The 60948-nt window shown below is 34.6% G+C and overlaps 6 protein-coding genes and 1 long non-coding RNA gene across 9 annotated transcripts in view; 2 read left to right on the plus strand and 5 right to left on the minus strand.

Moving 5' to 3' along the window:
* The window catches only part of LOC140810942 (protein HOTHEAD-like), a 3159-nt gene extending 2550 nt beyond the window's left edge, over positions 1-609 (minus strand). Inside the window, exon 1 of the mRNA XM_073168871.1 lies at positions 321-609. Coding sequence (XP_073024972.1) covers positions 321-402 — 82 coding nt within the window. The 5' untranslated portion in view covers positions 403-609. The remainder of the gene's footprint in view (positions 1-320) is intronic.
* A 10981-nt stretch (positions 610-11590) lies between these two features.
* On the minus strand, positions 11591-15628 carry LOC140825827 (zinc finger CCCH domain-containing protein 48-like). Its single transcript, XM_073187817.1, has 9 exons — positions 14923-15628; positions 14387-14482; positions 13886-13975; positions 13620-13721; positions 13224-13370; positions 12987-13106; positions 12816-12875; positions 12168-12265; positions 11591-12003 (listed from the first exon to the last, which is right to left on the minus strand). Exons 1-9 carry the CDS (start codon positions 15382-15384, stop codon positions 11859-11861), a joined length of 1320 nt encoding a protein of 439 aa, XP_073043918.1. The 5' UTR covers positions 15385-15628; the 3' UTR covers positions 11591-11858.
* A 9541-nt stretch (positions 15629-25169) lies between these two features.
* LOC140825835 (calcium-dependent protein kinase 26-like) lies at positions 25170-28943 on the plus strand. 2 transcript variants are annotated; one of them, XM_073187839.1, is made up of 5 exons: positions 25170-25537; positions 25898-26726; positions 26825-27121; positions 27724-28131; positions 28507-28943. In XM_073187839.1, exons 2-5 carry the CDS (start codon positions 26156-26158, stop codon positions 28713-28715), a joined length of 1485 nt encoding a protein of 494 aa, XP_073043940.1. In that variant the 5' UTR covers positions 25170-25537; positions 25898-26155; the 3' UTR covers positions 28716-28943. The 2 variants fall into 2 exon arrangements, with proteins under 2 accessions (XP_073043940.1, XP_073043931.1); XM_073187830.1 differs by having other exon boundaries at positions 25170-25422.
* LOC140825847 (uncharacterized) lies at positions 28715-29209 on the minus strand. Its single transcript, XR_012116750.1, has 2 exons — positions 29010-29209; positions 28715-28954 (listed from the first exon to the last, which is right to left on the minus strand). It is a non-coding gene; the product is annotated as an uncharacterized lncRNA (long non-coding RNA).
* A 1281-nt stretch (positions 29210-30490) lies between these two features.
* Positions 30491-35924, minus strand: LOC140825852 (ABC transporter B family member 28-like). 2 transcript variants are annotated; one of them, XM_073187855.1, is made up of 16 exons: positions 35496-35924; positions 34792-34979; positions 34587-34610; positions 34147-34248; positions 33829-33919; positions 33438-33538; positions 33276-33326; positions 33059-33187; positions 32915-32977; positions 32572-32851; positions 31971-32119; positions 31784-31873; positions 31525-31659; positions 31391-31447; positions 31023-31079; positions 30491-30916 (listed from the first exon to the last, which is right to left on the minus strand). In XM_073187855.1, the coding sequence occupies exons 1-16, from the start codon at positions 35896-35898 to the stop codon at positions 30680-30682; spliced, it is 2157 nt and encodes a 718-aa protein (XP_073043956.1). In that variant the 5' UTR covers positions 35899-35924; the 3' UTR covers positions 30491-30679. The 2 variants fall into 2 exon arrangements, with proteins under 2 accessions (XP_073043956.1, XP_073043963.1); XM_073187862.1 differs by lacking the exon at positions 34792-34979 and having other exon boundaries at positions 35496-35607.
* Positions 35925-37267: 1343 nt separating this feature from the next.
* Positions 37268-46760, plus strand: LOC140825863 (uncharacterized). Its single transcript, XM_073187875.1, has 5 exons — positions 37268-37664; positions 44678-44939; positions 45012-45208; positions 45864-46051; positions 46248-46760. The coding sequence occupies exons 1-5, from the start codon at positions 37570-37572 to the stop codon at positions 46532-46534; spliced, it is 1029 nt and encodes a 342-aa protein (XP_073043976.1). The 5' UTR covers positions 37268-37569; the 3' UTR covers positions 46535-46760.
* Positions 46761-54401: 7641 nt separating this feature from the next.
* LOC140810949 (ethylene-responsive transcription factor ERF027-like) lies at positions 54402-55491 on the minus strand. Its single transcript, XM_073168882.1, has one exon. The coding sequence runs from the start codon at positions 55404-55406 to the stop codon at positions 54729-54731; it is 678 nt and encodes a 225-aa protein (XP_073024983.1). The 5' UTR covers positions 55407-55491; the 3' UTR covers positions 54402-54728.
* Between the last annotated feature and the right edge of the window lie 5457 nt (positions 55492-60948).

Raw genomic sequence — 60948 nt, forward strand, 5'->3', positions numbered from 1 at the left:
TATAGACATGTATTGTAAGATTCATGGACATACAAGCTAGAAAGATGAAAGAAACAGATTCTTAAAGTAGTACATAAATTTTGTAAAAATATTTGGAAAAAAAAAATAAAATTCCATAAACATAGTAAAAATGTTAAAAATTGTACTTATATGATATATAACACAACATAATTAGCCCATTATTTCAAATCATTTCAATTAGAATTCGATATATAGCAGATTCAAATTGAATAAATGCAATTCATTTTCATCAACATATATATAAAAAAATAAAATTGGTTATATTAAAAAAAAAATCTCCCACTTCTGTAGAAACATACCTTTTTCTGCAGAACAAGAAACAATGAACAAAAGAACCCGAAAAGCCAAAGCCACACCGCAAAACAATCTTCTTGAAACCATATTATAAATCTCAATAATACGCAAACAAAAAATTCAGAAATAACCATATAAAACTTTGGGTTGATTTCTGCACTAAACACATGAAGAACCCTATTCTTTTTATAAACATTTTAATCGCCAAAAACATTCATTCTTCTTCATCACTAAGACTGAGAAAAAGAATTGCAGTTCACCGGAACCTTAATGCCACAAATTTTTCATAAAAAGATTCTGTTGTACCCATTAAATTAAAGAGTTTGTTGAGGGATTTATTTAATGCATGTGGGCAGTTTGTTTCTTTTACCTGTTCATGACATTTGGCAAATCTTTGGGAAAAAAGGGGGGTGGGAGTGATGATTCCCTATTTAATGCTTTCATTAATGGTTTTTTCTTGAGGCTGGAATGTATTTTTTAAATGGAAAATGTTTTGTCAACGAGACATGCATGTGGTATATACAAGATTCGATGTGTCTTCTTTCTCCTTTTTTTTTTTCTAAAAAAAAAAGAAAGAAAAAGAAAAAACTGGTCGGACTTTTTCCCTAATGTCATTTGATCTGTGGTTTGATAAACCTATATTAATTACAAATAATTATTTCATCGATATCACTTTTGCATCAACATTATTTTTAAGGAAAAATAGACAAAATAGTCCAGTAAGTTTCATTATTTTGTGTTTTTGTTTTGCAAGTATTAGATTTTGAGTTCTGGTTATGTAAGTTAGGTTATGCTTTGGATTTTGATCATATTTTGTCCGAATGCTTATGTGGTATAGTCGAAAAATGCAACGTGTCCGACACCACGTTAACACTCCATAAAAAAACTAAAAACCAAAACACATTATAACTTACATTACCAAAACACAAAATAACCAAACTTACAACACAATTTTGACTGTTATCCCTAATTTTAATAACTTAGCAAAAAATAAAAATTAATGTTAATAATTTGCATGGTACATGTTCGAGTCACATATTTGCGCCAAACCACATATATTATATAAAATATATTTTGAAAACTTAGTATATTTTTTAATTTGATCGTTTATGTTGATGTGATTTCGTCTGTGATTCTCTTTACCTTTGGGCATTGTTTGATATGCATGATAAGGAGTGATTGATTTTTAATCATTCACTTATCATGCGTTTAGGTTTGCATGGATTAAGATTGTGATAGACCCTTTCAGCCCGCATTGTATGTATTATTATCTTCTTGTTGGTGATTTTATAATCTTTTGGGAGAGAAATGATGAAGTTTGATTAATTTAAATTTTTCTTTAATATCCTAAAATTTAAAATAATTATAAATTCAAAAAATTTAATAATATTTAAATATACTTTTTAATTTGACTAATATTATAAATAATTTAATTATTATTGATCAAATTTTTATTATTAATTATTTTTAACCATAATATTATAATTGTTATTAACCATTATTTAATATTCAAAATTTGTATTAATATTTTAATTATCATAATAAATGCATATTTATGTTATTATCAAATTTAATTATTTTCTATAATATTAATCGATTTTTCAGTTTTTTTGGGAAATTAGGAATTAATGAAAATTTAATAATTAATATAAAATTTTAATTTAATTAATATTTTTTTAAATCATTAATTCTAGAAATTTTATTTATTTATTCAATCATTTTAAAAATATATTACTAATTATTATATGATGAGGGAGTTTTAGTAAATAATTAATAAAAGTAATCAAGCAAGTTAAAAATAATGTCAAAAATCATATAATTTATCATAATGTTTTGTTTATCCTTACTTTTTATTTTATAATCACTCTTATTATATATCATTTACTTATCCTATCACATGAACGAAATGGTGCCTTAAAGTTTTTGCAATATTTGTTAATAATATTTTAATTCTTTGTGTGTGTGTGTGTGTTTTTTTTTAAAAAAATTAAATATCCTTACCTGCAATTTTTTCCACCAAGCTACATTATATTTTAATATTTAAAAACATAAAATTACTAACATAATCATATGTAGACAATTAAATATATTGCTAGTAGAACACTATACCGTGACAGAGTAATATTATTTATTTGTATTATATACTTTTTAATTTTAATATTAATTTTAATTTTAATTTATGACTAGCATTCTTATTTTTGTTCATAAAATAAAATATAAGTACTGAAAATGAAGTGCATTAATTAATATGGTGGGGGATTTCTTGGCCCTGTTGACTATGGAGGCACATATTAGACCATTTTACATAATGATCTCAATAAATAATTAACACTTTTTTTTTGGCTATCTACCTGTTTTAAATGGAATATATTTGGAAGAGAAGTTTTGAGTCAAAATTATTGTTTAAACAAAAGCTCTTTTTTTTTCAAAATAATAACAAAAGAAATGATATTTGATAGGATTTTATTTAACAATTTCTTTACAGTAAAAAATAGGGGGAACAAACCTTTTTTTATTCATTTAACTTGTCTTGAATTGAATTTTAGTCAACTAACTTGTTAAAATTTAGCTTGAATGCAGCAACTTTTAATTTTTGTATATTTTAATCCAAATAATGTCATGGTTTAGGATAAAGTAGCAATTTATAATGTCATGTAAGTATTTTTCGATGTATATTTAATGTTTGGTGGCAACTACGTACGTCATCCTACTTGTGTTGTTTATTTGTCAAAAATATTGAAACATGAATGTTTGGGAGGTTATATGGTTTAAAGGATTTGAGTTTACATATATCTAGATTTTGGTACGTACAATAGCAGTCGCGTGATCAGGGACGGAGGCAGAGCCCGGGTGGTACAAAAATTTATAAATATTTTAGATATATTTGATATTAGTTCGGTAGATTAATTTAAAATATTATATATTTTAGAATTTAAAATTCTAGCTCCGGGTAGAATCAGATTCCTGACTCCGCCATTGCGTGTGATCCTACAGGGAGTTCGATGTGGTGGGAATATTTCGGTACAAGAACACATGGCCCTTGTGCACAGAGTTTCTGAGGATCGGAAAGAAAGACGTGAAACCGTTGATCACCCACAGGTTCGGATTCTCTCAGAAGGAGGTTGAAGATGCCTTCGAAACAAGTGCACGTGGGGGTAATGCTATCAAGGTCATGTTTAATCTGTAGAAAGTTGTATAAAAATGGTGTCAATAATAGAATTAAAAAACTTTACTCCATCTGTAATGAAGCTTGGTTTCTCCCTTTTGTCTTTGTATAAGCTTAATTGAAATAAAGTTCAGATTTCTGAATGTGAATTTTCTTGGTGCTTTGGAAATCCAAATTTTATATTCTTCTTGATTCTTATGCAGATATTGCCTTTTCCTAACGTGGCTATTTCCAAAAATTACAATCTTTTGACCTAGAATACTTATTTAAGGATAAAAATTATTTTTATATTTTTAGAATAGATATTACAATTTTAGAGCCATAAAATGATTTGTTTTAAATTATAATCTAATAACTTATCAATGTTTGGATTTCATCTAAAATTATCAAAATTAGTGGAAAAAAAATATTTATGTTTCTCTTTATTTTTTCTTAAATATATGAATATATATAATACAATGTTTTATTTTCGTCATATGAATCATATAAGAGAACACAATGTCCCATAAATAATATTAGTTGATTAGTTGCTTCAAGCGAAAAAAAAAAACAAAATCAAATCCGAAAATTCCATCATCACCTTACCAAATCGAAAGAAGGGGGCAAAACTTGAATTTTTTTAGACATTGTGTGAAATTTATTCATACTTTTTGCAAGGAAACGACTGTTTGGGGTCATCAAACATTGGTATTGAGACGAAGATAGAAAGAATAAGATGAGCAAAGCATCAATTATTCTGTAGTATCCCGACTCCTAATTTGAGTTAATTATTGGATTAATTATTTTCGGTAGGATCGGAAGGACCAAACCGGGTTCGGATCGTCCGAAGAGGGTTCGGAGCGTCCGAAGGTGGTTCGGATCGTCCGAGACAGGTGGCTGGACACGTGGAAGGGTTCTGGACACGTGGAAGAGTTCGGATCATCCGAAGTGGGTTCGGACCGTCCGAGACAGGTGGCTGTACTCGTGGAAGTCATGCAAGGTTCGGATCGTCCGATCAGGGTTCGGACCGTCCGAAGTGTACCGGATCGGATCGTACGAAGTGGTTCGGAGCGTCCGAACATTGGCTATAAATAGAGGCGCGAGGCTTCATTTGTGACTCGCCATTTCAGAGTGTTCCAGAGCATTTCAGTCGTTTCTGACAGGTTCTAGTCTTTTTCCGAGGTTCAGGCACTAGCGGGGAGATACTAGTGTTGTAGCGGAGCTGTGCTCTAGTTTGGAGCTAGCGGCACCAGTGGGCTGACTGCGGACGCAGGCGTGAGTCTAGGACTGATTGTTAGGATCTGCTGGTTTGAGGTACGAAAGTACTATCCGAGATATCCTGGTCGAGTATACATTCTTATATGTGTTGCATGATTATCTGCTGCATTATTATATGTCATATAATACATGCTATTATGTCACGTGTTATGATGCATGTTGCATTTCATGTTGAGCCGTATCTCCTTCGAGATAGCCTTTACTGTTGAGCTGTATCTCTTTCGAGATAAGCTATATCTTGTGGGGCCGCTCAGCCCTATCTTGTGGACGCATGGACACCGAGAGTACACAGTGGCCGACGGGTCGGGAGGGCTTCGGTGATCCGGGACATTTTAGGTCCACGTCTGTTCTTGTAGTGGATGCAGTGACCCAGAGGAGTACCGCGCGGCACTATCCACTTGGCGCCTCTAGACTGAGCATTTTGAGATCCTTTGTTACTCCTGTTTCTTGACTACCCTGGTATCATATCATAGCATGTGCATTTCATATAGGCTTGTATACTCATGCTTTTGTACTGGGCGTTCTTATTGCTCACGTCCTCGGTTTTGTTTATCTTGGACACCCCATTCCCACGGGGCAGGCCTCAGGTTGGATGGCTCAGGAGGAGGAGGAGGACGTTGAGTAGCCGGTGGAGTTATTTATTCAGTACTCTTTGATTCGATATGGTTGTACCGTATACTTTCTTTTCATTCTGAGTTGTTATGGATTTTCGATGGGGTTGTATAACTATCATTTGTTGACCTTTTCCGCTATTATCTCTGATTGTTATTAATTAAGTTAAGTTGCATGCTTAGTTCTTGATTAGTAGGTGATTCTGGAACGGGTCACTACATTTATGGTATCAGAGCATGCTTACGAATTTGGGATATAGATTTCTGTTTTGGGATTTTCGTTGACCATTTGACCTTTTTCCCCATTCTATCTTGTAGCGATGGCTGACCACTTTGGTGATGAGAGTAGTCAGGGAAGTGTAGGTCGTTGGGGTGACCAGGACGATCGTAGGCGTCATCGTGAACATCGTCATCGTCGGAATGGTCCTAGGCGTTTTGATTTGCACCGTTTCATTCAGATGGGGCCTAAGCCTTTAGTTGGCGGGGAGACTCCCGATGATGCTGAGGATTGGTTAGAGCGCATGGAGAGTTGTTTCCGAGCATTCCAGTGCACCGAGGAGCAGAAGATGGAGACCCTTAGTTTTCTTCTCGAGGGCCGTGCGCGCAAGTGGTGGCGATCGACTTCTGCGCCGATAGTCCAGTCTCAGGGTAAGGTGACCTGGGCCGATTTCCGTGCAGCTTTCATGCAGCTGTATTTTCCTCCAGCCCTTCGCCAGGCAAAGACGATTGAGCTCCTGAACCTTAAGCAGGGGAGTATGTCTGTTGATGAATATCAGCAGAAGTTCTTCGAGTTGTTACCCTTTGCCCCTCATATCAGTGGCAGTTCTGAGGCCAAGTATGACCATTTCCTCCAGGGTCTTAACCAGGAGATTTTTGATCGAGTCACTGTCTGTGATAATCCTACTTCTTATGATGGGTTAGTGAACCGGTGTCGCCAGGCAGAGATCAGTCTCCAGCGTGGTAGGGCTATTCTTTCTTCTAGACCTCCGAGTACTTTGAGCCCTCGATCTCAGTCTTTCAAGAAATCTGGTTCTTCTTCTTCTGGATCTGGATCACGGTCTAGCGGTGTTTTCCGCTTTGGTAAGAAGAAGGTTTCTTGTGTGCATTGTGGGAAGAACCATCCATCGGAGCAATGCCGATCAGCCGCGGGAGCTTGTTTTCAATGCGGAGAGATGGGTCATCTCAAGAAGAATTGCCCTCAGTTGCGAGGTGGAGCAGGATCTGGTTCCGGATCTCAGACGACTGTACAGCAGAGGAGGCAGGGTCAGGCAGTGGGTAGTTCAAATCTTCGACCTCGTGCCCAAGGTCAGGTTTTTGCGCTGAACCAGGATCAGGCTGCAGATGAGACAGAGAGAGTCATAGCAGGTACTTTTCGTTTATGCGGTATTCCTGCTATTGTTCTTATTGATACCGGAGCATCGCATTCATTCATTTCTGCACGATTTGTTAAGCGTCATAAGTAACATATGTTTCTCTAGGCGTCATTCTTTCAGTTTCTACCCCGATGGGTCATTCGGTGTTAGCAAAGCGTCTAGTGATGGGTTGTCCCTTAGATTTTGAGGGTAACGAATTGATTGCGAATCTTATGATCTTGGAGATGGAAGATTTTGATTGTATTCTAGGTATAGACCTATTGACTACCTACCGAGCTACCGTGGATTGTTACCAGAAGCTTGTTCAGTTTCGTACGACTGAGAGCTCTAGTTGGTTTTTCTATGGTGAGGGAGCGCGACCTCCGATGCCAGTGGTATCTGCTCTGAAAGCCTGTCGTGCTTTAGAGGCGGGCGGGGAAGGCTACCTCATCTATGCAATTGATTCCTCCACAGGTAGTGTTGGTATAGATGATATTCCAGTGGTTTGTGAATTTCCTGATGTTTTCCCAGATGAGATTCCTGGTTTTCCTCCGGTTAGAGAGGTGGAATTTGGCATTGAGTTAATGCCAGGGACTGCACCGATTTCTCGTGCCCCCTATCGTCTTGCTCCATCAGAGATGAGAGAATTGAAGCAGCAATTACAGGATCTTCTTGATAAAGGTTATATTCTCCCGAGTGTTTCACCTTGGGGAGCTCCAGTCTTGTTTGTCAAGAAGAAAGATGGATCTATGCGACTGTGCATTGATTATCGCCAGCTGAATCGTGTGACGATCAAAAACAAGTATCCATTACCTCGTATCGATGATTTGTTCGATCAGCTTCAGGGTACCTCTGTTTACTCCAAGATTGACTTGCGATCGGGTTATCATCAGATGAGAGTTAGAGATGATGATATTTCCAAGACTGCATTTCGTACTCGATATGGGCATTACGAGTTTCTAGTTATGCCATTTGGATTGACGAATGCGCCAGCGGTGTTCATGGATCTGATGAACCGAGTCTTTCGGGATTTTCTAGATCAGTTTGTTGTGGTTTTCATCGATGATATCTTGATTTATTCTCACAGTGTGGAAGAGCATATCCAGCACTTGAGGATTGTGTTGCAGATTCTTCGCGAGAAGCAATTGTATGCTAAGCTGAGTAAGTGCGAGTTCTGGATTGATCGTGTAGTATTCCTTGGTCATGTGATTTCCAAGGAAGGAATTTCTGTGGATCCTAGCAAGATTGAGGCAGTGCTGAATTGGTCACGTCCTACGACGGTGGCTGAGATCCGTAGTTTTCTAGGTCTGGCAGGGTATTATCGTCGCTTCATCGTGAATTTCTCTCAGGTAGCTAGACCCTTGACGCAACTTACTCGGAAGGATGTTCCATTTGAGTGGTCATCTGAGTGCGAAGATAGTTTCAGAGAGCTTCGTCGACTTCTGACTTCTGCACCTGTTTTGGCGTTACCATCAGGATCTGATGGTTTCAGTGTTTACACCGATGCCTCTTTTCAAGGCTTAGGGTGTGTGTTGACGCAGAATGATCATGTGATCGCTTACGCATCCAGGCAGTTGAAACCTCACGAGGAAAAGTATCCTATTCATGATCTAGAACTAGCTGCTATTGTGTTTGCGCTAAAAATCTGGCGTCATTACTTGTACGGGGTTAAGTTTGAAATTTTTACTGATCATAAGAGTCTGAAGTATCTGTTCACTCAGGCTGAGTTGAACATGAGACAACGTCGTTGGATGGATCTACTTAAAGATTATGACTGCGAGATCAAATACCATCCAGGTTCTGCGAATCTCACAGCCGATGCTCTTAGTCGCAAGGTGAGAATCTCTGCACTTCAGACCAGTGCTATGATTAGTACTATCCAGGATTGTTGTTCATTGGGATTTAATTTCAAACATCGGAAAGGTATGGAGAGCATTCGTGTTGCTACCATTTTATCTGAGCCAGCTTTGTTCGCTCGGATTCGAGATGCACAGATGTCTGATCTCAAGACTCAGAGTTTAGCCCGATTGGTTGGTGGAGATAGCAATTTCCATTATCAGTCTAATGGTCTTCTGTGTTTGTCTAATCGAGTTGTGGTACCAGAGGATGATACTTTAAGGGAAGAGATCTTGGCTCAGGCTCATCGAAGCAAGTTAAGTGTCCATCCGGGAAGCAACAAGATGTATAAAGATTTGAGGACACGATTTTGGTGGAAAGGGATGAAGCGCAGTGTTTATCAGTTTGTTTCCAAGTGTCTTGTTTGTCAGCAGGTTAAGGCAGAGCACCGTCGACCGGGAGGATTATTGCTGAACTTACCTATTCCTGAATGGAAGTGGGAGCATATTGCGACGGACTTCATTACTCACTTACCATTGTCTTCGAGGAATAGTGATGCTATTTGGGTAGTGGTGGATCGACTCACCAAGTCTGCTCATTTTCTGCCATATAACCGTGATTTCACTTTCGATCGTATGGCTCGATTGTACATTCAAGAGATTGTACGTTTGCATGGGGTGCCAGTCAGTATTGTTAGTGACAGAGATCCTCGTTTTACCTCACGATTTTGGGGTAGTTTCCAGTCGGCATTGGGTACTTCACTAAGTTTGAGTACGGCTTATCATCCAGAGACCGACGGTCAAACAGAGAGGACTATCCGTACACTTGAGGATATGTTGCGAGCTTGTGTTATGGATTTCGGACCCGCTTGGCAGGATCATTTGCCTTTGATTGAGTTCGCGTACAACAACAGCTATCATCGTAGTATTGGTATGGCACCATTTGAGGCGTTGTATGGGCGACGTTGTCGTACTCCATTATTCTGGGACGAAGTTGGGGAACGACATGTTGAGGGACCGGAGTTAGTCCAGCAGGCTATTGATAAGGTTGCAGTAATCAAGAAACGGATTAAGATCGCTCAGGATCGACAGGCTAGTTATGCGAACACCAAGCGGCGACCTCTTTATTTTCAGCCAGGTGAGAAAGTGTTTCTCCGAGTTTCGCCTTTTCGCAGGATTTTGAGATTTGGTCTCAAGGGTAAGCTATCTCCGAGATTTATTGGTCCTTTTGAGATTCTGGAATGTGTGGGAGATTTGGCTTACAGGTTAGCATTACCTCCGTATCTGTCTGGGATTCATGATGTGTTCCACGTATCTTTGTTGAGACGATATGTAGCAGATGAGTCTCACATTTTGCATCCCTCTGAAGTTCAACTAAATTCAGATTTGTCCTACGTGGAACGACCAGTGCGGATTCTCGATCGCAAAGACAAGGTATTGCGGAATAAGATCATTCCTCTTGTCTTAGTTCAGTGGCAGCGCAGAGGCACTGAAGAAGCCACTTGGGAGCTAGAGAGTCGTATGCGTTCGGAGCATCCAGAGCTCTTTTGAGTTATGCTTTGTATATGTTTGTGTTTGCAGTTGTAATCGAAAGATCAGTTGTGTTCAACAACAATTGAGATATTATAACGATGTTGTTATTCCGCTTTGTTCATCCTATAAACCTGATTTCGAGGACGAAATCTTTTTAAGGGGGGGAGAATGTAGTATCCCGACTCCTAATTTGAGTTAATTATTGGATTAATTATTTTCGGTAGGATCGGAAGGACCGAACCGGGTTCGGATCGTCCGAAGAGGGTTCGGAGCGTCCGAAGGTGGTTCGGATCGTCCGAGACAGGTGGCTGGACACGTGGAAGGGTTCTGGACACGTGGAAGAGTTCGGATCATCCGAAGTGGGTTCGGACCGTCCGAGACAGGTGGTTGTACTCGTGGAAGTCATGCAAGGTTCGGATCGTCCGATCAGGGTTCGGACCGTCCGAAGTGTACCGGATCGGATCGTACGAAGTGGTTCGGAGCGTCCGAACATTGGCTATAAATAGAGGCGCGAGGCTTCATTTGTGACTCGCCATTTCAGAGTGTTCCAGAGCATTTCAGTCGTTTCTGACAGGTTCTAGTCTTTTTCCGAGGTTCGGGCACTAGCGGGGAGATACTAGTGTTGTAGCGGAGCTGTGCTCTAGTTTGGAGCTAGCGGCACCAATGGGCTGACTGCGGACGCAGGCGTGAGTCTAGGACTGATTGTTAGGATCTGCTGGTTTGAGGTACGAAAGTACTATCCGAGATATCCTGGTCGAGTATACATTCTTATATGTGTTGCATGATTATCTGCTGCATTATTATATGTCATATAATACATGCTATTATGTCACGTGTTATGATGCATGTTGCATTTCATGTTGAGCCGTATCTCCTTCGAGATAGCCTTTACTGTTGAGCTGTATCTCTTTCGAGATAAGCTATATCTTGTGGGGCCGCTCAGCCCTATCTTGTGGACGCATGGACACCGAGAGTACACAGTGGCCGACGGGTCGGGAGGGCTTCGGTGATCCGGGACATTTTAGGTCCACGTCTGTTCTTGTAGTGGATGCAGTGACCCAGAGGAGTACCGCGCGGCACTATCCACTTGGCGCCTCTAGACTGAGCATTTTGAGATCCTTTGTTACTCCTGTTTCTTGACTACCCTGGTATCATATCATAGCATGTGCATTTCATATAGGCTTGTATACTCATGCTTTTGTACTGGGCGTTCTTATCGCTCACGTCCTCGGTTTTGTTTATCTTGGACACCCCATTCCCACGGGGCAGACCTCAGGTTGGATGGCTCAGGAGGAGGAGGAGGACGTTGAGTAGCCGGTGGAGTTATTTATTCAGTACTCTTTGATTCGATATGGTTGTACCGTATACTTTCTTTTCATTCTGAGTTGTTATGGATTTTCGATGGGGTTGTATAACTATCATTTGTTGACCTTTTCCGCTATTATCTCTGATTGTTATTAATTAAGTTAAGTTGCATGCTTAGTTCTTGATTAGTAGGTGATTCTGGAACGGGTCACTACATATTCACAACTAAACATTACAACGGCTCAAGTTCATAAGCCTGAAGGAGACCACACACATTTACTATATTCACCTTACATTTAGGTAACATAAAAGTTTACACGACCATCCTCTAGTAAAACTACCAACTTTAGGACCCAAAAAATGGAGAAAAATGGAAGCAGCAATCCTCTCATCTAGCGTTTGTTTTCTTGAACTTGTACAGAGAAAAAATCAAGGCACCAAGACAACATTAAAGTGACTAAATTAATGGTTAATAATTTGTATCTCATGATGCTACAACTGCTGGTTCAGTCGTCCACTTCCATACTTGCACCAGGCCAGATCCATCTCCGATGAAAAATAAACCACCAGGGCCGATTTGAATGGAGCGAACCTCTTTCTGAGAAAAGATCTTCCCTCTCTCGGAAAATCTAGTAGAGAAAAACAACCAAAATGAAAGGATAATATTGGTTATTGTTATCAAACCTCAGTTCTTAAAGTAGAGTTGGGGTCGAATAGAATTCAGTGTGATCAAACGAAATCAAAGCCTGGATCATCATGTAACAAGAGACAGGTATCAGCATATGGGACTCACGATGGTAAATCATAAACTCGGATGCAATTGTCATTGCCAGAGCACATCAACACTGGCTTGCCTTCTGAATCATGCATCCCACACAGTGTGAGCAAACCCTGCAGAAAACTATTGCAGTTAAAACCAGGTATTTTACTAGCATTGATAAGAAGATTAACTAATGATAAATAATTACAAAAAATTACAGTATAATAAAATTTATAGCTTATTTATGACCAACATTTAATTGTATACTAGCAAATTTTGGTACGCATGGATGCATATATTTAAATTTATTTTAAAATTATTTTCCTTTATCTAAGTTTTTTTAGTTTTTATTTTCTTATGTTTTTTCATGATAATATTATATGCAATCATTATATGTTTTTATTGTTTTAAAAATTAAAAACTAAAATGATATGTTTTAATTAGACAAAGTGTTTCGAAAAACTGGGAAAAAAAATCAAAACATTAAAGGTGGTTATCAATACAGGGGCATTTTGGGAAAAACACACCAATAGATCAAGATGGTTATTACGTTGTGCTCTTCCTTAATAATATAGTAAAGTAATAGATTAATATAAAGATGCGGTTGCAGTTGTCATCATAATGATTCCACTCAGAAGAAGAAAAGATGTGTAAACAAGTAAATAACAAACAAAAACATACAGATTCCTCTGTATGGGTATATGTTACATCCAAATTCCCAGTCTCTGTTACAGCCCAAACCTGCGCAAAGTAGGGAAATCAACAGAAAGCCAAGTTAATTATCTATTAGATATATTTATAAGTCGAAGGATACAGATGGGAGGAGCATCAAAGTTTAGGAAGAATACAAACCTTTACAGTTTTGTCCAATGAAGCTGACAAAAGAAACTGATCCCAGCATAAAACGGACATCACAACATCAGCATGCCCTGTTAAAGTCTGTAGGCATTGTAAAGTTTCCAGGCTCCATACCTGAACATAGAGCATATGACATATAACATTCATAAAATAAGAACGAAAAGGACAAAATTTAGTAGGAAACTTTGTAGCAAAGAAACTGAATGAACCTGTCTCAGGAGGCCAACTTACTTTAATAGACTGGTCCATGGAACCAGAGTACATTTTGTTACCTCCAACAACTAGCGACACAACAGCAAGGGTGTGCTCCTTGAGAGATGCTGCTGGTTCAAAGCAGTTGGCAACTACATTGAATTTCCATGCCAAGATTGCCCCATCCTGCAGTAGATAAACACAATCAAATTAATCGAGCCTAGTGGTGTGCACAAGAGCATCCCTATGTATGACTATAACGGACAATAAATCACTTTCAGTTCATGGGCATTGTCATAGCTCATCGCCTCATCCCTCTAGAAACTAAAAACTATGAGATAATATTTGTGCATGTATAACAAAGTAGCTGCAGACAATTCATTAACATAATGAAAACAACAATATATTTTCTTATCCCAAAATAGGCCAAAATACCTGTGTACCAGCAAAGAGGAACTCATAGCCAACGACAAGGGAATAGACTTGGCCGACTGGTCCGTTTAAACTGAGCTCTGCAGAAGTTTGAGTATTCCACGCCTAACACAGCACACAAAAAGCCAGTAACTAAAATAATAGGACATTGATGAAGCAAGTGGATACAGGCCTTGATGTAGAAAAGCAAGAGAGTAATAAACAAAGCAATACAATGGTGAACCAAAACAAGGGTAACTGCATTTGCTGCATTTAGTTTTTTATCTTACCTTGACAAGATTTGTTAAACCAGCAAATACCCAAGGGCCTTCACTTAGCATACATCCAACAGCACCACCTAAATTCACTACGCCTGCCAGCTGTAGGGTAAAACAGAAACGAAAAAGAACCACAAATTGATAAAGTACAACTATTCTATGTTATTGAGAATCCAGTAATCAAAAGACCAAAGTAAATAGGAAAATATCTGAACTATGCAATGTAAGTTGCAATAGCAGTTGATATGAATCAACCCAATCCTATAGTTTCTGTATCTAGGTATTTATTCACGACGTGTGTACTATTACCTCCCAATTTTACTTAGCTTCTGGATCTCAAGCATATTAACATATGCCAAGTTGATTTTTTTTTTTTTTTTTTTGGTTTTAAATTGTGAAACTATGTAAACAGCCATCAGCAAGCTACAGTCTACACCTCAAATATTCGTTCTCCAAACACAAGTAATATATGCATATCAACTGTTAAGAACAGAAAATTGAAATGTAAACAACCTGACCCGACTGGCAGTCCCAAACTCTAACAGTCTCATCTTGACTCCCAGTGTACAGCTTATCTGACCCCGAGGGTAAAGTAATCCCAGTAACAACCTGATTGAATTTTTTTTTGTTTCAAGACAAAGGTAAGACATCATCTATGACATATTGCAACAAGTAATGCTGCCTCAATAACATGTAATTAAAAATTTTAATTACGAAATGCAAGGAAATAAACCATCCATTATACACCAAAACACCAAAAGAACACGGTATCTAAGGAAAAACATCAATAACAATCATATCAACTCAGTTATTTTTTTTTTTCATTTAAAACCAAGATAATCATCGTTGAGTTTGACAACACCTTCTGAGAAATCGGCAAACCAAAGAATTCTAGGATCTAAATAAACATAATAAAACATTGCATATTCTTCAGCTAAATGAAATAATTATACAATTCAAATAAAAGAAAAATCCCACAATGAAATCGAACTCCAATTCACAACAATCCAAGATCCTTTTATAACCATGAGCAACGTAGTAAAGACAACCTGCTGATGGCCTTCAAGTGGCGTCAAAAGCGAAAAGCAATCTCCCGCAGACCACTGATGCAAGTATTTACAAGTATCCCCATATCTACAGCTCCCTTGCGTCCTCCAATGATTACACAATTTCTCAATCTTCTTTATCGTCGTCCTATCACCACTAGCAGGCTGTCGCGATTGATCTCTACCCCACGTGTTACTGTTATTACTAAAATAATTATTGTTCCCACTTCTCCTCAATCCTCCACCGGCTCGATACTTATCATCCGTACCAAACCCCTGATGAGCCGCCCTCTTCCCATTCGCCGCCACCGGCAACTCGCTGTGCAAATAAGGGCACGGGAATTTCGTGCACTTCCCTTGTCTCCAAAAAATACATACTTTTTGCTGCCTGTTATTGCTCCCACTATCGCTCGAAGACGATGGCCCTAGTCTGTTGAATATACGTCTTCCTCCATCCACATCCATGATTAATCACACGGCAGAAGCTCGTATCTACAGCTAAAAACAGGAAATTTCTACCAGGTTAATTGAAATAAACAAGGGTTTTGGATGAGATCGCGCGCGAGTGGATTCAGGAAATTTGTTTGATCTGGAAACTATGAATATAACAAGTGGAATCGGAAATATGGAAACCAAGGCTTTTAGAGGATTCAAATCACAAACCCTAATTTTTGGTGATTGCAAAATGATTTTGGACAGGAAGACGACCTCTGATATTTTAATCTTACTTTATAATTAAATAAATTTATTAATATTTTTACCCAATGGATTTTTTTATGTAATTTAGAATATCCAAAATTCCAAATTACTTACTACTGACATATTCCGTTTTATAATATATTATTAGTCATGTACAATAATTTTTTTTATGATAAATCAATGGTAAAAACTTATGTAAGACGATATCACAGATCGTATTTTGTAAGAAAAATATCTTATTTGGGTCATCATGAAAAAATATTAATTTTTATGCCAAGAGTATTACTTTTTATTAGTGAATATCGATGGAGTTTACTCGTCTCACAGATAAAGATTCGTGAAACGTCTTAAAGAGATTTTCCCAAAATCTAATGTTAAATATAGTTTGATATTAAAAATCAGGTAGTTTATTATAGAATGAGTCTCATGTGAGACCGTCTCACGGATCATAATCTGTGAGATATGTCAATCCTAACTATATTCACGGTAAAAAGTAATACTCTTAGCATAAAAAATAATATTTTTCACAAGGTGATCCAACCGTGTGACCGTCTCACATAGCTCTAGTTAATCAATTAATTACTTGATTATGCACTCCATCGCATTAAAAACTGAACCTTTTTCCAAAAAGAAAAAAAGAAAAAGGAACTTGAGAATTTGTTAATAATATAATACTCTGAAGCTGAGAAAGTGCCGAAATTTTAAATTTTCCCCAGTCTTTGGAAAACTGAGGACGACAAAATTTCCCGCAGGTGGATTCTCCCTTGTTTTTTTGTGGGTTAGGAAGAACGGAATCGCATTGTCACTATTCTGCTTCTCCGTCTTTTGCTGACTTCTTCTCGAGGTCAGATTTCTTGCTACCTGTCTCCGTCTCTCCATTTTTCGTTTGTATGATTCTGAAAAAGTTCGGTTCTTCTTGTGTTCGTGGACAAATTCTGTATCTGAGAATGTTTCTTTGAGTTCAAATTTTGGTGGGCTTTTCTGGATTTCAATAGTTATTTTTTACTTGGGGGTTCGTGGGTTGGGGAAATTATCGTTTCTCTCTTTCAATTTCCTTTTTATTGGTTCATTTTGGCCTTTCACTTGTAATTGTTTTCGTGTCATGAAACGTTTCAACTGCTGCTTTAGTTTTCCTCGTTCTTTTCCTACTGTTCTGTGAAATGGTGTTTGATGGTACCAACTTTTCCCTGATCCGGTCTGGTGAGTTTGAGCTTCAGAACAACGTTTGAACCGGAGCGGATCACCGGAAGTGGTCGTGTCGGAAAATTTTCGACACCTTCCAGTACCCCTTAATCAGTATAAACCGGTGGTGCTCCATCCGCTCCGGTTCAAACGTTGTTGATCTGAAGCTCAAGCTCACTAGACCGGACCATGGAAAAGTTGGTATCATCAGTGTTCATTTTTCGAAGGTTACATTCTAATTTGGGAGGAAATGAAGATTCTTAAACTATGAGTTTTTTCTTTTGATTTAGTTAGCTTGATACAATGAATATATTAAACTTCTTCTGGTGATTTAATAATGATTTTGGATTCGTCATTCGTATATGCGGGTATGAGCACATTGAGCAGAAATTAAGTCCTCCCTCTTGAATATATTGAATTTCAACTCGAAACAGAGAAACTCATGCAATTTATGTGATAATTAGAGGCTGTAGATGATAAAAGCTAAGATTTTGATAGAATTCTAGCTTGCAGGTCTATTTTCGAGTGATCAGTTAGTCGCCAAATTCGAACTCGAGACCTTGGTGTGATCAAGATAAATTTAAATGAACTTTATCTGCATGTCATTTATTCACATACATGATACACGAAGTAATTTATGAATATGGTATCTATTGTAAGTCATTAAATATTGCATAGATGTATTTTTTTTAATAATAATAAAAATATGAAAAAATATAAAGACAACGATCGTGTAATTTAGGTGATAGCATCTATTTTGACAGAAAAATGGTGAAAAAAGTTAACTAGAAGTTAGTGCTCGTGGGGTTTTCAATAAAATGTATAATATATTTGTGCTTATTGTGCTTATTAAGTTTGTTGAATTATTTAGTTCATCCCGATTACTTTCTTCCAGGGAATTCATATTGGTTCACATCCATTTGCCAAAATGGCAAACTCTGTGACTATCTTCTCTTGGCCTTCTTGCATATGGTATAGTTCCTAAAACGAGCATTGCCAATCAGGGGCAGAAAACTTATGTTTCAGGATCATCCAACAAGTTTTTCTGAATTCAGGCTGTGAAGGATAACGAAGGGCCTTGAAGATTGATCGACATTATACGAAATATCCTTGAGGCATCAAGGAACTACTTCAGAAGTCCTTCAAGAAAGGCACTTTTCGGAGGTATATATATATCTTTTGGGTGGTTTCTATGTGGCGCAAACCATATCTCTATCATTTTGGGCTCTAGGTGTGAATGATTTTGCTGCGGTGTTGTGTGTTCTCATGACAGAATACGTAACGAGGTTCTGTTATATCCGGCCGAATGTCACTGACTCACTATCCCTATTGGCCTTTTGAACAATTTCAAGATGGGTTTCACTTATGGTCTCTTCATCGATGCTTTCAAACGCACCACTTGAGGCTTTATTTGGGCAGCCGATGTGTGTGTTCGAGTGCAAGTTTATACATCTTGTATTTAAATTTTCCAAAAGGTATTTGATAGCGGAAACTCATGATTCACTCGACGTGGAACATTTTTTCCTCTACTTGATTTTTGATGTATCTTATTCGTGCAAGAAATGCATGAATCATTTATTCACTTGGTTAATAGAATTGTATCGACGAACTTTCAAACGGAGGTATAGACTTAATGAGTTGGTTCAACATTTTCCGGATGAAATCCTTTGTTTTACATTGAAATATATATATATATATATATATATATATATATATATATATATATATATATATATATATATATATATATATATAAATATACCAATTGAATTGTGAATTTCCTCTATTATCCTCACTAAAATTGTACTCTAATGTCATTTTATCTTCCTTTTATGTAATTAGTTAATTATTATTAATCAATTATTATTAATCCATTGACTAATTATTATTTATTACTTTTTCACTCACTTTCATGACATGACTACAAATAATATCAAAATATTTGTTCAACAACTAATGATTCGAATCAATATGTAATAATATTATTTATAAAATGAATTGATTTTGTGAAAATACCTTACAAATAATAGTAATAGTGTTATACATTCTTTTATTAATATATATATATATATAAATATACCAATTGAATTGTGAATTTCCTCTATTATCCTCACTAAAATTGTACTCTAATGTCATTTTATCTTCCTTTTATGTAATTAGTTAATTATTATTAATCAATTATTATTAATCCATTGACTAATTATTATTTATTACTTTTTCACTCACTTTCATGACATGACTACAAATAATATCAAAATATTTGTTCAACAACTAATGATTCGAATCAATATGTAATAATATTATTTATAAAATGAATTGATTTTGTGAAAATACCTTACAAATAATAGTAATAGTGTTATACATTCTTTTATTAATATAAATATACCAATTTGTCTTCCTTTTATGTAATTAGTTAATTATTATTAGTTCATTGACTAATTATTATTTATTACTCTTTCACTCACTTTCATGGCATGACTACAAATAATATCAAAATATTTGTTCAACAACTAATGATTCGAATCAACATGTAATAATATTATTTATAAAATGAATTGGTTTTGTGAAAATACCTTACTAATAATAGTAATAGTGTTATACATTCTTTTATTAAAATAAATAATACAAAAAATTATGCTAATAGAGGTTTCGAACTTATTTTTACAATTTATGTATTAATTATATTTTTCATAATCTTAGTTTTTTACAAAAAATACAAAAAAATTTATAGGTTTCGAACTTATTTTACAATTTATGTATTACTTATATTTTTCATTATCTTAGTTTTTACAAATAATACAAAAAAATTTATATTTAACAAAACATAAAATAAGAAATTATAAATTTATATGTCGAGGTTTAATCTATATCTATATACAAATCTATATATATGAATGTGAATTGTGAATTTACATAAATATCATTATCTTCATTTAATAATAATAATAATAATTTACATAAATATTCTTACCTTCATTTAATAATAATCATTAATAAATGTTTTTTTCCCATATATTCTTTTAATAATAATCATTTCATTAATACATTTTTATTTTTAAATTTAAAATTAATTACTTTGATATTTACATTGACATCAAATTCACATAAAATCACTATCATAAATACATGTTTATTTTTTGTTTGTTTTTCATCTATTCATTTAATAATAATCATTAATATATTTTTATTTTTAAATTTAAAATTAATTACTTTAATATTTACATTGACATCAAATTCACATAAAAGCACTATCATAAATACATATTTATTTTTTTTGTTTTTTTCATCTATTAATTTAATAATAATCATTAATATATTTTTATTTTTATTTTTAAAATTATTTACTTTAATATTTACATTGACATCAAATTCACAGAAAATTACTATGATAATGTTATAAATTTAAATAAATTGTTAATATTACGAACATTAAGGTAATAATGGGAAAACAAATAGAGATGAGTTGATTGAATAAAATTAAATTATTAATAAATATTAACGTCATATAAAACATTTTTTTCCTATTTAGAAGGTAGATATATATAGATTACTTATATATCAACAAAAATATGTAATTGAGAGAAAATGTTTGTATGCAAGTGATTTCATTGCAAACATTTAAGATATTTAATCAATTTTTAATATATGATGCTAAATACATATTACTAAATAATATATTATCTATTAATTAATCTATTAAATATATGACTTTCATTTTGTGAGCTTACTATTATATTATTTTTTTGTTTTACAATTTGTCATGTTAATGATGTTATTTAACTCATTTTTATCTTAGTTTAATAAGATCATTAATAGTGTATTTAACTCAATCAAACTAATTATTATTTTAATTTAATTTTAAATTTAATTTTTATTAGTTAAATTTATATATTGCCGTCAAATAATAATAGAAAGACAAAGGGAGATGAGTCGGACTGAATAAAAATAAATTATTAATAAATATTAATGTCATACAAAATTTCTTTCTGTCGTTTAAAATAAAAATATTTTCAGACTCTTTATGTGTCAATAGAGATATGTGATTGAGAGAAATGTTTGTCTGTAAGTGATTTCAAACACTGTTTTTAAGTTATTTAGTCAATTTTTTATAAATGCTGCTAAATAAATATTACTAAATAATATGCTCCATTTGATTATTTTGCGTTCTTGCAATGAGAGGAGTTTTTTTACCCTAGCGTTACATGTTTGATTGTTATATGTCATTTGTATTGATCATGTAATTGTGTTTGAATTGTTTATGTGATTTGTTTGTTTGCACAAAGAAAAGAGAAACAAAATCAAATATCCAATAAAAATGTTTATTTTTCAATTTTTTATTGTTGAGATATTTTTAAAATTTTTAAACATATAATGCATGTTTTCTGTTTGCTTAGATTATTTTGTTTGAAGTGACTTACAAAATACTAAAAAAATTGAAATATTTCTTCGTTTTTACCTTATGTATCAGAATATCAAGAGATAATATTTTTTATTTATTGGGGCAAATATATTTCCAAACTTTTGTCTATAAATCAATATTTAATTTTTTTACGATATTATTATATTCTCTAATCAATTTTTTTTACTTAGATTGATAGAAGACATTTTAATTTGAATTTTTATGTTCTTGCTTATATTATTTTTGTAATATTATTTATTATGAAAATAATAGGTGAACTACAAAATTTGGTCGGTCTAAGAGTCCTCTGATGAACGACAAATATGGATAAATTATTAAAATATATAATCTCCAAAAGATTTTTGGAATGCGATTTTGTTCTAATTCAATGATTATGCATTATTCTAAATTTTAATTATATCACAAGTTAACGCATGTTTTGTTGTTGCTATATATATTTTGTCAATAGTATAATATTTTTCTATGGTTTAAGAAAAATTGTGTGACTTTGTATTATATTTTTACGGCTCCTTTTCTAAATGGTTTTCTTATGATTTCAAGTCACCATTTTTCATTTGTGTTTTTTTTAAAGAAGTGGAATGAATATCTATAAAACGATGACATTAATAAGGCGTCTTCTCTTTATTTGAAAAAAATATTGGAAAATTTATACAAATTGTGAATAATATGAGTTAATATTTAATTGGAGAGTGATTTATGCTTTTTATTGCTCGTATATACTTCAATTTATTTGTTATTGTACTAAATAAATTATTTTTAAACTTTGAGTTATCATTTTTTTTTCTTATCGAGGTTCTTTGCATTATGATTTTTTTATACGTTTTGGTTAGTATTGTTGGCGGCAATTGGTTAGTTTATATAAAAATAAGTATGAGAGTATACCAATCAAAGCCACATATTCTGGGTCTTCTGTTGTACGAAGAGAATAATAAATGATTTATGTGAATTATATAATTTCTTGGTTTTTCATACATATAGTCTACGAAATGCGTCAAATTTCGAACAAAAAAGTTAAGACAAACATAGTGGATGAAAAAAAAAGAGACATGTTGCACCATAGTGGTCGAACCATGGTGCTTGAGCTACTATGCGGTTTAAAAGATTTGAGTTGCACCATTACTACTAGCTATAGCTTTTGGTAAAGTGGCAAGCGCTCGGTCCTACAATTGGTATCAGAGCCAAGATCACGGGTTCGATTCTCATTAATTGCAAGGAGTTCAATTCTTGGGAGGAAGATTGTTGGGTGCAATAATTGTCCCTGCTTGGTAAAGCGGCCGAACCGTGGTGTTTGAGCAGATGTGAGGTTTAAAAGATTTGATTTGCACCATTACTACTAGCTATAGCTTTTGGTAAAACGGCAAGCGCTCGGTCCAACATATTATGTCCTAATTTCTGTATGATATAATTCAAGCACATTTGTTTTTATAGATATTTGAAATTAGGTCCAACTAAGTAACATGAAACATATACATATATATTAAATCATATTTAAAGCAAAATGTTAAGATCAAGAATGATTCAGATTTAAATTTCAACGAAGCACAATGAAGAAGAAATTTAAGAATTGTATGTGTACGTTAAGTGTTATGTAATGATATATTCTGTTGCTACTTCATGGTTGTGCGACATATGTATGTCATATAAAATATTAATATTTTTCAATAAAATAGTTTTTCAAAAAGAAAAATTTCTTCATTCAGAAAAAGAAATACATGAAAACAAATTGTGCATAATTCTCATTCTATTTATAATGGTATGAGAACAGTTCTAAAACTTTATTGACACAATATAATAGATCAATTATGTGCATTTTATTGAGACATTAACCCAGTTTCACTTTATTTCCTCCAATATTATCTCGATATATTTCGAGGTGACTACGACATTGTTTTTGTCTCTTTTTTAGTCAAAGTGTCTAACCAGCTAATTCATAACATATATGATGGTAGCATAGAAAACTCTTCGTCAAATAAATTCACTTAGCCAAATATTGAAATTCAAATAAAATTCTACAATATTTCATCAAATTAATTTTGACTATCATAAAATGCTCATGAAATCTAAGTGGTTATATTATTAGATGAGATATTGAATAAGACAAATACTTTGACATATATTTGAATGATATCTCATATGCATATCTTAATTACATTATTCGTATCTCTTCTCAATATTTTTAAAATACAATAATTAATTTTGTATATCGTTCCACAAGATATAAAATATTATAAAACAAAATATAAAATCGATATAAGAAAATTTGTTTTGTTTAAATGAATAATATAATATTATGTTCTAAACGCAACAAATGATATTGAAACTATATCATCCTCATGACATGATGCACGCAATCATTATTTCAAAGCTTCCAAAAAATGACGATCAAGATGACTTTCTTGAATTGCGTCAAATTAAATGAGAACACAATTCTAGGATATAGCCATTTGAAGAGATTTCAAGTATTTTTCTCACAGTGATTGAGAAATAGTTGTTAAAAATTTGTTAACCTTATAGCTATATGTTGTAATATCGATACTAAATATATAAAAATGATATCACAAATATCACAATATTTGAAGAAGGTGCTACACTATTCATTGGTTATGTTGTTGAAAAATATATATGTTATACATACTTTTAGTCATAAGTGAAAACTTATCACGAGTAAAAGTATTTTTTCTTAAGAGTTATAGTTAATGATTTTCAGATAGAAACAATGTAGAAAACCGAAAAAATGTCGTGATAAAGAAGCAAATTATGAGCATGTCAGATCCCGGATAAAGATTGTAAATAACATAAAAGATGTTAAAGACGATCAGATACTTGCTGAGCATACCAAATTAGTTATATGCATATTATAACAAACTACGACAAAGAGTTGTTGAGTTGTCAAAATCAACCAAGAAGCATATTGGAAAGTGTGTCGAGTGGATAAGATAATTTCTCTGATTCATATACCGTCTATGGTTATGATTTTTTTACTTTATATGGCTTGGTTTGTTTGAGTTGAGAAATATTATTAGCCATGTTTTAATTCAAATAAATATTATCAAAATTTCGTACATATATTTTCAGTAGTTTAGGTTTTTACGTGCAATGCACGTGCATTTTTCTAGTATATATATATATATATATATATATATATATATGTATGTTTCGGTGTTCTAAAAAACACGCTTAAGCGGAGATTGTTACATGATTTTCATTGTTTGGTAAGTAATTCTTACGTAATTGAAATATATATATGTATATATATCAGTGTTCTAAAAGACACGCTTAAGCTCCGCTTAAGCTTGAAGTTCGACAAAAACGTCTTGCTTCGAGAAAAGTGTAAAAAAGTGATTAAGCGTAATTAAAACAATTTGGCAAAATCAATTCACGATTCAATTCATCCCAGGGAAAACAAAGTTCAAATGAAGAAATTTGAAGGATAACTTCATATTAAAAAAAAAAAAAAAAAAAAAAAACACCTTGTCACGACAAATATATTCGAGATAGGAATTTAGCAAATCACATGCTTGATTGTCTTCAACCAAAAATCTTATTTCGCATGAGGGTTGTGTGCGGATCGACGAGGTCGGTAAAATACCATTTCAAATTGCGTCACTTTGAGTTGTATTGGTGAGCTAATCTTCGAAGACATTATTTTGAATTAGCGCATAGAATGTCCCACAGATACAAGACAAATTAAGGGAAAAAAGAACCCTTAAATTGGTTAATGAAATCCTACCCAAGTGGGCATTGCCTCTATGAGAGGATGGATGGCCAAGATCTTGCCAAACATACAATTTCAAAAAAAAAAGTGGGTCCTACATATGCATGGACAAATCTTGACCATCCATCCTATCATGGGGCAATGCCCGCATAGGTAGGATGAAATAAACCCCTTAAATTATACTTTTTTCCCAAAAACCACAAGAATTGGAAATATTTTCCTTTTTTTTTTTTTGAAAAAAGGAGATAGAAATGGCGACCAGTAAAAACATCATAGCTCGAAAATCAAATACAACAGGATACTAAGTGGGATCTGTGTTTTTTTGTAAACTGAGGAGAACAGAACTGAATTTCCCCACAGGTCTCTCTCTTCTTTCTTAGTGGGGAAGGAAGAAGGGAATCACAGCTCCAACTATTCTGCTTCTTCCTCTTTTGCTGACTTTTGACTATTAGCCTTCCCCTCTCTCTCTCTCTCTCTCTCTCTCAAGGTTAGATTTCTTAGCAATAGTCCTATTTCTCTATTTCCTCGTTGTATAATTCTGCAAAAGTTCGGTTCTTGGAAAAATTGCGGATCTGTTAATGCTTCTCTGAGTTCAAATTTGGGTGAGCTTTTCTGAATTTCTTCTTTTTTTCATGTGAAGGTTTGTGGGTGGTGGAAATTTTTTGTTTTTGTTTTTTCAATTTTATTCGTTGTCGGTCCATTTGGGCATTTGTCTCAAAGTGGGAATTCTGGGATGTTCCACGTTTGGGTTTTCTGTACTTGATTTAGTTGATGTTGTGTCCTACAATGTTCTAAATGCTCCAAGAGTTTGGTTAATTGAGTAGTTTAGTTTGAGTTTTTATCTTTGCGATCTTAATAATTGAGGCTTAGCTTTAGTTTTCCTTGTTCTTTTACCCTGTCTTTCTGTGAAATTGTGTTGTTTTTTCGGTGGTTGAACGCTCGTGCTCTTATGAAATTTTCAGATCCAGGTAATTTGGGAGCAAATGAAGATTCTCAGGCATTTGGTTTTTCCTTTCGCTCTTCTAAGCTTGGTACGATGAATATATCAAACCTCTTGTGCAGAAGCTAAGTCATTTCACTTGACCATATTGAATTTCTGGTCGGGACATAGAAAACTCGTGCAGTTTATGTGATAATTAGAGGTTTCAGATATTTAAAGCTGTGATCTTGATAGGTGTTGTGTGATCGTTTTGAGGTTGAACTTTTGTAAGGCTGTTGCCATGAGCAAAACTGAATCATTGTTTAGTTCATGTAGTTGCTATCGAGTTGCGTGCTTGAACGAAACTATCTTAGATGCCCACGAGACTGCGAATTTGAGTGATCGGTATAATCTCGGAGCGCATTTGGGCTGGGGACAATTTGGAATCATACGGGAATGTATCGATAAGTTTAGTGGTGAGGTTCTAGCTTGCAAGTCTATTTCAAAAGATCGGTTAGTCACTCAAGAAGACGTACGAAGTATCAAACTCGAGATCGAAATTATGAGCACTTTATCAGGGCACCCTAACGTGGTTGACCTTAAAGCTGTTTACGAGGAGGAAGATTATGTGCATCTAGTGATGGAGCTTTGTGCTGGAGGTGAGCTTTTTCACAAGTTGGAGAAGCACGGAAGGTTTTCCGAGTCTGAGGCCAGGGTGCTTTTCCGACACTTGATGCAAGTGGTGATGTATTGTCATGATAAGGGTGTTGTTCATCGAGATTTGAAGCCAGAGAACATCCTCTTAGCAACAAAATCCTCTTCTTCACCGATAAAACTGGCCGATTTTGGCCTTGCAACCTACATAAAACCAGGTTGAGTGACGACTTACTTGGCTTCCCTGTTTAGTCTTGCTGATTATTTTGTTGACAAATATTTCCGGATACTTTTGTTTTTCCTTTCTCGAGAACAGGACAGAAGTTACATGGTAAGGTTGGTAGTCCATTCTATATAGCCCCAGAGGTTCTTGCCGGAGGATATGATCAGGCTGCTGATGTATGGAGTTCTGGTGTGATTTTATACATTCTTCTGAGTGGGATACCACCGTTTTGGGGGAAAACAAAGTCCAGGATCTTTGATGCTGTTCGGGCTGCAGACTTGAGATTTCAGTCGAATCCATGGGATTTCATTTCTGATTCGGCAAAGCAATTGATAACAGGAATGCTTTGTAGGGACATGTCGAATCGGCTTACTGCACAGCAGGTTCTAGGTATGTTTATGTATTCTCTCTCTTTGATTGTTACTGTTCCCTCTCGTTTTTAATATCTCAATTTTTTTTGTCCTTTTATGTAGTATTTCATCCTTTTTGTAGAATACTAGAGATTACATTTAGATTTTTTGTAGAAGCTAGTTGATCGAAATATGAGATCTGAAGTAATTAATGTAAATAGCCTTACAGCACACGTGCACGCATGCGTGTATATAATATAATATTACGTTTTTTACGATTAATATGTTTTTATTTTAAAAATTATTAGTTTAGTTATGATTTTTTTACTTTTCGATTGATAAACAAATTGAAAATTTATTTATCGTAGGAGCTAGTTGAGAATTAAGATGGAAAAATTGGTGAAATATGCTAAAATTATTAATAAGTACATGGAAGGAGATCTTCATATCAAATGTAATATTGGGGGTTAAAATCGGAAAGAAAGTCGGTATCCTATGTCATACAAAAAGTAGTTATTCTAGTAGGCTCAACTGTTATAACCAGCGGTCGAAGTATAGATATGATTGTTGAAAAGGATCAATCTTGTACTCAACCTTATAACCATTTGTAAACTGTGTTCATTCTATGACGAATTTTTACAGATCATTCTTGGGTGAAAAATACAATGCCACTTTTCAGAGATCTAAGTAAACGAAGTGAGCAACATTGTGGACTGGATTCTGAGAATGACCTTGTTTCCCCATATGCCATGACAAGATGTCAAGATATTAGTTTTGGAATTGGATCGCCCAACAGTTGTGAAATTATGTCACCAACATTCACATGCAAGTCGTCGTTTTCTTCATTCATGGTAAACCCGCCGACGCCTTTGTCGGAAACTTGTGGGTTTTCTTTCCGTAGTAGTGCCGGAACAAATACCATGGAATTTTCTATGTCTGTCATTGCGCTGCCAAGCTTTGCTTTTTTCAAACAGAGCTTTGTGGTTAAACACGAGGGTGATGATTTGGATACAGCGGAAAATTCATCAGGACTTCACTTAATTCCTCGAGGTAATTGTTTAGTCTCTTTACACTCCCGAGTAAATGGCTTGACAACACCTAAGGTTTGCTCTAATTACAACCTCCTAAGGTTGAATAATTACGACTTGCAGAGATTTTGTCTCAAACACACTTAAAATTTGAGTAGTGCCTCTTGATAATCTGATAAGACTTCCTACATTGATAACCCCCCTCAAGGTTCAAACCTTAATACGGGTCTACAATCTATATGTTTAAACCAAGTGTTAAGACGGTGTCGGTTTAACGTGACCATAGACTTATTGGGGAAAGTGGGAAACAGAACCTTGTATTTGTGCTAATCAACTTGTTACTTTGGCAAATCTAGAGGAGTTTTCCTTTACCCCAATCTCTTCTTACTACTTGCAGATGGAGACATGGACTTGAAACCAGTTGAGGTCAGAAAGAGTGCATCTGATGGGGCTCGAACATTAGGTCTCCACAGCAGAAGGAACCACACAATTAGCCTCGGTGAGTTCGAGCAACTTGATGTCATGGTGACAGAGTCAGTTATTCGATGGGCGTCATGCACTCATCTCCCCACAGCCAACTCACTTAGATCCTCACTCGTTTGTTAAAAGATTGAACCAACTAGGTTTCAGGATAGCTAAACTAGGGGTAGTCGAGCCAAGATAGTGTGAGTAATGTTTCCTTTGCTGATGAAAGGTTTCCGTGGTTAAAGAAAATTCTTGTTACCGAGTAACTGCCGCATGGACAGAACTAGCTCTAGCTAGTTCACTGTAATTTTCTACATGGTGTCAAAAACTCTTGCTTGATCTTCAATGGAGTTGGTTATTTCATCTCCATTACTGCGAGTCTTCCATTTCGTCATGATTTACATGGATAAACTGCTTCGTCATTGAATAGTGCACAACTGGTTGAAGTTGGCGCAAGGAAATTATCTCCCTCTTGCATGGTCCTCCCCATCATTCATTCCACCTAGCACGCTAAACCTACTAATCAAGGATGGATTTCATACATATCTAAGAGAGGAGAATTTATATATTTTTTTCAGTAGAACATATGTAACCATGAATAAGAGTAGGTCGACGGTCTCGTGGTTCTATATCCGTAATACGAGTTGATCAGATCCATATCTACAATGAAAAAGTAATCTTTTTGACATAAAAAATAAATTTTTTATAAAAAAATTTCATGGATAGTATCAGATATTTTTTTTTCCATAAAATTGATCCGTGAGAAAATTTCATAGTATTTTTTCATAATAATTACATAATAAATTTTGTATTTTAAGAATTTAGACTATCATTATATAAAAAAGAAATATTATCGATATGATCTTGAAACTTGAGCCACTTCTGTTTTAATGCGATTAAGACAGAAATCAAATACTGACTCGAACTTGTCCTCGACTCAGTTTAATTTTATTGTAAAGTGTCATTCTTCCCTTTCTTTATGGACAATGAACTAAAAATCGTGATTTGAACTGAATCTAAATCTTAATCTGTAACTAGTGAAAGGAGTTTGTTAGCCGCAATAATGGATTGTTTTGACATTAGGAGCATTAGAGTGGATGCTTGAAATGGATTGTGATGGGTAGCCACTAATATGTGAGCAATATATAAACCACATAAATATTGTATTTTAATACCAGAAAGCTCTTGGTGATTTTTGGTCTGAAATGTCTAAATTTTGTCCACTCCATTATGAGGATGAGGTTCATTACAGAAGCACAATGAATTGTATAATCTCCAAGTTGGAAGTTTAGGGTCAGAAATCTCTTTATTGCCACCTGAAAACTGAGCAGTTTCTTGCCCATTTTAAGTGTACAAAAGCTTTCTCCATTTTCTTGTTTTTTATGGGTATATTTGGGTTTCAAATAGAGAACAGCTGCTGTGAGAGTTCAAAGTGAAAGAAATCTGGACTTTGTGAAGAATATTCATAGGAAATGTGAATTTTATTTCTCAAAAATACATTAAAATCGTCCGTTGAAACAAAGTTAATGAATTTTTGCTTGCATTATTTATATTTTAAATTATCGAACTTAAGCGCATTTGAATGTATTTTGATACATAAATATATTCAATATTAAATAAGCTAAAAAATGGAACTCAAATTTGAACTTTTAATCAAGTTGAATTTGAGCTTAAATTGCTTCATTATTAGAAATTCAAGATGGCTAAAAAACGTCTTAGTCAAATATAAAAGAATATGTGATATTAATCCATTCCATTTATTTGCCAAAAACCCGTTGCCATGTTTTTGTTTTTGTTTTCCACAAACCATTTCTTTAATTTAAAAAAAAGTCTCTTGACTAATTCACACTTATTTGATTTGACAACACAAAAATGAAATCATAATTAATCATGGTGGAAGCATTACATATGATTCCTAACCATTCAACCCATAATGCTAAAATTACAACTTTCACAATATTAACATGACAAACAAATCTTGGCACAATGCCATCAAGCAAGAGTATACTCATTAAAAGCTAAAAATATAATCCGTAATATTCGAGGCAAAAAAAAAAGTCAGCACAAAATTTTAATAAAATACAGCATAGAATAATGAATAATGATCACTCAAATGCAAGTCTTTGAGTGCCAACCAAAGAAGCATACTGATCATTCTTTTCTAACAACTCAAGGTGTGTCCCTAGTTCAGAAATCTTCCCATCCGAACACACAGCAATTTGACCGGCACTCTGAACGGTGCTCAATCTGTGGGCGATTACTAATGTTGTTCGTCCCTTCATTAGGACATTCAAGGCATCCTGAACGAGGCGTTCACTAACAGTGTCTAAGGCACTCGTTGCCTGCAGCAAAATCGAAAAATGTTCAAATAGGGTGCCGTATAATCTGTTTTTCAAGGACCAACTTAGAATAAGGAGACAAGAAAATTTTGGTCACAGATACGTATACCTCATCAAGGATCAAGATTGGAGCATTCTTCAGAAGGGCCCTTGCAATCGCAATCCTCTGGAACATAAAAGTGGGATTAATGCTATAAATGTTTCCAAAGTGAGTGGATGTTAAGTGTGCACAGCAAGCCTGATGATCCCTGCTCGATTAGTATTCACCAGGGCAAAAGTTTTTGTTCATAGTGAGCTGCTTGTTTATTAGTGCTCAAGCTGCAAAACCTCAACCTCAAGTTCGAAAAATCTTACATAAGCTTGAGTTTGAGCTCGAAATGGAAACTTATAGAACCTAGGCTCTAGCTCGATCCATTCACAGCATCGGCATAACAAGTGACAGTGTGTGCTAGAAAGAGAATGAATTAACAGTTATACCTGTCTTTGTCCTCCACTTAACAAACCCCCACGCTCCCCGACTAGTGTGTCGTAACCCTTCAGTAAAACGAAGGATCAAGAAAAAACCGAGAAATATAAATATTTACTAATGCGAGGTACCAGATGTGGCTCACCTGAGGCAATGAGATTATAAAATCGTGAACGTTTGCTGCCTTGGCAGCTTTTATCACATCCTCCTTGGAAACATATTCGTCTGGCAGACCATAAGCTATGTTTTCTCCAACAGACACAGAGAATAGAACAGGTTCCTACAGCCAGTTTAAATTATTTTTAAAATTCAAACTAATTCAGATGCAACCATAAAATTTCAGCCACCTGACCAAAATCAGATGAAACATAGAAAATTTAACTAGAAAAGATCTGGAGAGATACTTGATTCACTATGGAAACGACACGAGCCCATTCACTTTTATCAAACGATCGCAAATCCTCCCCAGCAACAGTTATGCGGCCACTGGTTGGCTGAATAATCAGAAGCTCATTCTCCAGTTATTTATGTATATTTTCATATATAAAGTGGTATTTTAATATATTTTATACTTTATACAGTGGATCTAACCTCATAAAAGCGAGATAAGAGCTGAACGACTGTACTTTTGCCTGCACCACTGGGGCCGACTAAAGCAGTCACTGTGCCACATTTTAACTTAAGAGTGAGCCCTTTAAGTATTTCCACGTCCGGCCTTAGAGGGTAAGAGAAATGAAGTTCTGAAAAATGAAACAAAATTTTTTGAGAGTCGAACGGTTTGAATTTTACCAGAATAAAAGTATGCTCATGTACAAACATGCAGTTATGGGTCTTAAGAAAATTTCTTGTTATTCAAAGATATTTGGGGCGTGCTAAGGTGTAAATAGGGATGCAGAAGAATTGAGTCAACTCGCGAGTTCTCTAAACAAGATCAGCTATTATTTGATTTGTATTTGAAATCACAGAACTAGAACTAAACAAATTGAGCTTGAGTTCAAACTCTAACAAGTCAAGTTGAACTCGAGCTAAGAGCAGTTCTTTTTCCGATCTTCAAACTGAGCTTCGATCAAGATAAAAATGATTCAAGTTTGTGCATGAATATTAAAAAGGAGTGTTCAGCTCGATTCAGTTCATTTCAAATGCAGGTGTGAATGTAGCATGAAAAACATATTGATGGTACACGAATGCTTACCTTCAAGGCAGATATCACCGGAGAATGCTAGACTACGCACATTGCTAGCAGATTTTAAGGAAGACATATACCCAATGCTCCTGTTTTGTGTCATCCCACTAGAACCATTGAGCAAAAGAGTTTCAAGATTTGAGTCATGCACTTTCCTTCTCTTCAAGTCTTTTTCTAAAGCATAAGCTAGAGCTTCATCAATTTGGGCACCAGATAAAACTGAGTTTATTCTTTCTGTAGCAGCAAAAGCTCCACGAAGATCTCCATAGGTGTTTACCACCCCTTGAACCTAGACGACATTATTGATTATCTAGTAATCTGATGTCTGGAAAAAAAAGGTAAGCATACTCACAGCAAATGTTAACGTAAAAGTGTATCCAATGAAAGAAACCATGGTTCCCACAGCTAGTTCACCCTACAAGAAACACATCAAACTTATTAGTGTAATAACGAACAGGATGTGGCTCAGATTGACAAGAAAGGATTAAATTCTTACAGATTTTACTTTGCTTCCTCCAAGACAATACAAGGCCATTAAAGAGACATAAACAGCAACCCTAGTTAGAGATTCATTGACAGACTTAAATAACCCTAGAGTTATACCACTACTCTCGTAATCAAGAACCTGTAGAATTCAACACATAGTACCTCAGTGCACCTGAGACTCGATATTTTTTAGCAGCATTCATAACAATAATTTGAACAGATCCTACCTGCCGTCCAAAAATTGACATTTGATGTTTTTCTCCGCCAAATGATCTTACCTGAAGTACGGACATCGTTATTCATATCACATAACTATGTACTAGGCGCTACTAAGGGAAGAAATCAAAATAAAAACACTTCTCTAGTATTCAAAGGTATCAAGAGCGTACTGTACGTATGGCAGCAAATGCCTCATTAACACAGTCAGCTATAGAGGCTTGGACTGATCCATGAGCTTTAAATACACTTACAGTCGTTCGCTTATACACAGCTAGAAATGTCGAATCTATTAGTGAAGTGCCCAAAAGGATATGCAAAAGAATAGAAATATGAAGACATAATTTAATTCCAAGCTCTATCAATGAATACGATCAATCATTATTAATGAATATGATCAATCATTTACAGAATAGAGGTATGAACAAAGTGTCACTTTATTCATTTTATTGGCAAGAAACTTGAAGTCCACCTAAAATTCCACATCTTTCCAAGCCGATAAAGTTAACCCTATAATCAAAGAAAGAACCCCATTTAAGGGAGAAAAAACAGAGAAACACTTACCAACTAATAAAGAAACTGAGACCATGAGTAGGCCCAAAACTGGAGCAAGCTGAGGAGAGAGAGAGAAAAGTATGCACATAGTCCCAAGGAGCTGGAAAAAGGAAATGGAAACATTTTCAAGGCTTAGTCAAAACTCCAAATAAAAAGGTTAAGATATGTACAATACACGGCTGTTTATTATAATGTATTTGTAGTTCGGAAATACAATCAGAGAAGTCAAGAATACTTATACCAACTCCGTCAACCAATCAAACAAAGGTAAGAGGTTTTATTTATTTTGACATAAATACCAAGTTCGACTGGGGTATAGTAGCTTGCCTCGGAAAGTGCCCTGAAACCTCGATCTCTTGATATATTTTCACTGACAATGTCATTGAGAGAACCCAAATCAGATGTCAACAGAGCCGTTAGTTCTCCGACCTAAAAGGAGTACACCAGAGTCAGCTACCGAAACAAGTGGATGGCAGTGGAAATGAAGTAAAACATGTTAAGTGGAGAAAATTTGAAAACATGAAAAAGATAAAGATGAAAATATTTGAAAGTTACGTAGTGAGCAGTGAATATCAAATATTAATTACCAAAACCACCATATTAAAGACAATAATTTTCAACAGAAGATTACAAAAATATACCAGGAATCCAGTTCACTGAAATGTTGTAAATTTTTAAAAACTTATTTTGTATAAGATCATTTGAATCACCAATTAAATAACTGAATGAATTAAAATACAAGACATTGAAGAATCATGCATGTGTACCTTGTACCTGTCGAAAAACTCCATCTGCGAGTACAAATTAAAGCATTAATGAGAAATTATATAAGATACATTATTTCATTTTTTCATTAAATACTTGAGAAAAACACTCTTCATTTAAGGAAATGCAAATGGTAGAATCTTTTTTTCAGCAAGCTAATATGAACACATGTGAGAGTTATCACAATAACAAAGGATTACGATTTACCTTCTGGATCAACATCCTTTGAAATATTTGAGCTCTTAAGCTGGTCAAAACCTTCTCCCATATTGCACTCATGTTTATCACAAATATGACCGTACAAATCGGCTCAAATATGTATAGGATTCCTACTCTACTCAGCACGTTCCAGATAGACTCCTGTCTTGCCCCTATCAGTACTTCGAAGAATCTCCCTAAAACAACATCCCATTCAACGTGCACAACATTTGTCACTTTCAATTTTGAATACCAATCTATAGTACTTGAATCCATGCGTTTCTTTTTTAATCATAACAAAATATGCAACAAAATAATCAGAGGAAACTAACAAAATAGTATTTTAAGTCTTTCCATATAAGCATCACACGAACTTGTGTTCTATTGATTTCTATCTTCTTATGATATAGAAAGCAATTATTTGAATAAAGAGCCAATATCATAAAATGCCAATAGAAGTGCCAGGAAAAATGAGTAAGCCACAAGAGAATCAAGATCCTCAATATAACCGAAAACAAAAAAAAAGTGCCGAATAATTCATATGATTTCTATGAAATCTCTTAACTAAACAATCATGTGTACTAAATACCATATTTCAAGAGTCCCTTATGGATGAACAATCAAGCGATGCAGTGCCTTCTCATGCGATAGTAAAGAAAAGAATCGTCATTAATTTTAAATTACTTATCCGAATCCTAAACATTCCATTATACCTGACAAAACAGGCATAGCAAGCATGCAAATAGAGCCACCAAAAAGAGTGATAACAGAAGCCAAGACTCTCCATTTATGCCGCAGAACGAGGTTCAACAAAATCCCCCAACTTATCACATAAATGGGACGGAGCTCCACAACCTCGGATTCCTCGATTCTTGGTTCATTTTCTGGCACGATTGCGTCAAATGCGCCCGAAACATAGGCGTGGCCGGTGATTCTTGACGGCAGCTTTCTTGACCTCTGACCAGATTTTGACCAAAAAATCGAAGTGGGTGGTGAGGGAATTCTCCTAGGTTTGAGATTCTCAGTGAGATTAAGGTTGATCCTAGGTGGTTTCTGGGTGAGGAAGTGCTTTGGGGTGGAGTAGTTGAGGGGAGGAGCTAATGGAGCAGCTGCCATTTTTGGTTGGTGCTGTGTTCCATGCGTCTTAACGGTAATTCTATTTATAATTGTATTTTAAAGCATTTTTTTTTACAACAAAACAGCTTAATTTCCACGTGAAATATAGAACTCATTTTTCTACTTCAAATTTATCATAAAAATCCATTTTTTAAATATATTTTCTAATTTTATTTAATCAAGTTTCCATTTGTGTATTCATAATATATTACATATTATTTTACATTTACTCATTAATAATTTATTCACTTGATAACTAAAGCAGTTTATTTCTTCCGCAAGAAATTTTCAATTATTCATTCCCAAGTCAACATTTTAATTCATGACTTATGTCCGAATATATTATTTTCTTGCTCATTCCATGTTTTTTAAAAAAACAAACAAACAAACAAAAAATAACAATTCCCATAGACTTAAAACAAAATCGAAGTTTATATATTTGTCAATAAATAAAAGAAAATAATCAATATACAAAAAGTCATGCTCTGAACTAATAAATTCAAAACCAAAATATGAGCAACTTCATTCGCTTAACGGGTAAACGCTGAACATGAAAACTTGAAAAACTCGATCCAAGAAGGCAAATAAAGGATTATATAGCTTCATCATCAGCATAATGAAGCCAGAGAGTCAGTTTCGAAGATTATATATTGTCATTGCAGTTAAGAACTAACAAGAAGCTTTCCCTTTGTTGCCAAAAGTTCTGCGACATGAACTGAAAATATTCCATCCAAGCACAAAGACTGTGAGTTTAAATAAAATTTATTTAATTATATCATAATTTAGTTATAAATTTTTTGGGCATAAAAAATGTATTTGAGATCAACCTACCTAAATTAGAGAAGAGACTCGAACTTGAGTTGTTTACCGAGAGAAAATAAATGAGACCAATGAAGTTAAAGCTCGACCTCACAATTTCACATCATCATCATGTATGAAATCTTTAATATTTCATCATCTCCAATATATAAAATTGTTTTTTTTTTCACACATATTCAAAAATCATTGAAAAAACAAATTTTACAAACAAATTTTCTATTTTATCACTCCTTATTCATTTAAAAATAGTTATCATATTTTTCGAACTTAGTTAATAAGGTTATATTAGTAAAAAAAACAAAGAAATTACAAGTAAACGTAAAAATCGAGTTATATATTTGAAATAACAAAAAATTTAAATGAAATCTATATAATTGGGAGAGAATAATTCTTGAATTACTTTAGAAAACCTTCATTAAAGGTTGGAATAGGCTGAACAGAGATATTTGGTTTATCGAGATTAATTAATCTTCATCGACCAATCAAAACACGCCAAAAGGCCAATTGTAATGTACTGCATTGGAAAGAAATGTAGAGGATGAAGTAGTAGCTGTTCTTCAATCTCCTGCGCAGTACGCCTCTTTCTTCGTTGCTATCACGTCCTTAGACACTCAAAAAACGGAGAAATTTGTAAGATAAACTTGGTCAATCCAGACTAAAAATATCAGAGTAATCGAAAGATTCAATCTTGATGCAGTTTTGTTACAACCCTATTGGGGCGTTGATCAATCGCTATAAAATCTTTGTTTTTTTCTGTGGAAAAAGCTCATCTTTCGAAAGCCCATTACTTTAGCGAATTAACTTTTACATCTTTTGTTTCGGTTCACGGCGCTAAGGGTGTGCACGAATCTGATGGCACGACGTTCTTCTGCTCTTTTCTTGGTATCCCTCTTGTGCTTTACAGGATTGCTCAGCGCAAGCCCCGGTGACGCTGATCCGATTTACCGGTAAGCTATAGAAAGATTGTATCAATAAGCTTCCATTTTTGTGCCTTAAAACTTGATATTAGTTCACGTTTCGAATTGTGTACATATTCTTGGTTGGTGTACATCTTTTATTTGTAGTGTTGAATGTTTGTACTATTGAGTTTGGAGTAGAATCAGTGAATTAAGTGAAATAGTTTGTAATTATAAGAGTTACTGGAGCTCTCGAAGGTGGGGCTATTTCTGGGTTAGCTTGCAGCTGATTGCTTTTGAAATTGCGGCTGTCTCATTTGTAGTAAATTTGGAATTCTGGGAAGTAGAAATCTAATCATACTAGTTGGTGTGGCTGTTTCCTGCAAATGTGTTTTTGGTGCACTCTTAAGATTGGAATTTTTTTAAGCAAGTCTTATATGAAGGTACAACAAATCCAAAAAAGTTAAAAATAATAGTAATTCATTATTTATAAAGCACATTTTCGATTATATGTGATGAAAGTCTCTTAAGACTTTTGGGTTCTATCTTACCATCTCAAGACACTGTACTTCCATTAAGTACGTACCTTTCCTTGTGATTAGGCTTTAGAATACCAGTATGTCTTAGTGCACTTGCAATTATAGTAATTGTGGGTAGATGGAGTTTCAGAGAATTTGAATTAGCTTGTCAAGTAATAAAGACTTGTTTACAAAGCAGTGTCTTACTTCACGATACCAGTTAAACTTTTCGATGGATTTTTGGGTTATTGATGAAGCATAAACCATACTTGACAAAAAAAGTGCTTATATAAAATTTACCTTTTTGAATAACATGGCCACATGCTCAAGTGTTTCGGGTAGTAAGTTGACTGGTAATTCAGATCCGGGCATCTGCATTCCACTTCCTAGTGACCCACTCAAATCTTCTTTGATGAATTTTTGATATGTCATAACATAGCCTTGTCTGCATTTTATACTTGATCTTTAAATAATCTTTCATTCCTTATAAATTTTCCACTCCTAAATTGATGAATTTGCCCTTTCTCTGCACTTTGTTGGGAATCTGTTATATTCTCCGATTTGAAACAATTTCTTATATCAAAAAAAGGAAATAACAACTCTTGTTACAACTTCTTTCTCTCACACTAACAAACTGTTAGTGACTCACTCACTCTTTATCAACTGAATGCCCTTCTAGTTTCCCCCTCTCCTCTCTTTATACATTTTTCTCTCGTATCCCCCCTTCCCTTTCCTAACGTATACATTTATGATCTTGGGCCTACACTTATTTTTCTCCTCTACCAATGGGCTGGTTAATCCAGTAGCCTCTGGGCCCAATGTGTTTGGGTCCATAACATGCCCGGCCTCTTCAAGATTCGCCTTGTCCTCAAGGCGAAACTCTGGAAACTGTGCTGTGAAATCTTCTTTGTCTTCCCAGGTTGCCTCTTCACTTATTCTTCCTTTCCATTTTACTAATATCTGTTGGCACTCCTGTCCCTTCTTGTTTTTTGTTCTTTCGGCTAGCACTCCCTCTGGTTCAAAATTGAGGAACAAGTCATTGTCTACTTCTCTTGGTAACTTAACTTCATTCGAGCCTCGCCCCACTGCCTTTTTTAGACAAGATACATGAAATACTGGATGTATCTTAGACCCGTCCGGTAGTTTCAGTCGGTAGGCTACTTGTCCCACCTTCTTCAATACTCGATAAGGCCCATAGTACCTTGCTGCTAACTTCTGGAAAACCCGTGTACTAACAGAATTTTGGCGGTGTGGCCGTAACTTCAGATACACCACGTCGCCTTCTTGATAATGGACCTCGCGACGTTTTCTGTTAGCATATTTGGTCATGCGTTGTTGGGCCCTCTTTAAATTGTATTTAAGCTGCCTTAGCAACTCATCCCTATCCTCCAAAGCATGGGATACTGCTGACACCTTAGTTTCCCCTGGAAGAAACTTAATGAGAGTTGGGGGCTTTCTTCCATACACTACTTCGAATGGTGTCATTCCAGCCGCAGTTTGATAGGAAGTATTGTACCAATACTCGGCCCAATGTACCCATTGTGACCAACCCTTGGGTTGTTCTGAACAAAAACAACGGAGGTATGTCTCAACACATTTGTTTAATGCTTCACTCTGCCCATCTGTTTCCGGGTGGTATGCCGAGCTCATTTTAAGGCGAGTCCCTTGCAGTTTAAACAATTCTGACCAAAATAGACTCATGAACACTGCATCCCTATCGCTGACAATAGTTTTAGGAACCCCATGCAGCTTAATCACGTTATGTGCGAAAATTTCGGCCACTGAGCAAGCCGTGTATGGGTGCTTAAGAAGTAAGAAGTGCCCATACTTGGAAAGTCTGTCAATCACTACCAAAATTACTTCAAACCCCTTTGACTTAGGCAGCCCTGTGATAAAATCCATAGCCAAATCTTCCCAAATGGCCTCTGGAACAGCCAAAGGTTGCAGCAATCCAGCCGGTGTAGTAGTTTCATATTTGTGTTTTTGACATACGTCACATTCAGCTACAAATTTGTATACATCCTTCTTCATTCCTGACCAAAAGAAGTTGCTTGCAATTCTTTTATACATCCTGAGGGCTCCCGAATGTCCCCCAGCAGGAGTGGCGTGGAACTCCCTCAGTAGTGTAGTAACCCACTGCGATGTCCGAGGGATAACTATTCTTCCCTTAAATAGCAAACATCCATTAACCACTGAGTAATGTTTGCCACTGTTTTGATCCATGTTCACAGCCTCTATGATCTTCTTACAGTTTGGGTCATTTTCCACTGCTTCCTTAATCTCTCGTGCACCCATCCATTCTGCTGTGGTGAGTGCAGCTAAAGTGCCGATGTCCTCCCTCCTTGACAAAGCATCGGCTGCTCCATTTTCGGCCCCAGCCCTATGCTTTATCTCAAACTCATACCCAAGTAACTTAGCCAACCAATATTGCTGGTCTGGCGTGGCTATACGTTGTTGCAACAGATTTTTCAATGGTTTGTGATCCGTTACCACCTGGAATTTGCGCCCCAGAAGATAGTGACGCCAATGTTGTACTGCCAACACTAGTGCCATCAGTTCCCTTTCATAGGTTGACTTAGTCAATGCTCGATCTGCCAAAGCCTTGCTATAAAAAGCTATAGGCCTTCCCTCCTTAGCTAGTACTGCCCCTACTCCCGTTCCGGATGCATCGCATTCTATTACAAACTCTTTAGAAAAGTCGGGCATCTTCAATACTGGGGCAGTCACCACTGCTTGTTTCAGTAGCTCAAAAGCTTCTTGAGCATTTTCATTCCACCCAAAATTATTCTTTTTCAATTGTTCAGTAAGCGGTCTCGCCATCCTCCCGTAATTTTTAATGAATTTCCGATAGTATCCAGTGAGTCCCAAGAATCCCCTCAACCCTTTTGTATTTTGTGGTTGTGGCCATTGCACTACACTTTCAACCTTACTAGGATCCACCATGACCCCATGAGTCGTGATGATATGCCCCAAATATTCCACTTGTTTCAACCCAAATTGGCATTTTTTTCTGTTTAAAACCAGCTGATGTTGCTGTAGCAATGCTAGCACTAATTCAACCTGTTGTATATGTTCCTCCCAACTTTGGCTGTAGATCAAAACATCGTCAAAGAAAACTAATACGAATTTTCGCAAATAAGGGCGAAATACCTCGTTCATGGTTGCTTGGAATGTGGCCGGAGCGTTTTTTAGCCCAAAAGGCATGACTAAAAACTCGTAGTGGCCTTCATGCGTCCTGAACGCTGTTTTGTGTATGTCAGTGGCTCGAACCCGGATCTGGTGGTACCCTGATTTGAGGTCCAGCTTAGTGAAAAACATTGCGCCATATAACTCATCAAACAGTTCCTCCACCACCGGAATGGGATATTTATCAGCCACGGTAATTTCATTCAATGCGCGGTAGTCAACGCAGAAACGCCAACTCCCATCTTTTTTTTTTACTAGGATAACCGGGCTCGAGTAAGGGCTGTTGCTGACTTGGATCACCCCTGATGTAAGCATCTCTTTCACCATACGTTCAATCTCATCCTTCTGGTTGTGTGCATAGCGATAAGGCCTTACTGAGACTGGTCCGCATCCCTCTTTTGTACAGATAGCATGATCCTGCTGCCTACAAGGGGGTAGTCCACATGGTTCGTGGAATAACACCTCGTACTTGGCAAGGAGATTGCTCATTGCTTCCTCCTCAATTCCCCTCTTGTCGGCCCCTCCCTTCTTTTCTCCATTCCATTTGATCAATATTGCTCCACAAAACTCCACCTCCCCCACCTTGGATATCCCTTTGAATGAGACCAGGGATCGGCTGAGGGTTGGATCCCCCTTTAGTACCACTGTTTGATCACCCCAGCTAAATTTCATCTCTATCTTTCCCCAATTCAACAGAACATCTCCTAGAGTTCGCAGCCAATCAACTCCCAGAATAAGATCAATCCCTCCTAATTCAAACAAATACCCTTCGATCTGAATTTGACATTGTCCCATGTCCACCTCCAATCCCCTGCATACCCCCTGACATGACACCCGACAGCCATCCCCTAGACACACTCCAAAAAACACACTCCTGTCACATACCAGTCCCAATTCAGCAATTAATTTTTTTGAGACGAAGTTGTGGCTCGCCCCACTGTCAACCATGGCTATCACTTCTCTGCCCGCCACCTTTGCTCTCATTTTCAGGGTTTGCGGATGGTTGATGCCATTAACAGAATATAATGGCAGTTCTAAGGTGTTATATTCAACGTGTGGTTCTCCTTCATCCCCTGCTTCCCGCACCACTTCGTCCTTCTGCTCCTCTAACTCGATCTGTTCCCACTCTCCGTCCTCCCCTTCCTCCTCCGCCAAGATCGTCACTCTCAAACTTTTGTTGACACATCGATGCATGGGATGGTAAGGTTCTCCACACTTAAAGCATAACCCCTTTTCTCGCCGGTGTAAGAACTCTTGATGAGATACCACCCTACCATCTCGATTTTTTTGGTATGGTGGTATCCTGCCTGCCCCGCCACCGCGATCACTTCCACCACTTCCTCCAGCGATGCCCCGCGACCCACTACCGTGAGATTGCTGTGTAAATGGGCTGCGCAACCGTTGTTCGCCTGGATTGACAGCCCCTATGTTAACGTTGGGCTGTGAGAAATTTTTATTGCGGTCTCTATCATGCACTGGATTTTGATTGGCCCAGCCCATGTTAGTCACCACCCTTTGTGTATACCCCAGGCCCGATCCACTCTTATTTCTTCCCCTATCCACCGTCGTCCCGTATAATTCCTTCTCCAATCCTCTTGCCAGCATCATTGCACGATCCACCGTCCGGGGAGCATGTACGATCATCCTCCGTCTTATCTCCTCCCTCAACCCACTCATGAAGTAGCCCAAACACTGATCCTCCTGGACATCCCCCAACTGCGCTACCAACATTTCAAAACGCTCGATGTAAGCGTCAATCGCCTGTTGGCCTTGTTGTAACGATGCGATGAGTTCGAAGGGATTTGCGTCATATCCACTATAACGTTTGATCAGCTACTCCGCGAACCTATCCCAGTTCAAGTTCGGGACTCGCACCTTCATCCACCGAAACCAGTGCACCGTGGTCCCTTGCATACAGATGTAAGCCAATTTGAGCTTACACTCCACGGGTGTCTCATGGACTTCAAAATACTGTTCTATCCTCCCCAACCATCCCAGTGGATCCTCTCCTTCAAACCCAGGTAACTCAATTTTTCTTAATGCTACCTTCACTTCTTCCGCCACCTCCGCCCGTCCCCCTACCTGGCGCGCCACACTCTCGTCCTTCTCTGGCACCTCACTTCCTGCCGCATGCTGCTCACCACCTTCGTTACTCATTGTCGCCGCTCTGCCTTGTGCCTTAATAATATGTTCCATCATCTCCTTCAGGCTCAATAATCCTTCCACAGCTTTGTCGATTTTTTCCAATCGGCCATGTACTTGCGTCATGTTGTCTTGCATCCCCATCATTGTTTTTTCCATGCTTTCGATCTTTGCTTCAGAACGTGTGCTGGCCATGTATTCTTCCTCTCAATCGGATCCGGCAGGTCGGACCAGTTTGTTATATTCTCCGATTTGAAACAATTTCTTATATCATAAAAAGGAAATAACAACTCTTGATACAACTTCTTTCTCTCACACTAACAAACTGTTAGTGACTCACTCACTCTTTATCAACTGAATGCCCTTCTAGTTTCCCCCTCTCCTCTCTTTATACATTTTTCTCTCGTATCCCCCCCTTCCCTTTCCTAACGTATACATTTATGATCTTGGGCCTAGACTTATTTTTCTCCTCTACCAATGGGCTGGTTGATCCAGTAGCCTCTGGGCCCAATGTGTTTGGGTCCATAACAGAATCGCATATGAGAGTGAAAGATGGAGTATTTTGATTTCCTCTTTTGAAAACAAATTCAGTCAAGAATACCTGTACAACTATGATTATGTTTATTGACACTCACCTTTGCTCAAGGCACAAACCATGCACCTAGGTGTGGCTTACATGTGCTAAGTGCACCTTAAATGTTGGAGTTGCAAGCTAAGGTGAAAAACAATTAAAAATGACATTTAGGAGTGAATTCACATGGATTCAGTAATTTTTTATCTAAATAAATTATAAAGGACTATAATATACTTCCGAAGAAGTTTCAAAAAGAACTCCTTGTGTTCAGCTTGAGCTTTGTGGTTGTGTTGTTATGCTCAAGATATCCATGAATAAATAGGAGAACTTCTAACCAGATCAAAACTACTGCATGATATTTTATATTCAGTTCACAATGTGGCCTGTTCTTGCATTTCGATTGATCACATTTGGTTTCAGTCTTGAACTTTTTGGCTCAGGTAGAAATGACTTAATACACTTATGTATATGATACTAAATAGATAATCTAGAGCCTAAAACATTTAATTCTTACTTTGCATTCAGAATTAGGAATATCAAGAGCTTCTGCACGCAGCATGTGTTTGCATATTGACATCCGTTGTTCTTTATATAGCTTCTTGGAGCCATGCCTTTTAATCCTTTAAATTGAATTGAACTTCTAGGGAATGTGTTGAGAAATGTGAGAAGACTGGATGCGTGGGGGAGAAATGCTTTCAACACTGTAATTTTTCCTCTGATGGAAACAGTACTGATGGCCCATGGTATCTGCAGGAGCCACTTTATGTACAGTGGAAGCAATGGGACTGCCTTGGTGACTGCCGTTACCACTGCATGCTCTCTAGAGAAGAAGAGAGGCAGAAACTTGGATACAAGCCTGCTAAGTACCATGGGAAATGGCCATTTCGGCGTATTTATGGAATTCAGGTAAATTTGTACCCCTTTTTAAGCTCCCATTACCCTCTATTTCTAGCTGATCTATTGTCTATATATGATCAGGAACCAGTTTCTATGGCTCTCTCTGCTCTTAATCTTGCTGTGCAGTTCCATGGATGGGTGTCCTTTTTTATCCTTGTAAATTACAAACTAGCATTCAGGCCAAACAAGACCACTTACTATGAATATACAGGCTTGTGGCATATTTACGCCATTATTGCGATGAATGCCTGGTTTTGGAGTGCAGTTTTCCACACTAGGTGAGCAGCATCTTTTCCTCTGTTTGTTTCTTGTTATCATGTGACTAAGGACGAGTTTTAATGTTAAAGGGATTTTATCTCTGAATGGATGACAAATTTGGCGAGGCAAGAATTATTTCCTTAGCATTATTTACTTTTGAACCAGTGTAGATTAGTTATATATATGGATGTTGATGTAAACATTTATCAAGAAGTTAGAATCTAATTAAGTTCAAGCGCCCAATTAACTTTATGTATTAAATTCTGCAAGAGATAAATTAATTTTATAATGAACCATAAATTTTTTGTGGAAAAAAAGCAATGGACTGAATTATAGTTTTTGCTGAAGATAATGGAAAATTTAAATAACATTAACCGAAAAAAGCAGTGGACGAGTTAAAGTTTTACCACCACAATAATGTTAGCAAAGATTTTGTAAACAACCGCAAAAAATTAAGAATAATTTCTCTCCTGCTTGAAATCGTGAATTAAAATAAAATATCTCTCGATGAATTTTGTTAGACATTTTCGGGATCTTTTTCAAGAACTTCATGCAGTGTAGTTCAGGCATGTATTTTCTAAGTGATTTAGGGGAAGTTGCAACTCATTCACAGTCTTGTTCTTGATACTTTTTGGTTTGCTTATTCATGTTTAAATAACATCAAACCATATGCAGAGATGTAGATTTGACAGAGAAGCTTGACTACTCGTCTGCGGTGGCTTTACTTGGATACTCCCTTTATCTAGCCATAATAAGAGCTTCCAGTATGAGAGTGGAGGCTGCCAGAGTCATGGTCGCGGCTCCTGTTTTTGCTTTTGTGGCAACCCATATCTTATATCTAAACTTTTATCAGTTTGACTTAGGTATGCCCACTTCAACATATCATACATTGTTGATTCTAGTTTTCCATGCATATGCATGAGTGTGTACATCACCATTTTCTTGATGGATGTAAGAGATTATAAATACCTTAACTCATTCCACTCCATACCACTAATTCTCTGGATTTGCTTTTGATTCCAAGTTGTGATTTAACGTAAATAAACACTTGCTTTGCAGGATTGAACATGATAGTTTGTGTGGCAATGGCAGTGCTTCAGCTCGTTGTGTGGGCTATCTGGGCCAGCACTACTCGTCACCCCTCACGTTGGAAGATGTGGGTTGTCGTGTTTGGAGGTGCGCTCGCCGTGATGTTAGAGATGTACGACTTTCCCCCGTACTCAGGACTCGTGGATGCTCATGCTATCCGGCATGCAACCATGATACCACTTACTTATTTGTGGTGGAGTTTTGTTAGGGATGACAGCGAGTTCCGAACCTTGGTTCTTACCAAGAAAACAAAATAACATTCCGAGTTGTTCTATAAACTGTATCAACTCATTTTCGACATTATCTTTGTCCATTTATTTAGAAGTTTTTGAAATTTTTTTTTGCTCGTTTCCATGAGATCGTTTCCTTGGAACGATTGGCGATGCGGGTTTCTCTTGGTTTATGAGTAGATAGAAATTTGATTGTGGCACAAAGTTGTTTGTGTCTAAGGATTTTCTATAATGAAATGTTCTCTTCAGGTTCTATGAGAAAAGCATAGTCACACAGAGAAATTAAAGGGGTGTATTCAATGTAGTAGATTTATTGATTTTTGTGGATTTTAAAAGGTTAGATGTATTCAATTTAGACTTTTACATACTCTATAGAAGTATAGTGATATTCAAAATAAACTTTCATAGAGTTTTAAAAAGTTAAGTGATATTCAACATTGAATTTTAAAAACTATAAAAAAGTCTATAGGTGTTCAAATTTTCAATAGACTTTTAATAACTTCATGGAATTCATCAACATACAAACATTAAAGCCTAAGATACAACTATAAATTGTTAAAAATTGTATTTGGTTCAACTCAAAGATTTGGATGGATTTTTAAAACTTCTAACTCATATACAAGTTATTTATTTCTCTCTCTGATACTTTACATCATCTTTTTTATCATCTTCTCTCCTCTCGTTTATCTCTATCACTCTCTCAAATTTTGGAAATGTATCTCTATATATATTTTCATCTTTCTTTTTTTAATTTTTCATTTTTTGACTATTTGTTCATTTAATAATGTTTTATTTTAATATCATAAGAAATTATGAATTTCATAATTGATTTTGTGATTTTTAATTTATAAATTATACAAATTAATGTAATATGCAATAATAATAAAAGATGATCCAAAAAAATATCGCTTAATTCTTAATAATTGAATAGTCTCGCAACAACCATGATTGTTTAAATTCTTTTTAGCATTTTCAATTTCAATTAATATGTACGGTATGATATTTTTATACAAAATTATATCCACACAAATATTATTTCTCATGTATATTATCAATTTAAAACAAATTTACAGATTAATCAATTGATGTAGTTTAAAAAATTTACAAGCATGCATACAAATCCATATATATACACCTGTAAAGATTAAATGATTTAACTTTTAAATAAGTAAATTCATTTATTAATATAAATATTGAAAAACTATTTCAAACTCAATATGTTATATATATATTAATTAATTATTAGTTCAAAGAAATTAATAAAAAATAATATGATATAATTAAGTATAAATTTTTTAAATTCTATAAAAAAAATCGCAAAAAAATCTACATGATTCCACATAAATTTGTTTAGAAATATGTGAGATTTCATAAAAGTCAATAAAAATCTATCAAATCTATAAAAATCAATCATTTGAAAAAGTTGATAAAAATCATCAAAAATCTGAATTGAATACATCTCACCAAAATTACAAAACCGATTATCCCTAAATTTTCAAACGTATAATATTAAAGATCAAAATTATTGAGAAAAAAATATATATTATAAAGATGTTAATTAGATGGCACTGCCAGGCTGTGGGGGTGACTGCCCACGGATTGTACCACGTCCTAAATTAGAGTAAAATTATAATTTAATGCTGTTCTGTAGGGGGCAAGGTACAAGTATTTAATGCTGCTGTCAGTGTTCAACACGTGTGCTTGCATACTTGTCAACAGTTTAATTATCATACTATTTTATACTACAAAACATTAAATTTTTGTGACATATTCGTACGACATATAATATATCAATATTATATATTTTTTGATAATCTCTATATTATATTATTATTATTATTTTAAAAAATTATATTATATGTTATCATATATATTACGATTATTATAGTTTAAATGATTAATTGAAAATGTTAAACGTATTGAGATATTTCAAAACTAGCTTGATATTTTTATGAGAATAATAAATATGTATAATTATTTTTATTTGTTAAAAAAGAAAGTGTTACATCCAATGTATGAATGTTGATAGTTTGAAATTTGGGCGACGAGGAATCCTCTTGTCCATTTGTATTTTTGTGTGAAATGATTTTTTGACCTGGAATTATTGGCAACCACGAAGCCACGTTTTTAAGTCTAATTATATAATAGAAAAATATAGTGGTAATGATGCGATGTAATAAAATATTTAAGTTTTTCTTTTAATCGTATTATGCAAATGTTTCACTAGAATTATATATTTTGTGTTCTTTTTAATTTTTTACCTTTTTATTTAATATTTGAGATATTAATGAATGCCAAAGTGAACGAATTTTTTTGCCCAAATTTTGGTCCAATAACAAGCATGAATCATTATTTACTAAAATAAATAAACAAAGCATTATTATTAAAAATAAGGAACCCACAAAATAAAATTAATTAAGTTTTATATTGACCAAAAGTGGAATTAGGTATGCTTTCGACTTCTCATTTTGAGCCGCTTTCGGAACAGTTCTTACCATGTAATTAACTGACCATTTAGTTTTAGCTTTTGTAAAATATTTAAGGTGACAATTCAAATGCCAATCCTTAATATTACATAAATATATGGTCGTATTTATAGGCACAAATTAAGAAAATTTAATAAAAATTTCTATCGATACAATTTAAACTCGACAAGATTTACTATGTAAATATTTTCTCAGGAATCGTATTGTTCTGATAAAATCGAAAAACCGGTTTCGAGAAACTAGGCATAAATAAATTGAACAAAAATTTGTGTAAGACGGTCTCACATGTATTTTGTGAGACATATATCTTATTTGAGTCATCTATGAAAAAAATTACATAATAATATTACTTTTTATTGTGAATATCGATATGGTTGACTCGTCTCAAGATTCATGAGACCGTCTCACAAGAAACTTACTCAATAAATTGAAGCTCAATAACAATCATATTGATCTTGATAAATTAATACAATTATTTGCTAAATTCATGTCGGCTCCCTTGTTGAATTAATGAGAAGGGCCCTTAGGGAAACATCTTGTAGAAATTATTCATGATGAAACCTCTTCTTTTTGTTAGGTCTAAAGTTGGTACATTCATATGTGTGTGTGACAAATACCATATATATATATATATATATATATATATATATATTAAGTATGAGGCCCTAATAATAACCGCTCTATGAGGATACCACTTTCTTTCCTGTTTTACTATTTTTAATTTTTTATATTTACTATTTATTATTTTATTATAGTTGAGCCCCTAATAATAACCGTTCTATGAGGACACCAACTTTCTTTCCTATTTTATCCTTTCTCATTTTTTATATTATAATTTTTCTTAATATTATATTCACCGTCATAAAGAAACTGCTCACATGAAAAATAATATTATTTCTTCTCTAAACTAGCCACCGTGAAAAATAAATTCTCTTCTTTATGTTGTGACGTCATTATGTTGTAATATCATGAATATTTAATATATTATACACATGTATTCAGGAAACACGCAACGTGTGTGCCACAGTTACTAGTATATATAAAGGTTGTTTGTAACCCATGACGATGGTTCTCAGTTAAATATATTATTGGAAATGAAAAATTATTATTAGTAAGCAGTCATTGCTTCCAGCTGCCTTTTTATTTTTCTTTAACTTGTAATTTTAGACTACATTATTAATTAATTACTAGTTGGTGGGTTTACCCGATATATATTCTTAAACTTATTATTTTAATGAAATCCGTCTTTAATTAATTAGAAATATAGTTAGCTTTCAAAGTAATTACGTGAAATAATATTGACCTAAGATTTATTTAATTTTCAAGAACGTTGAGTTATCGAAACAAATACATATTTGTTGTGATGATTACGTGCTAGTTTTTTTGTGTTCTAACATGTTTATTTAACTGTACTATATGATTATATTTCGTTCATATTGACTATTGAATAGAGTTGTTTTTCTTTTAGTCAAAGAAATGAAAAAAAAAATAATTTAAATCGGAGCATAACAGGCCTTCGACAATTAATCCACAACAAAACTGATATGCTCATAAAGATCCGGGTCATTGATAACCCGAGATATTAATTAGATAGTCCAGATCAGAGCCAATATGCCGGGTACTCTCCTCACTAGCCGGGTTTTTCTTCTCCTCCCGGGAAATCGATAGCACGAGCTCTAATACAAGCACTCGGGTACCTTACCTCCCGGGCTACCTCGAGAATTGCACCGCACTCAAGTGTGATTGATACGGGCTGTCTAATCTATCAGAGCAACATGGGTTTGGAGTGTTCTAGAAGTCATCAGAAACTATAGTATGGTCAGTCGATTTGCCATATTTAGTAGTTAACACTGAAAACAAGGTACCTACCACATCTTCTCCTATAAATAGCAGGTATGCATATCATTTAAGAGGTCTTAAATCTTCAAACTCTCAATCATACATATATCCTCGCATATAGCTTGTGTTCTTCATTCTTCAACCTGCTAACTTAAGTATCGGAGTGGTTACACCGGACACTCCTCCGACGCCCATTCACGAGTTTTTTTCTTGTTTGCAGGTGTTATCGAAACCATTATCTTCACTCAAATTTCTAAACACTAAATTATTATTGATTTGATCCAGTGAAGACCCTTACCCGGCTCATCCATTTCACTAAGATCACATCAAAAACCATTCGGAAGATATACATGTTACACCGGACGTTCTATTTTCGGTGTGTTTGTACAATATGATTAGTCGATCATCTCACCGTAAAATAAAAATATTGACGAATTTAACATTTTTTATTTTCAAGTGAAATGATCAACAGATCATTTTATATAAAATAAAAATCGAGAGTAAATCTCTCTATGTAATATAAGACAATAAGATCTTATGCAGGATCCAAAAGTTTCGATTCATTTAGGATCATGAGGTCCACGTATGCAGACATAACCCTAAAACCACAAATATATTGAGATTGTAAAATCTAACAGTTGACAATTGTATTAATTGGTTATTATATCTAGGCATAGTTTGGTACATGGGATAAAGGAGAGATTGATAAATAATCCTCTTTATCCCATGTTTGGTACATTTTTAAAAAGCCCATGATAATATCATTGGCCTTTGATAAATAATTTTTTAGAAGAATAAAATATCCCTTCTATTAGGTGTGATAATTTTAGTCTAATGATAAAATACATTACAAATGACTTAATTACCATCAATTTATAAATGATTTTTATAAATCTATGCTAGTAGGTATAAATTAAAATCAAATAAATATTTTATTTATTTTTATATATTATATAATATGATAATTATATAAATGAATTCGAGATAATTATATAAATAATTTTTATAAATCTCTATAAAATTATTAGTATCACTCGATTAACCTTAAAAATTGATATTTGACTTGACTCACAAAATCAAGAGCTCAATTATCATATTATATAATATATAAAATTAGGTAAAAATAAATAAATCATGCAAGCACTATCGACGCATGAGCATATAAAAAATATGAACTCAAGCAACAACTTTGAAATTATAAAATTTATTATGATAAGGTTAATTTTGTCATTACAATCTAATATATAAATTTAATCACTCTTATTAAAGTCATATCAAACATTAAATATAGAGTGAGTCTCATATGAGACCGTCTCACGGATCTTAATCTGTGAGACGGGTCAATCCTACCCATATTCACAATAAAAAGTAATACTCTAAGCATAAAAAATTATACTTTTTCATGGATAGTCCAAATAAGAGATCCGTCTCACGAATATGACCCGTGAGACCGTCTCACACAAGTTTTTGCCTTAAATATAATAACATACCTTTTATTTATCCTTAACTTATCCTTATATTATATATCACATATTTATCCTATCATATGTACCAAACTATGTCCTAATGTATATACTGTATAACAAGATTATTTACATAAATAGTGGCACAACTTTCAATAAATGCATCGAATTCAAATCTCGATGGAGACAAATTTCACGTCTCGTTACTAAAATTATTTTCCAAATTCCATTTTGGTTTCCTAATTAAATCGAGAAGATCAGTCCGTACCATAATAGGAAACTTAGATACTCTCGACTTTATATATCTTTTGCTTTGTGCGCTCTAAATTTGGCAACTTACTTATTTTATTGCCCCACACACACATATTTTAGCAAACTAGCTAGATACTCCACAATACACTATATCATACGTAGTAGGTTGGCTTACACGGTATACGAATTTATATAGTATTTACATTAGTTAAATATTAATTCTTCGATTCAAATATAATCGAGGTGAACTCTCCGACTTAGTCAATTGGAATCCATGTATTTCAAATCATCTTCTCACAATTCCAAATCTTTCGATCTAACACAAACAAGGCGGATCTCAAATCCACTACACAACAAATTATAGAATTTTGATAGTAATTAAAATGAAAGCAAAAAATACAACTTGGTGTCATGCTTATAAGGGAGTGATTTTATTTTTCTACCACTTTTTTTTTAAATTCAAATATATATAGTCAATTCTAAAGTTTTGAAACTAAAATTCTGAAGTTAAAAAACTTATTGGACATCATAAAAAGCACTCCATTTTAAATATGCTTTTTAATCATTTAACTGCAAATTTTAATTTTCATAAAAAATAATTAGAAAAAAATCTACTATACACAAAAGAAAATAATGATGATGCTGCTGTTGGAAGCTTCCTTTATGTCTATGCACTCCATCTTTTCATTGAAACTATTCAAAGTTCTTGACTGGTTTAGCATTCTTTCACAATACACAAAATCTTTTGTGATACGTTTGATTTTTATTTGAGTAATTTTGAAAGGGTATATTTTTTTTATGTCAAAAATATTATTTATTATTATAAATATGATATGATTGACTCGTTTTATAGATAAAATTCATGAAACTATCTCACAAAATATTTAATATTCACGATTAATGTTTTCCACTGTTTTATTTGATATAAATAAATAATATATTGTGTTCCCTTTCACCATTTTCCACTTGATTAAACTTATAATCAGTACACATATGCCGATTTTGTCATACTTATCATCCAAGAAATTTATTTACTCAGCTATAAAATGGTTAGTTCGATCTTATCCTAGTGTTCGAAGGGCTAATTCAAATCTGGTGTAATACCTTGATTAACGTGAAAAATATTTCTTAACTTCTACTGTATTATTGAATGAATACTGAAGTGTAGGATCGAATAATTCGGTATGAAACTTAATTAATCAAACTATATTTGATTAATATATTAATACCCAATGGTTCAACGAAAGGGATCCTTGGACTTCTCCATTTCCACGAAGGTCAAAGTTTTTTTGGGATGGATAGATCAAGGGTTTGTTGTGTTGCTCGATTCTTCGTAATATTCTGTATGAGCTTGTATAAATATTAGTAACATATATATTTTGCGGATAAACACTATAGAATTGGAATTTTTTAATGGATATCTATGTATGTCGTGTCAGGGTTAGAATTACAGCTTCGAGCGAAATTACTGTTGCATGTGACTTTTCTCAAATCGAAAGTTCTATATGGGAAAAGAAGAGAATGGTCGCATTCTTGAATCTTGAAGCTTCGTATAAACAAATATTTGAAAATATATAAAGGTCCCATTTTATCCTTCGACAAAAGAAGGTCCTACTTAATTTAAAGATGAGCCCCAACAACGTATTATAGGTGTTGAATTTATTTTATAGGAAGATTTCAGCGACTGACTGATATATGGATGAGTTAATTAATGCATGGGGCCGATCGAGGGCATAATTTATTTCTATAAATTATAGAAATAAAACTGAAGTTGAAATATATTGATATTGACTGTCAGCTTAAACTATATAAGAGTATTTTATTTAATTTGTTCATTCAGAAGCAGTCAGTACGTAGCAACAGAACTTGTTTCCATTGATATTAAGAACCTGAGCAAAAGCAAACAAAGCAAGAAACCGCCGCCATAAGCGGGGAAAACCAATAATTCAGCTCATTAATGCTGAAAAAAACACAGAAAACCAAGATAAAAGCAAAAGGTGGAATCGTCCATTATAATGGCAACTCCAATTCCACAGACACACGATACATATATTATACATATCTAGATTCTGGATATATATATATATATTTATAATATATATAATTTTAATTATATATTTAATTTTTTTAGGTTCTGTTAATTTGGCTCAGGTTCTTTAATTTTCTTGATCCATATTTTTGTCAAGGATAGCTCCAAAGATTGTCGTTTCTCGAACTGTTATCCGGGTATTCGTAGTCGTCGGCCGCGCGTGGAGGGCTGAGAAGCATGCCCCCCGCCATGTCCACCAGAAGCTGAGGCATGTCAAACAACTCCTCCTCATCCACATAATTGGTCGCAAAGCTCGAGGAACCTTCGTTTCCCGGAATTATCTGGGCTCCAGTCCCACCCCCAGCATCTCCAGCCCCGGCTGCAGCGGCAGCAGCCATTGCTGCCGCGGCCCTTATGTCCCCGGCCGACTGAGAAACCGGCACCGGGTACGAAGCAACCAGCCCCGGGAAATTGATCCTCGCATCCGGTCCCTTCAAAGCCAACGCCGCCACATCATACGCCGCGGCCGCCATCTCCGGGGTGGGGTAAGTTCCCAGCCATATGCGAGTGGTTTTCCGGGGCTCGCGGATCTCGGACACCCATTTCCCGCCTCGGCAACGAATCCCACAGTAAGTCGGGTGGCGCCCGGATGTCGGGGAGGGGGCAGCGGCACTGTGATGCTGCGGCGGCGGGGGAGTGGGTGAGGAGTTTTCTTGGTCGTAACTGTATGAGAAAGGAGCATTATAGTAGTAGCCTTGGTCTTCGGGGTTGGGGACTACTATAAAAGGATTTATTTGACTTGGACTTTGTCTCCTGCCTCGATTAGCCATGCATTAATAATTAAAATAAAAAAGGTCAAACTTTATTTTAGCATAAGGTTTATTACAATACTTAATTTGGATATGTTTGAAAAAAGTTATGTGATAAATTTCGTTTATAAGGGAAACCATAACGTCAGATAATACGCGGAAAGTTCGTGGCCGAAGTGAATCTGCTCTTCTTTTTTTGTGATGTCAGTATTTGAAGCTACCTAAGAATTAGCTGTCAGAATTAAGGCATGTGTTTAATAGGCTTTTCTCTCTACCTTTGATATTTCGCATGATAATCTATAATCATTAGTTGCCATCCAATTGTGTTCAAGCATCATTTTCTGTGATGGAAAACTCGACCCTAAAACATTGTTTTTAATTAGAGAAGAAAATATTTATTATAATTGAATTTTGATCGAAATTTAGTGAGTGAGCAGGAAACGAGCAAAATTAGTCAAGTTCGAGCCGTTTGACCGAATTTCTGTAGAACCAACTGTTAGTATTCTGAATAACGTGCAACGATGAATAACAGTAAATCGAGGCAAGGATGTATCTTCTGTTCGTAAAACGAATGGCCCGCATACTAGTGTTTTACGTTGGCGACAAATCTCTCTAAGATACAACGACTTAATCCAGAAACCGCAGCACAACAGGTTCTAGATATCAGTGAACAACAGTATATTTTGAACTTTCAAGTTCTGGAAAGAAAGCGGATGCAGCAAAGTGAAGATGCAAAAAATATGCAACGACCGCAGAGGACTATTTATAGAGTGAATGTCATAAGCCAAGTGACACACTCTTCTGTCCATAAGACACACATTTCTGCCAGAAGACATAAGCCATGGGATGCATACAAACCAAGAGACGCACGGTTCTATGCCAAAGGACATGTGCAGGAAACGCATTGGTTCGGGCATGAGACACAACTGTTTGGTCTAAGAGACACTATTTCGGAAATAAAAATTATTTCCTTAATGAATTTTGTCCAAAAATATTAATATGGTCAAGACAGTGGGGCGGGCCGCGCACGTGTGTGTTTCACCGAGACCTGACCTATCAGCGTCTTCCCCATTTCCAAAAACTTCTGGTGTCTCTTGAGGCCGAAACTCTTAGCTCAAACTTTGAGCTAATAAAGAAGAATTTATTTGTCACATTTCTCAATGTGAGACAAGACTTCATGACACATTATTCAAGATTCATTCGCCTCTTATCTAACACCAATCAGTCAAGTTCGATACATTTTTACAAAATTGAGATAAAATATAGAATATCGTTCAACGATTTATTTTGTTATTGGAAATGATGTGGGGAGATTTTATTTTTGCACAAATTGAATGTTGGACTACATTTTCGAAAGAAAATTTAGTTCCCAGTTTTTATGCAAATTTTCAAGTTTCACAGTTGGATAACAGATGTCCGAAGGTAAAAAGGAAAAAAAATGGATTTAGAATTTGCATTGTTACTTTGTCACAATATTTCTAAAATATTTTAAACCAAGTGACTGTAATTACTAGATTTTATATTTTATCTCATGTCTTATGATTTTTTTAACTTAAAAAATTATTTTTTTAAAAAAAAATCAATCACAATATTAAATTAACAGATAATGGAGACTATTTTACAAAAATATATAGTTAATTTCTAGAGCATATATTAGATATTGATTAACAATTAAACTTCTGGAGTTTCTCAAAATAATATAAGGTTCCGAACATAACGTCTAATTGTTTATTTAAAAAAATTTATTAGTCGATCTCTCGAAGGAAACTTATAACCATCTCAAGTCTATATCAGTTAGACATTTCAAGTCTTGCTAAAATATATCAGTCGGACTCTGTCAAGATAAAGTCAATCGAGCACAATTCGTATAAGTCAGACTGTTATTTAGTCACATTTATTCTCTTGAAAGATCATAGAAACAATCTTCAGTCATGCTTACGAAATCAGAAGAATATCCCTCGTACAAATAACTTTTAAGAAATATTAAATGTCAGAATCGATATACACTACCTCTCAGTATTATTTATGGAAAGGAACAGCCATTTTTGGAAACACATAAACTTGATTAAAAAATAGTCATTCATATTTGAATGTTATAAGTCTTTATAAAACAACAAGGATTTGAGGAATTCCTACATACTTCTCAGTATGTTTTGGAGTATCGTATCTCATTGGATGAATCAAAAATTTTTTGCACAGAAATACTAAGGTGTGTCAGAAATGTGATCGTGCCAAATTTGTGATTAATCCGACATATGCAATCAAACGACGTGGATGTCGATTCGGTTGTTTGTTTTAACTCCCTCGGTATAAAAAATAAAATTTAAACGATGAATATGATGAAATTTCTAGGGAAAAAAAACCATGAACAATATCTAATTTAATTATGTTGTTACAAATTGAAAAACTAGTTTACGACTAGAATCAAAAAAATGCTGAAAGAATATGATAACATAAATGTGATAAACTCAAAATGAACTGGAACTTTAAAATTGGGTTTACGAATTTAGGGTTGCAAATGCCCTTAACAACCTTGGTATTCATCTCCATCTTTATCTCAATTTTCTTCAACTTCTTCCTATTTTATCACAAAACTCTCACATTTTTTTCTCTCTTATATATTATTTAAAATATTTATTTATTCAAATAATTGAATCTAAAGAAAATCGTTTGAGGATTTATATTTTTATGCTAAATTTGTAAAATCATTAAATGATTTTAATATTTATGAGTATGTTGATACTTGTTTAATTACTATTAATATCTAATTTTTCTTTTCAAAGAAACAGGTAGTTCATAAATTTTAAAATAAGCAAAATATTTCATTTGAAAAGTAAAACTTTAAAATCAAAACATATAGGTTTGGTTTGGTTTGGTTTGGTTTGGTTCTTCAGTAAAAACGACAATCTTTGGTTGATTCGGATTTAAATAAAAAAAAAAAAACCAAACATTTCCGCATTTGATCACTTTTAGGTGGTTAGTAATTAAAAATTTCAAAGATTAATTCCTATAAATATCCTATTTTAGTCTCATAATTTTAATAATTTATTCCAAAACTTTGGGGCTAATAGTAAAAAATCAATTAATTAAATGAAAGTCATTAATCCTGAAGCGTTTGATTTTAAATTTAAATTATTTTTGACGGGCTAAAAAATTAATTGCGTTGGGCTGAATGGACTGAAATATATCTCAGCCCTAATAATAAGTTGGGCCAGCATTCAGGCCCATATAAAATGGGACATAGCTTGACTTTACTAATTTGAGTAGTTCAAGTGTGAAAAGTTAAATGATTTGAAGGTTTTTTTTTTTTTTTTTGGAAGATAAAACTTGTAATTTTATTTATTTAAATCATCCATTACAAGCTTAACCAACCAAGAAGGAAAATTATCATTCAACCAAACAAATGGTGAAAGGGAATCAAAAGCAAAACGAGCAATGCTATGGTCTACATTACTTGTCGTACGACGAACATGAATAAGTTCAGATATCTCAGATTCACTCATACGCTCTCTAATATCTGTTGCGCAGAGGACACGTATAACCAATATCATCCCGAATGGTAGTGATTGCTTGCACTGTCAATAAGGAGTCGGTTGCAATTTGACCATCAGTAGAGCCTTTGTCATGCAAGAGAATAATACCTTCTCGAATAGCCAGAAGTTCACAATGAAGCACTAAGATGGGTTGGTTGACCTGCTTCCCAAAAACTAATAACAGTCGGCCTTGTTTGTCTCGGAGTACGCCACCAATGCTAAAATGATTTGAAGGTTTTTATTCATTTACAATTAATGGTTTCATATGTATGAAATTTTTAGTTTTAACCTTTCATTTTATACCATGATATACGGTAGGGTGGCATGCCTTCGGAAATTGTCACAGACTCAGACCGTAAATTGACTGACAACATAATCAAAAATGAAAAACATACAAGTTCTCCTTACATAAACTTTATCATATATGAAGAAATTCAAACCAGAAATGATTATTTTTTTTAATCGTTTTGCCGTTGATAATAACTTCATCAACTTTCGCACCTATTAATTTTTCCACAAAAATAAGTAGGCATTGCGGAAATGTACAAAAAAAAATTGCGGAATTCATCGCAGTGCATCTATTAAATAATTTTACTTATATAATATTGAGAAAATATTTTTTTTAGTAGCATATGTTGTCGGATGTATATTAATTTTAACACAAAACTTATATAAAACAGTCTCACGAGTCAATTTAATTTGTAAGACAAATTTTCGATCTGACTTATGAAAAATATTACTTTTTATATTAAAAAAAATTTAATTTTTGATATGTACGGATCGACTCAACTCACGAATATAGATTTGCTAAACCATATTACAAGATAACTACTCATATTGTAAAGTGCTAAAAACTATGACTTTTTGTCCATTTTTCTCGATATTTTAAGTAGGGGTGATCAATTTTTTTTTATTAACCTCACAAACCGTCCGAACCGCACTGCACCGCACCATTTTTCCTAATATTTTATAAAAACCGCGATTAAAAATAGTAATCGTAAACCCCACCGTATTCGCAGTTCGATTATTTTTTTTGCCAAGAACTGCACCGCCCAAACCATTTGTCATAATATTTGGCTTAAGATTATAGTAATTTGTAAACAACATATTCAATTAAAGAAGTTATCCTTCATCATATCTCAAGTCTATTCAAAATATTACTCCTACAAAATAAACTTATCTTCATCTTAATTTATTAGATTATTTATTTCTTTTACAACAATATTTTGTTTGAAGTTTGAGAAAAAAAATAGTGTAAATGTCATTTTTATTGTGAGTGTGTTGCGTTGTTAAATTATTAACTTAGTTTGAATCTTAATTATTGTTTTATCTTTGTGTAATTTGAACTATATTTTATATTTAAAGACACTATATTGTTGTTGTTTTAAAATAAATTATAGTATAAGTTTTAATATTATTTTCATTAAAACAATCGTAAACTGCCTGAAACCGCTCAAAATCGAAAGATAAATTTTATATGTAAAACCGCGATTATTGTTTTAAAATATTAACCGACCGCATATGGCAATTCGGTTTTAATTTTTTTAAAAAAACCGTAAAACCACACCATGATCACCACTGATTTTAAGATTTAACAGGGACAAAATATAGCATTAACCCGAAGTTCAGTTGAATCAATTGGCACACAAACATCTAAAACAACTTCTCAGATTTGCAAACCTTTTAAAGGTAAAGGATGGTGCGGTAGCATAATTAAAAACCAAGAATTATGTTACTCGCACTTTCAAAAACTATATGTAAAATTAGAAGAAAAAAAAGGAAATTTAATTAATTTATAATATATAAATAATACAATAACTTAAATGTCTAATATTAGGATAAATATTATTTCATAAAATCTTCTTAAAAAAAAGTTCTAACTAATAACTTAAATGTCTGATATTAGAATTAACGTTCAGAGTGGGTCTCATGTGAGACTGTCTTACGGATCATAATATGTGAGATGCGTCAACCCTATCCATATTCACAATAAAAAGTAATATTATTAGCATAACAAGTAATATTTTTTC

The sequence above is a fragment of the Primulina eburnea genome, chromosome 1, assembly GCF_022965805.1.
Source record: "Primulina eburnea isolate SZY01 chromosome 1, ASM2296580v1, whole genome shotgun sequence".
In the NCBI taxonomy this organism is placed as follows: Eukaryota; Viridiplantae; Streptophyta; class Magnoliopsida; order Lamiales; family Gesneriaceae; genus Primulina; species Primulina eburnea.

What these genes read in the sequence shown, in the direction of transcription:
- LOC140825835 (XM_073187839.1), top strand. Translation starts at nt 26,156, where the DNA reads ATGAGCAAAACTGAATCATTGTTTAGTTCATGTAGTTGCTATCGAGTT. An exon ending in TACTGCACAGCAGGTTCTAG is followed by an intron (nt 27,122 to 27,723) that starts GTATGTTTATGT and finishes GAATTTTTACAG; the next exon opens with ATCATTCTTGGGTGAAAAAT. An exon ending in ACTTCACTTAATTCCTCGAG is followed by an intron (nt 28,132 to 28,506) that starts GTAATTGTTTAG and finishes TACTACTTGCAG; the next exon opens with ATGGAGACATGGACTTGAAA.
- LOC140825827 (XM_073187817.1), bottom strand. Translation starts at nt 15,384, where the DNA reads ATGGATGTGGATGGAGGAAGACGTATATTCAACAGACTAGGGCCATCG. An exon ending in GGGACTGCCAGTCGGGTCAG is followed by an intron (nt 13,976 to 14,386) that starts GTTGTTTACATT and finishes TTTACCCTACAG; the next exon opens with CTGGCAGGCGTAGTGAATTT. An exon ending in TCCTCTTTGCTGGTACACAG is followed by an intron (nt 13,371 to 13,619) that starts GTATTTTGGCCT and finishes TATCTACTGCAG; the next exon opens with GATGGGGCAATCTTGGCATG.
- LOC140810949 (XM_073168882.1), bottom strand. Translation starts at nt 55,406, where the DNA reads ATGGCTAATCGAGGCAGGAGACAAAGTCCAAGTCAAATAAATCCTTTT.
- LOC140825863 (XM_073187875.1), top strand. Translation starts at nt 37,570, where the DNA reads ATGGCACGACGTTCTTCTGCTCTTTTCTTGGTATCCCTCTTGTGCTTT. An exon ending in GACGCTGATCCGATTTACCG is followed by an intron (nt 37,665 to 44,677) that starts GTAAGCTATAGA and finishes TTGAACTTCTAG; the next exon opens with GGAATGTGTTGAGAAATGTG. An exon ending in AGTGCAGTTTTCCACACTAG is followed by an intron (nt 45,209 to 45,863) that starts GTGAGCAGCATC and finishes AACCATATGCAG; the next exon opens with AGATGTAGATTTGACAGAGA.
- LOC140825852 (XM_073187855.1), bottom strand. Translation starts at nt 35,898, where the DNA reads ATGGCAGCTGCTCCATTAGCTCCTCCCCTCAACTACTCCACCCCAAAG. An exon ending in CATTTGCTGCCATACGTACA is followed by an intron (nt 33,327 to 33,437) that starts GTACGCTCTTGA and finishes TCCGTACTTCAG; the next exon opens with GTAAGATCATTTGGCGGAGA. An exon ending in GAGGAAGCAAAGTAAAATCT is followed by an intron (nt 32,978 to 33,058) that starts GTAAGAATTTAA and finishes TGTTTCTTGTAG; the next exon opens with GGTGAACTAGCTGTGGGAAC.